Genomic DNA, 69,870 nt, shown 5'->3' on the forward strand with positions numbered 1-69,870 from the left:
GTAGCTTGTTAACAACCTTGCAGCTCTCGTCGTCAGCATTTGCGTTCTCTGTGGAAGCAGAACACCTAAGCTAGTGCTGGAGAGTGACACAATGCTAGTTTATTATTGTCGAATGACAAAGTTTGACCAGAAATGCAGAACATCATGAAAGCAGTATTGATTAGGAAAAAAATGACTAAACAAAGTGATTAAACAATATTTTTACCTTATAAACAAAGTGAACAAGCCATGCTAGGATGCTACTAAGACCTGCATCATTAGCATCTAATCTTCATGGAGATAACACCTGTACCTCCATTTTTGGAGGGATGCAATATAATAATTAGGACACGATTAGCTGGTTTCCTACTTTAAGCAGATCAGACACACACGTGTCGTCAATTTAACATGTGATTGATGCATGTGTGCTAGTGGTACACTAACTCTCATCTGAAACTAACAAACTTGAATCTTCAGGGTGTGGCATGGGACACCTATCCTCGTAATCATTAGCATCCTGGCCTACTTCTGCTTCTTGGAACAATTACTGGTACACCTTCCTCTCCTCTTCTTGCCACTTCTCTACAATCAATGGTTAACAAACATATGGTTTGCTAATGTTTTTTTCTCTCTCCGGTACTGTGCGTGACACTGACAGGTGGGCCATGACGGCATTGCTGCGCTGGCGATATCGCTGCCCTTCTCATGTATCCTGGGCCTCTTCTCCTCATTGACCACAACAAGCATGGGTATGACGTGACATCCAGAAGTCAACACGCACACACGATTAGCTAGATGCTCTGATTTCAGAACCATGATATCATTAGTAACGTTGCAGTGGCAAGAAGATACGTGTGGATCTACGCGGCAGTCCAGTTCCTCTTCGTCGTCTTCTTCACCCATCTGTTCTACAGATACGTAAGCGCGCATCAAAACACTAACTTCTGAAGAGATTACTACCGCGCACCGTAAAAATGCTGAACCAGTGGTCTTTGCAAAAACTTCTGCAGCTCCATTTGCAGGCCGTGATATCCATCATCCTGGCGACCTTCGCTGGGTTCGGCGTGGGGATGACCGGGAACTCCATCATCGTTGAGATACTACGGTGGAGGATGAGGCGGAGGGCGCCTCCTACCCAGGCACGCCGTGATCGCAGAGCGCGTGCAGCTCAGCAGCATGCTCCGGCGTCTGATCAACCTTCCGGGCAATCTTCGGTTGCCTCCGGGGGACAGAACGACACCGTCACCAGCGATGTTGAGAACCCTGCCGTCCCTCAGGCATAGAAGAACATATATATGCACAGTTCTTTTTTTAGTTACATGTCTAGCAGTTGTAGTTTACCTGAGAGGTTGGGGCCTTGTTTACTGTACAAATGGGAGAAAATAGGAAGTCTAATTTTTTTTTCTAATGTCAGAGATCCTGATCTCATTCCACATTCCAGTTTTTTTCTGCAGCATGTATGTAGTGTAGCAGCACTGAAAAGAATCAGTGCTAATGTCCTTTATCAGCATGTACTGATGCATGCTACCTTATGAAAGGAATATTCAGTATGCAGTACTTCACTTTATGGTGTATAAAGGTTGTTAGACATATGTATGCATCCTGTTAGAAATCTGAAGGAAAACAAGTTTGTTTGGCATGCTTTTGGCTCCTGAATTTGACCGGGAGTTATGTCACAGCACTGACAAAGAGGACTTTCATGGGTCGTGCCACAAGCTCTGTGCACGGCAGGTCATGTGTACAAAGTGTTCTCATTACAACACCGACGAAATTCGTAGGCAACTTTGCCAGCCAAAATTGGCAAATTCATATCTCTACAGTTGCAAAACAGTCACATCAGTTAGAAAGAAATAAGTACATACATAAGTGATCCTTGTACAATTGCAAAACCGTAACCCCGTACCAAGTTTATTGCAGATACATAGTGGTTCAAACCGTGACAATAGCAAGGTACTAAATAGCATTTAGTGATACGGCAGCGGATTAGTGCTAGTGTAGCAGATCGCGGATAGCGGGTGCTATAGCGGATGCTAAGTCCAAATAGCAGAATTCAAAAAATAATCACAAATTTAGAGCATATATGAATATTAACATCTAGTTTACATAAAAAAAGTTAAAAGTATTAAGTTAGCCATTACATTTCACAGTAAGAATTACAAATAAATAGATATAATTAAGATGTATAGATATATATATTAACATTAAATTCTCATATTAATGAATAAAGTTTATTTGTCATCTCATAATTCTTGATCGTTACCTAAATAATTATTTTAACATTATTATTACCATTTGATTCATATTCATATGTCACTTGAACCGTAAATGTAGCGAATAGCGGCTTAACATTAGCTGGCCGCAATAGCAGTCAATAGTGAACAATAGTGGCTGCTAAGTCCAAACATGCTTTCTTTGATCTGCTACCTTGTAGAACAGTCACTATTGCGGACGCTACGAATGATATTTAATACCTTGGACTGGAAGCATTCATACTCGTTTTCTCACCCTCACGGAGGGCATTCAACAACTCAGATAAAGCTTACGAACTACGAAGTCACAAAGCCCAGAGAGATCATTTTTTTTTGAGAGAGAGGAAGCCCAAAGAGATCTAGGCAGTAGTAAAAGAAAACGCGCTTCTTCGCCTTTTCTACCCCACAGCATGGCCCATTGAAAATTTAAAATTGGAGCCAATGGGCTTTTAATCCATTATTGAGGCATGGATAGCTCACTTGTTTTGTTAGCAGCGAGCTGCCTGGAGCTTGAACTTGAGCTGGTTTCTTTTACTCGTTTCCTTAATGACCCAAGAGCTAAGATAATCTCATAACATTAACAAGCTTATGAGCCACGTTGGCTCGCTCTCCAGCCGGCATTGCAAAAAACGTTTATTTTAATCTCATATGCTTGGAAATTGGTTAACAGGTATTAAAAAAAGATAAAACTTTAATCTTTATGGGGTGGTAGCCTTATATGGGCTATTTGATGTACACGTAACGATTTAGTGTTTGAGAAAAAATGTTTTAATTCATTTATGCAGGTCATTTTCAAAGGAGCATATTGGCTGCGGTTTTGATCCCCGTTGCAGAATGAGGATACAAGGGAGATCATCTGTTAGCATCATGGAAATAGGGGTCCCTCGAGGAGGCGCTTGACAAAGGGGCCTACCCGTAAGGAGGGGCTCCTGCCTCATGAGGCCCAAACGAGGAGATAGGCCGAGGAGTCTGAGGCCCTGGGAAGGCAAGGAAAATATCGCTCCTGCCTAGCGGGACCTACATGTGGTCCACGTGGAGGGAGCAGGCCACACCCTGGAAGGCCTCCCGGGGGAAGGCTCCCTTCGAGGCAAAGCAAGTGGTGGTGTATCCTAGCATGGGAAGGGCACGACAGTCGAGGTAGGCCGTCAGTAGGCACCCCATCGTCTAAAAACACCATCATTATGGTTGATGGGACGCGCATGGGTACCTCAAGGACCGATGGCCTCACCTATCTCGTGGATCCTCGCACAGGGGCACGATGGCCTCCGGTAGGATCCTCGTCGTTGGATCCTGCACCTCCACGATCAGCATAAACAGCTCCGAGATTTCCGTCTTGGAGAGGTTTGTGCCCGCCCCCTGTAGGGTGCGTGTCGTGTCATTGTCGTCGGTGTAGAACCACGCCGAGCGGACCCGCGCGCACAAGGGCGTAAGGCGGTGGTGGAGGAAGTCTGCCACCACCATGGTTGATGTAAGCCTAGCCTGCCGAAGTTGAGCAATCCGGTCCAGCACCGGCTGCCACACTTTGCCAAGGACCGGCAAGGCAAACCACATGTCAGGGACGGCAACCGGGGGTCAGGCCGGAAGGCAGAGGCGCTGGTGGGACACGATGTTCATGTGCAGCCACCGTCTCTTCTAGTCCTCCTCTTGTCGCGGAGGACATGGTGATGTACTCCCCCTCGCGTGCGGCCTGAAGCTTGAAGAAGAACACCCCCACCACACGAGGAGCACTACCGGCCGACACGCTTGGACATTGGAGGTAGAAGAAGTGGCGGAAGAGCTCGATGGAGGGCCACACACCAACGAACATCTTGCACAGATGGGCAAAGATGGCTAGTGTGAGGACATCGTTGGGCGTGAGGTGTAGCAGATGCACCTGGTACTCCTCTAGCACGGGGAGGAAGAAGGCGGAGAACGGAGGAATGAGCTTGTAGAAGAAGAAGGGGAGGAACATGACCACCTCCCTTGGCTCATCAGGGGTCACCGGATCCGTCGCCCCGCGGATCGTCGTGCCACTATCCGGCCCAACCGGAGGAAGCATCGCCTGGATCCGCTCCAGGGCGTCTGCGACCATGATTGTGGAGCGCCAAAGGTGGGCAACCCGAGGGTCACGCTGCGGTAGCGGAGGAGCGCGGCGGCTGGAGCGATCACTCCTGGCCATGGCAGCAAGCAGAGGAGCGGTTGAGACGATTGAGGTGAAGGAGGCAAAAGGTTGAAGATGACAAGTGGAGATGAAGGAAGCCCTAAGGGCTCGCACATGCGGTCTTATAAGGCAGCATGCGTGGCGGCTAGACTTCGAGAAACAACCGTTGAAGAATAAGTGCGGAGGGTTCCTAGAATCTAGGGGAATCCCAACCAAAAGCTTGAGTGATGGTCCCGAGGCACAGACGGAACGTCAAGAGGAGGTCCCCTTTCTTCTACTGGGCCCCAAACCTGACCTGAAGGGAGACAGTCCGACATAGGGTCGGGGGCTGCTGTCAAATCCATGAGAACGGGGTTCCTCGAGGAGGTGCTTGACAAAGGGGCCCACCCATAAGGAGGGGCTCCTGCCTCATGGGGCCAAACAAGGAGATAGGCTGGGGAGTCTGAGCCCCGGGCAGGCAATGAAAATATCGCACCTACCCAGCGGGACCCACAGGTGGTCCACATGGCGGGAGAAGGCCTCCTAGGAAGGCTCCCTTCGAGGCGAAGCAAGCGGTGGCGTATTCTGGCATGGGAAGGGCATGATAGTCGAGGTAGGCCGTCAGCAGGTGCCCCATCCCCGTACGTAAAGATACTATCATTACAGTTGATGGGACGCGCCTGGGTGCGTTAGGGACCGACAACCTCACCCATCCCGTCCAACAGGCAGCGAGCTCCACCCTTGTGTCAAGAGCGTCCCGCCATGCTCCTGGCTGCCCTCTGTTAAAGAGGCGGGCCCACATTGAGGACCCAGGAGGTGGAAAAAGGCCTCCCGGGGACACTGTCAAAAGGAAGGCCCCCACACTTAGGGCCCAAGAAGCGGCGAAGGGCTCCCGGGAAGGTCCCCGAGAGCCAGATTCAGTGCTCCCCGTCCCGAGATGTTGGGCTCGGGATGATAAAAGTAAGGATTACCAAAGTAAGATGGTAAAATATGAGATTGGTGTACAGAGGACTTAGGCAGGGTGCTCCAGCGCCGTGCGTACCAAGGCAAGGAAGCATCAAGGCAAATGGATGGCGTGTCAGAGGAACTGTAGCAAGGAGGGCAGCTATTGGGCCGCCGTGTTCACACACACAGTGTAAATGGATGGATTGGGGAACAAGGCTCGCCTCAACTCGTCCCATGGGCCTGGCCTATAAAAGGCCGGCTCTTGTCCAAAAATTGACAAACAACTCTAAACAACATAACACACATAACGTAGGGTATTACGCTTCCGAGCAGCCTGAGCCTAAAAACTCTCTCTGAGCATAATCACACACTAACTCCCCCCCCCCCAACGCTTCTCGAATCCATACGCACGAACTAACCCAGACTGGATCTCTAAGGGGTCCCATGGATCCCCGCTCTCGGTGCTTGACCACCGTCAGCATCTGTTCGTCACTAGAGATCGTCGCTTTGGATATATTCGTGAAGAATAGATGGAGAAACAATAATAGACTATGCTTTTAAATTTTTCATGCTCTATGTGTACCTATTTCTCTATTTTTTTGTGTTCAGCTTCTAAGCTGAGGATGATATAAGAATTTGGCTGTGTGAGGTCAGAGAGACCGTAACTTTTTTCCTTTATCTAAGAAAATCCAGCCGTACCGCTGCTTTGAAGCGCTCGTTTCCTGTGCGGGTGAGCTCCCTACTAAAAAATAAAGAATTCCTTGAGCACTAAATTTTGAATTGTTCTAGCGACCGACAATCTTTTTTTACCCAAAGCATAGAATGAAATGTTCCCTGTGCCTATTTTTTGCAACCTCAACTACTCTACTCTTGTATTAAGTTTTTTTTTTCCTTTTGGAGATTTAGGGTTGAGAGAAGCAAGAAGAGGCACGAGCATTGAGCAGTGAAGGCCTGAAGGACAAAACTCTGGACCATTCTTTTTTTAAAAGCCTTTCACTTCTCAATCCTTCCTTTCTGATGTCTACACAGTCTTAATAATTAATAAATACAAACAACATGCACCAACAATCAGTAAAGAAGGTAAATGTAGCATTGGAGCAGTAGTAAAAAGATTAATGTTAGCTGTGGATGATGAATGGAGACACACACCAAAATATTCTTTCCTTTGCGATGCAGTCAAAGGTAGGGCCGATCGACCGACCGGTTAGCCACACACACACGCAGTACCTTTTGAGCGATCGATTCCTAATTTCCCATGCTGTTCAGTCCACTTTGCATCCAGACACACGATTAGCCAAGACTCTGTTAATTAGCCAAGTTCCTACTTCAGTGCATCGCTCGTATAGTCGTATGCCATGGATTTTGTGAGAGACTCCTCCTGTAGCTTCTGCTGCTTCTTCTTTTTCCAGTGGCATATATCTGCGTATGAATCTGAAGAAACCCTCTGGAGCAAGAAACATATACGCAGCAGTACATGCTTTGGGCAGAGGCTCAAGCCTGGAATAATCGAATCGCTTGCGCTGAGGTCTCAAGTTTCCCCTTCACGCACGCCACCACGCATCGCCATCTTCCAATGGTTTTGTTGTGCCCTATATATACGTGCATCCGGATCAGAGCCAGCTTCATCGATCACAACTGCATTTCATCGATCGAGTTACCTATCGATTTTCTGCTCCACCACCACATTACACAATCAATGGCTTCCAACAACAACGCCGTCGCCGCCGAGGTGAGCACCGCCGTTGCCAAGCTCAACGACCACCTCGCCGCCGCCCTCACCGGCGCCAACGACGATGCCGCCACCAACACCATCATCACGCTGGCGGGGGAGAACAGCGGCGCCACCATGGACGCCTCCGCCGCCGCGGGCGACGTGGAGGACCTCGTCGTTGTCGGCAACGCGGACGCCGATGAGGACAACGACAACCAGGAAGGAGAGCAGGAGGAGGACGTGGTGATCAGCGCCTACACCAACAGCAACTATCAGGCCGTCAACAACTCGGTGCTCGTCTCCGGCAGCTGCGCCGTCAACGACCCCGGCGTCCACGTCGTCGTCGTCGAGCACGTCGACGAGATTCGCGACTACGACGACGACCTCGACGCCCAAGAGTTCTAAGCCCCAGCTGCTAGCTAGCAGCTAGAGGTGGTCATTGCAAATGGCTTGGTCGTTTGATGAGCAAACTAACAGTGATTTCTTCAGCATCAGTACTACGTAAATGATGTTCTAAAAGTCGATGATGAGGTGATCCATGGGAGTTACGTACATCACATATATTGTATCCATGCATGGCATATATCTATATATTCTGAGTTCGTTTATTTTATTTAATTTGCAAGACTTTGGATTAATTTCTTGCTTTAACTGGTTCATGTGTTAATTAGTACTAAATGTGTTGTGTTTGCTGGAGTCGGTCGACTTTATTTGCACTGGTACCACTACTGTAAGTTTCTTGAAACCATCACACACACACACACACATACACAAGGTTTTGCAAAAAAAAAAAAGAAAAAAAGAACCATCAACCAGGCATCGATTTAGCGGTCACCGACCGTACCATTGCTACTTGATCCCTTCATCATCTGGATCCCTAATAATTGAAGCTAAAACAAATCATGCTCAACCAATAATTATGTTGGGGGGAGAGGAGAATCTTAGGGAGAGATAGTGATGAAGCAGTTCGGCTACTGGGATCCCACCGGACGGCGCCGTCAAGAGCAATCATATGTGCATCATCGATTTTAGGATCCGTTTGATGTTTCAGGAATTCAGGTGACCCTAGCAGCTCCTTTTCAATCCCCAACTTTTACCATACCTCACGCATAATTTCTTCTGGTTCCTTACTTTTTTCACCTTTTCTATTTTATTTCTTTCTCCAGTATAATGTGGCACCCGTTACAACCAAATGTTTGACAGCGGTTCATAATCTTAATCGACAGCGGGTTCAAGGATAATCTTAGCCTCTTAGGTCCCGTTCGACATGGCTTAATTATATGCCATTTCGGTTTACTAGACATGCATGCATACTGTAGCTGAGCCATTTTCCAAAATGATTTGAAATGTACTCAAATAAGGGGTGAGGAACACCTAAAACGAAACAATTCGCGCTTCCGGTGTCAACTTCTCAAAGGCTTGCAAATTAGATCCCTTATGTTGTGAGGCTTGCGAATTGGGTCAAATTCTGAAAAATCTCTTAATTGACAGAGGGTTCGAGGATACTTCTTTTTTTTAGTATGGTCCCCGCAAGGAAAAAGGACCTGCAACTGCGAATCCCTGCATGCTCGCCTTCGGTTGCACAACTGCTAATCTTTTTAATTTTTTCCCCACATGGCCACACTGCAACTGCGACGCATTTCTAGCTGGCCGGATTTCATTTTGGTAGACAAAGTTTGTGGCACGATCACTCGGAGTATTAAGAAGAAGAAAGTCACAATCTGAAATAACACGCATGCCATAGGGATCGCATCAGCATCGATGATCAGCATGAGCGCGAGCAATAGCTTAGGGTGCTCTACTGTTACATTAGTAGCCAGGTGGATGCATGCCTGTAAATAAAAGATCATATCAAGCTGATCGACCTGAAGATCACCCACACTAGTAGTGAACTGATCTGTCTGTCCATCAGCCCGTGTGGTCCTGAATTAGGACTGCTAATCCCCCATCATTAGACCCACTGCACATTGAGTTTGAGAGATGGCCTCCTAGCTACCTTAATCATATGATCCATCACTACCCAACACTTTTGTGTTCACAAATTTAATTTGCACTGCTGGTTTGTAATTCTCTACTGCAAAAGAAATCTAGCTAGCACAAATATGAAAATCTGAAAAAATAATAAAACTATTTCTCTTTCAACTCGCAATTTGGCACTGTTGAGTTTTATGATTCTTTTGCGATTGTGTAAGGGGGTTCTGTACTTTTGTACTTTTCTTACCATCAAAAGTAAAGTTACACAAGTACATCAAAGAACTTTCTGTTCGAGATCCCGAGCTTTGGAAGCAGGGAAAATTTTGAATTCCCAACTCGAAGCATCTCTTGCTCTAGTAGATTTTGTTGACGCAGAATCTGGACCTCAAGCTTTTGTGTTGAACAACATGGAGGACCTGAGAGATCGGCTTAACTCAAATGCAGGTTCCAAATCGGCTCGCGAGTGGTGCAAGGCGTGCCAGTCAATTTGACCTGCAATTGACAAGGTAAACGTAAAATTCATGAGCCGATAGGCGGCGAAGCCTTCGAGCTCATAAGTAGGCGTTCTTTGAATAAACATCATTAAGATATATTTGATGTAATCATGCGGTCTAAATAAACAAAACATTAATAACTGTGCCATCGGCTATGTCAGCCAACGGGCTAAGATAAAGCATTATAACACAACAGCCATAAAACAAAGCCCTTATTAACCACTCGCTTATCATATAAGCTAACAGATCTAGCCAATGTCTTGATATGTGTATTGAACTCAGACAGGTAAGAGGGCATTGGTATCAATTTACTAACTTAAAAGATTAGAACATAGCAACAAGGATCAGTCGATGCTGACTGTACACAAGCTAGATACATTAATAGATTTTAATTAATATCTTAATAAGTGTATTGAACTTAGACAAGGCAACATGAATGAGAGGGCATTAACCTCGATCTGACAATATAAAAGACTAGAGCACAATCACTAAAAACCTCTTGCCTACCGTTTGCAAACTGATTAAGGTAACAAAATCTAATCAATGTCATGACCGTGTAATTGAACTTAGACAAGGTAACACGGTAAGAGGACATTAATTTCGTCTCGTTAATCTTAACAGACAATCTCGCGGTAGTAAGGCCTCGTATGCATGCCTATCGGCTCAATGATGTCATCATGCTTCTGTGAGATACGGATAAGACCCGTTCGAAGCATCGGCTCTCAACATACGGTTAGCAATACGAGGGGCAGGGGTAAAGATCTATTGGACCTACATGTAAAACAAGAAAGGCATGCAAGATCCACCAATCGATACGATCTGATAACTATGAACGTTTAAACAGGGTAAGGGAACCGATGAAGACAACCTAACCAGATCTAAGCCGTTCGATAACCATAAGTAACATCGAAGACAAGCATAATATTGGACAAAGTTTAGAAAGTTCTACTTGCGACTAAGTTAACTCGATAACTAGCTACGTGATCGAATATCAGAATATAAGACTTAACTTAGAAAGTTCCGATAGAGATTGTAATGACCAGGTGATGGTACTTACAGGCTTGTCTGAGATCGAAACCGTTGCAACCCTGCGCGCAAAAAGAAATTCGTCAGGAAGCTACTTTACTCCTACTCCTAAGGGTTGGCGGCGTGGCGCAGAAAGATTATATTGATTGATTGAAAGATTACACTTTACAAGCTTTACGGGTACATATTTATACTCTGAAACTAACATAACCAAACTTGACTAGCTACTATAGAAATCTTAACTAAACAAAGGAAATATTAAGATACACGGACTCTATTTTCCTTATGTAGAATCCTCGCTGGTCAAGCTTCCTTGCCCGGCTCATCCGCAAAAAAAAACTGATCCGCATGCATGATTAACCGGACTCCTTCAACGTGGCGCATGTAAAGTAAACCAACAACCATGCCGTATCCTTCCTTTGTTTATTCTAATTATCTTCGCATGCATGTGCTGGCTCTATCTTCTTTGCATGCACTTTCTTTATTTAGCTTGTCTCTCCTTGGCCGATCCCATCAAATTAATTCTTGTATTAACCGGTCCTCAATTAGACATGGTATTTTATCGGCCAAAATCCGGTGTCAATAGATTTATCATCGACTCATCGAGTATTGAAATTGTTTCATCGAATTTCAAACTTTCAAGTTCAGGTTCTAGGACATTTGAAGTTTTTAAATGGGAACTTGGAATTCTTGATTGCCAAAATATATAAATTTTGAATTCCACTGTGCATTTAGATAAGTCAAACTTTATATATTTTTACGAATATTTAGTTTAATTATAACTATATTTAGTGTATAAAGTTTGTATAGTTCAAGATACTTTTCATATATAGTACATTGTTCTTTTAAGCTATAAATAATACTCTATAATTGTGAGAAAACAGTCTAACTTTATAGAATAAAATATTTCTCACATTCTTAAACGAAGCGATTACTGCTGGACATCAAGCATTATCCTAGTTCGAATAACATGATTAAACATAATACGCATGAACCATATTTTTAAAAGAATAAACACAGGGAAATATTAAAATATCTAAAAAATTTCCCTATCAAATATAATTGGTTGATTAGATTTATGCGTAGCAAAATACCAAGACATATCCTCATACCCAAAAAAGGCCCACACAAGATTTATGGGTAGGCAGCAGAAGAAGCATCAAGCTTATTGCCAATCATCATTAACAAGATAATAAACTGCTACAGTGTTAATTTCACGGCTCTGCTTGGATGCACTCACTATAAAATCCATGGCATCGCATCCTCCCTCCTCGCACCACTCCACTGCAAAGGCGGAGCAGTTCCACTGCCGCTCACCACGCACGACCGATCGCCATGGCCGGCGGCAACCTCAAGAACTTGGTCATCGCCTTCCTCGTCCCGCTCCCCTCCATCCTCTTCTACCTCTCCTTCGTCCGTCCCGGCGGCAATGCCGACGCCGGCCCGCTCTCCTCGTGGTGCGCCGAGCACCCGCTCCTCCTCGCCAACGTCCTCTTCTTCCTCAACGTCAATGTCCTCTTCTGGCTCGTCGGCCTCCTCCTCTCCAACCACTGGGTAAGCACTAGTCACCCCCTCTCCAATCCAGCACTTTCTTTGCTTAATGCCCCCCGGCGTTTTGTTTCGTTCCCCTGCAAAGCACTTTTACCTGCAATGTGTTCGACGAAATGCCGACTAAGTTTGTGCTGGCTGTCACCCCCTGTTGCATTGCAGCTCATCGACCTGTACTGGACCGTCATCCCGGTGATGCTGCTGCACTACTACCGGGGCCACCCGGCGTCCGTGACGGATGCAGTGAGGTCAGCAGTGGTCGTAGCGCTCACCTGGGTGTGGAGCGCCAGGCTCACGCACAACTACCTGCGCCGCGAGGGTTGGGAGTTTGGCAAGAGGGAGGACTGGAGGTTCAATGAGATGCGGGGACAGTACGGCAAGACCTGGTGGTGGATGTCATTCTTTGCCGTCTACCTCTCCCAGCAGGTATTGGCTCAATTCATAAAATTTCTCAGTGTATCTGAAGAAATGACAATCTAGCTATGAACATTCATGGTGGACAGTATCTTAATCCGAATTCCAAATCACACGTTTTTTTGCTGGCAGGTGTTCCTGATCAGCATCTGCCTGCCCATGTACGCAATCCACTCCAGCAACCAGCCATGGGGCATTTGGGACGTCGTGGCCACAGCCGCCTGCATTGCCGGAATTGTCATCGCTCACTTCGCCGATACCCAGCTTCACAAGTTCGTGACCAAGAACGAGAAGCTGAAGCAGCTGGGCGAGCCAACTGTCCCCACCCTCGAGGACGGCCTGTGGTGGTACTCGCGCCACCCCAACTACTTCGGCGAGCAGCTCTGGTGGTGGGGCCTGTATCTCTTTGCCTGGAACCTGGGCCAGCAATGGATGTTCGTGGGGCCCCTCGTTAACACCCTTTGCCTTGGCTATGTCACCGTGCTCGTGGAGAGGCGCATGCTGAAGCAGGAGCACCGAGCTGAGGCCTACAAGCTGTACCAGAAGAGGACCTCTGTGTGGATCCCCTGGTTCAGGAAGTCTGTCCCAGAACTGAAGCAGAAGGAGACCTAATCTCATGTTGTAGTTTACTATTTGGGTCTTTGCCCCTTGTCCAGGTTGTTCACCATGCTGTTGTTCCATCCTGTAATGTCGAGTACTTGTCGTTTCATCCCTTTGTGCAATTAACTGTGCATGAACTGTACTAGCTTGTATCATGATCACCTGTTTAAGGTGTAAATTAATAATAATGTATCTACAATGATCTGCCTAATCTCAAGCTTGCTTCCTGCTCATTTCATCCATCAGAAGGAACAAATATATTGATCTAGACTGAGATCAGATCATGCTTTCCAGCTGGGACTGCAACTTGGATTATCAAATCTGATCAGTTACATTCTGGTCATATACTCACATCCACCCTTTTTTCCCAATGTTGACAGGACAAATGTTTATACCAATGTTATCAAATGTTTATATCAAATTTGGTCATATACTTGTATCCATTTTTTTCCTAATATTGACATGAAAAATGTTTAGATCAAAGATATCTACATATGTAGTCAATTTTGTTTCTCTGCTGCAAACCCCTTCTCGTCAGTGATGCTCTTGGTTGGTTCTATCATTTCAGACTCCTGGTCCTGGACCATTAGAACCTGCAGCTCTATCAGGATGAAGCTCTTCCACCGCCTTCTGAATGCCAGTGCCTGGTATGTATTCCCATGCTTTTCTGGATATTTGAAATCAAATATGGACCTACCGACTGTTACTTGCCGCCGTTTGCTCTGATTCCAGCGTTATGTTCCTGTCTGCCACGGTGCATAAAGTGGCAATGGAGACATAATAGATGACGTATTGCAATTGCTCGGTGCAATTAGTTTGTAGCTAAAAATGTAATTACGGCTTTCAGTATCTGGATGTATGGTCATAGTTTGTGCTGGGATTAAGTGAAATTTTAGTTCAAATATTTCACTATATTGCCCCTATCTATACAAGGCATTAGGCGAGTACTGACTTCTGAGTAGATTAAACTGAGCTGAGGGGCACTACAAGAATTTGGCAGATGAATATTACGATGATACCCACCCAGAAAAAAGTTAGGAACATTCGATTCCTCTCCGATGAACACCCAACTTTTTAAGGACTATAATCAAGAGCAGCGCCTTTAAACTTGTGTTATATGTGTTATAGTAGAATTGAATGATTACACGGTTACTTTGCAGCGTTGTTTATCCCCAGCCAGCTGCTGCATATGCTTGCTTGGCCGAAAAGAAGAGTGGCGTGCAGCGCAGCCTGAATATACAAGTTGATGAAAGAGGCCGGCCGCATGAAGCACTTTTACTTTTGGTTGGGTTGATGATCTTTGTATCATTATCCGAGCTGTTTGTTCATCCATGGGCCCCCAGATCTCACCAAGCTATTACAACTCTAATATTTCCCATTACGTATTCAACACACAGTTGCTAAGCAGCGGGGTAAACTATTGTATGCTGCTCAATCCAACTTGATCTGCTTTTGGCACGCAATGATGCTTTGTCAACTTTTTGGCCAACGGGAAGAGAAAGCCACCACCGTTCGGCATTCTGAAACTCCGATTGATGCTTCTGTTCTTTGAGTTCATGGTCCTGTAAATAGTGTCTGATACTAACCATACCAAGCTTCTTTTCATCCCGGCTACCAACCTAATTGTTTTCAGCTCTGAGCTATCCATTTTTATGCCAGCGCTATTATCTAAGTAAAGATTAAAATTCAAACATCCATTTCCACTGTTGTACTTCACTTGTATGAGAAACTACTGTATGCAGTGATGCAGTGGATTTCAGTTTTTGCCTGCGCCATTCTGTTTGTCTGTCAGTTTTAATATTATGCAGCTTAACCAACATAGCACGTTGCCCTCAATGCTCTGGGCGTTCTGTATGAGAACTACTTACAAATTTTTTCGACCAATCAAGATTTTTTTTACAAAAAACAAAATAAAATAAAATGCACAGACCACAGTTAAGCATCGATCTCAAAACATGAGTGCGTGCAGCCTGCACGATTTGGACCATATGTTGCAGAAACTTCCTCTACCCACTGGTCATCTCTGTTTCCAATTGAGCAATTGCTTCAACGCCAGGATTACTGTTAGTATCATATCCTAACGAGGTAAGTCTTGGGCTCACATCTGAGTGGTTGCAATCAAAGTGTAGAGTTGTCGACACAGATATGACATGCATTATGTATAATAAGAGCTCTTTTACTGCACACAATACTACTACTTAGTGGTATATAAAGTAGGACCTTTATATATAATAATGAACTATCAGCCTTCAATGCCAAATGATGCTAGGAGAGGTGCAGGGGGGATCCGCAGGGCAAAGATACAGCTTGAGGAGCGAGCCATTGCTGAGGGTGCTTTGGATGAGGCCGCTCCAGAGGACGAGTCACTTGCTGCAGCAGAGGCACCTATGCCAGCTTACCTTCCCACCGACTCAGAGGACTCCGATGAGGATAAGGACTACATGCCTACTGAGCCTACTTTCACACTCCATCGTGCTCATGACGATGAAGCAGGGACCTCTCTTTCAGGACAACGTGTGCCAGCACCGGCAGTTCCTACAGTCAAAGCAGCACAGGTAACTTAGCCTGATACTCTCACTGCTATACTTCAATTTTTAGCTCAGGGGCAGCAAGCTAGTGAGGAGACGCAACAGCAGATGCGGGCATAGTTAGCTCGCCAGTAGGTAATACTTGAGGGCATTCAACAGCAGATGATTAACTTATAGATGTTCACTTTCTTTTCTAGCTTCTTGGGACAGTTGTACCATCACACAGGCCTTGAGGCTCATCCAGCTCCTACTTCTCAGCAGCTTTAGCACGACCCTATGGCTCCTCCTCCATCGATTGGCGGATTTGTGTAACCCTTGGCTACCTTCCTAGTCTCGCCACTTCTTCAAATAGGGATGTTCTAACTTCCACAATCGAAGGCACAGTGTGACCAGAAAGAGTAGTCCTTCCTTGACCAGCTTTAGCAGAATTAATTCTCCAGTCAACTTCAGTCAACTCAGGTGCCTGCTTCATTCTCAACAGCACCACTCACCTTTGAGCAGACACCGCAGCCTTTTCTCACTGGTCCGAGGTCTAGTTCTCCTTTTTCGTCCTTTGTGACACCTCGGTCCAAGGGGCTTGACACGACCGATGCCACTCTTCGCGCTATCACTCAGCAGATTGACATAAAGATGGCTTCAGGGGTTGAGGTGACAGTTTCTCAGGGCGACACCACCGTTTCTACTTCTTCTGCTCCTGTCACCATAGTTGTCGCTACTTCAGCTCCTACTTCTTCCACTTCGTTCGCCCCGAGGGCTCTCCTACAGCTTCGTTCTTGAGGGCTCTCCTACAGCTTCGTTCTCAAGCTGACCCCGTTCGTCCCGAGGGCTCTCCTACAGCTTCGTTCTCGAGCTTCGATGACGATGACGCTAACATCTTGGGCTACGTGATGCAGCCCTCTGGAGCACCTGCAACCTCTTCACCATCTTTTCCACCCCAACAGGACTAGAGCTTTTAGGTCTCCTTTTTAGTGCATCAGTGCCAAAGGGGGAGATAGATAGGGGGAGTAGAGATAGGGGGAGCTTGGAGGGAGTGTGTTGTTTCTTCTGTGGATCTTCATGTCTAGACATGTTATTTTGATCTTGTGCTTGTTGGTGTGTTGACATGTCTACTCATGTGTGTGGTTTACTTTCAGTTAATGCTTGTGTGCTTGTTTACCTTCTCTATATCTTGTCATGCGTTAATTGTGTTGAAATGTGCTTTAGATTAAAATTCTGTATCTCTACTTGTTGTGTTGTCATCTATCACCAAAAAGGGAGAGATTGAAGCACCTAGGCCCTTTCGCACCTTTGATAAGGGTGTGTTTTGGTGATAAATGATAACCATTTACTTGTGACTAACCCATGTGTTTTGAAGCGAATCAATATTGGTTATTATGTCATGAGTTAAATGGAAATTGGCCCCTCAATTTGAATTATCATGCAGGCTAAGGGCTAATGCGACAAGGCTAAGGACCTTTCTATGATGAAGTGTCACAGGGAGATGAAGGACACTTAGTGTAATATAAGCTTTGCTAGTTTGTAGCACTTGGACCGTACTATTAAGAGGGGTTTCAATGTTAGTAGCTTGATATTGTGAAACTAACCACGAAAATGATGCATACTCAGCATTTTCTAGAACTTGGTAGCTCAATGAACTCAAGGAAGTATTCAAGAAGCGAAGAAATTGATGGAAAACTCAAAGGTGATTGCATTGGATGAGTGAATATGAAAAGGGACTGTCGGATGTTCCGACGCCCTAATTCTTAGATGCGTCGGAGCAATTTTTCAGAGGTGAAAAACTAAAGGTCAAAATCAGTTGCTTCGATGGTAGAGCATCGGACGAATATTGCGTAGCACTAGATGTTTCGATGCTATGTCAAGAAGACTGTTGCAGCAAGCATGTGTTCTTTGCAAATTTCCAAAGAGGTTTTGACAAAAATACCTTTAGCACCGGATGTTCCAACACCTGTCATGTGACCATTGGATCAATGTTTCGGAGCAAGTATAGTTTCTTTGAAAACTTCCAGAGAGGTTTTGACTAGAACCCCTTTAGCACCGGATGATCTGACACTACTCAGGAGACCATCGGAGCATTCACCGGAGCAACATTTCATTGTTACTTTTGTAACGGTCATATTTTGAAGATGTGAGTGACCGAATGTTCCGACACCTTGGGGGATGGTCGATGGTGTGCTTTTCTGCAAGCACTTTTTTAACGGCTAGCTGCAGTTGCCTAGCCTATATATACCCCTCCCCCAGGTCATTTGAGCTGCTCTTGACATCATGCAGTTGCAAGCAGCCCATGTGTAGTTGAGAGTGTGCTAGAGCCAAAGAGTGATTTGTGATTTGCAAAATCTCAAGATTAAGGACTCCTCTTAGTGTTGGAGGGTAGCAAGTGTGTGTCTATTCATGGTTTAGCTGAGTGCTGATCAAGTGAAGTCATTGACGCTTGTTACTCTTGGAGGTTGACATCACCTAGATGGTCTTGGTGACCTGGTTCTTGATGAGCTCTTGGAGATTGTGGGAGCCCTAAGAAGAAGATCTTATACACGATGTGAAGCTCACTGTTCGAAGATGGAGAATGAGCATTCTTAGTGAAGCACTCTTATTTTTGTGACTTGAGGGAGCAAAACCCTTAGTGGGTGCTCCAACGTGGATTAGGGGGGGGCGTCAACTCCTCGATACCACGGGAAAAAATTCGGTTGTCTCGTGTCCTCACTCTTTACATTTTAGCACTTCTTTTGAGCACTTACTTCCTACAATTTACTTATCTTTTTGCTCTTGATAAAGTTGTGTTTGCTTTGCTCATATCTTGCCTAAGGAAATGATGATCATGTTAGTGTGCTCTCCTTGCTAGGTCCTTTGTTTGCTAGTGTGCTTAGTTTCTAGGTTTGAACCTTGTAGATTGGGCAACACTAGAAATCTAGGCTAAAGTTTACTTTTATTGTTCTAGAAATTTCAAAAAGTTCCAATTCAACTGCCCTTCTTGGCAACCGATCCTTACAAGAATTCAGAAACTTCCTCCAAGAGAAAATGTAGTGTTTTTTTTAGAAAAGGGAATATGTATTAATATTCCAAGAGAAAATGTAGTGTTGCAAGGGAGAAATGCAGATCCTGCAATGAGCTCTTCGATCCATTGCTAGTGAATTGAAAGATGCAGATAATAGCTGTTGCCGTGGCTTTCAGAAAAATAATATATTCTTGCTATTTACTCTTTGCTTGGAGCATGAGCTAAAGAATAAAGATGGAAGGAAATTTTCTTTAGTAAAAACATAGTCATGTAGAATGAATTTTGTTTGAAGTATTGATATGCAAGGAACCTTTTCGCTTTAAACATGGAAAGAATCGTCATCTAGGTAAGAAAATTATCTTTAATTTGAAGAAGCTTTTTATTTTGAATAACTCTCTTTATTCATGCTTCATGTATCGGTCACATTCTGCTTTTTTTTCCCTCATCTAATGCCTGCGTGAACACTACTCTGCTCTGCTCCTGTCTAAGCACGACATGACCAGATTACCACTTTTCTGTGAAGGATCGACACGAAGATTAACTGCTGTAAATGCAAACTGCAACATGGATGCCACTTGTCACTATAAGAATGACATAAAATTCCCACCTTCTAAGCGCATTGTGTTCAGACATCTTTTCCCCAGAGGAAATTAAGGCATAACTGCAGAACATTAACCCTCAAAGCAAGTTCGTTGAGGTTTTCCAATGAGCTCTTGGGTCCATTGGTAGTGCAGTGAGCTTCAGGTAACAGCTCTTGTCGAGGCTTTATAAAATAACATATGAAATTGCTCTTTGCTCTTCTCTTCCGGCTGCAGCTAAAGAACAAAGACGCAAGGAACTTTTCTTTTAAAAAAACAAGTCATATGGAATGAACTTTTGTTTGAAATAATCATATGGAAGGAACCTTTTTCTAAAACAAAAAATAAAGAGATGGAAAGATCTGTCGCCCAGGTAACTGAAGTAACTTGTTAGCATGCTGTCAGAAAAAAAAATAGAAAAAACATTGTTAATGTGCCATTCATTGTCTTCTCTCATATTTCCTGCATGCGTCGAATGGTCTGCTCCTGCTCCTGCTGCTTAGGGGGTGTTTGGGAGGAGGGGACTAAATTAAGTCCCCGTCACATCGAATGTTTGACACTAATTAGGAGTATTAAATCTAGACTAATTACAAAACTAATTACACAACCTCTATGCTAAATCGCGAGACGAATCTATTAAGCCTAATTAGTCCATAATTTGACAATGTGGTGCTACAGTAACCATTCGCTAATGATGGATTAATTAGGCTCAATAGATTCGTCTCGTGATTTAGCCTAGGGTTCTGCTATTAGTTTTGTAATTAGCTCATATTTAATCCTCCTAATTAGTATCCGAACATCCGATGTGACAGGGCTAAAGTTTAGCCCCTATCTCCCAAACACCCCCTTAGTCACGCCATGACCAAACCACCTCCATTCTGTGAAAAATTTATTACTCAAGCATTACTTATTCAGCAGGAAGGAAGTAGGAACTGTATGGATTTCGCCGTCACCCAAAGCCTGCAACGTCGACGCCACAAAAATTAGATGGTAAGACGTATAACTCACCACGAAAACAGACAGATCAATTTTGTCATCCTAGCAATCGTAGTAAGAATGTTCTCTAGTTGTGGCGTATGAACACATATCTTAGATCAGTTTTAATGGAAGTTTTATATGAGTTTCATGAGCATTAAATTTGGTTGCCACATCAGCAAAATTGCTGACTTGGCAAGATCATGATGAGGGGAGTTCCATCAGATGAAAGGGGAGTTTCACCCCCACGACACCTAATGAAGCGGTGCATTGAGATTGGCCTTATTAATTGAAATAAGATAAAATAATTAATCACCCAACAATTCATTGATTACAAATTTGTTTCAAAAATGTTTCTTGAAATCAACATCGTCACACCATGGGGTTCCAGGGACTGATAGACACACAAAACAACGCAGTCCCATCAGGCCTTCTTATTTCAAAGCGCACACACATAGCAAAGCAAGACCAAACACATATGGTACGTTTGTCAGAGACGCATACAAATCAACATAGAAAAAAGCATATTAACACACTGAATTTGGCAGATACCGGCAGCATCGGACGCCAATTGTTTATTCTTGAGGAAACACATCGAAGACTTGGCTAAGCAAACAGTTGGACCCTCGTGGCGATGTAAGCACGCGACAGAAAGCAGAGCTTGCCGCTATCGTCTCTCCTCAAACCCCTACGAAATCTATGGATGAGTTGATAACACAAGTGATTAATGGAACGTGAAATGAAACTAAAAAGAAAAAATAATGAAGAGGAAATAACTCGTGTGCATGTACCTGGACAGGCGAGCAAGCAGCCAAGTACGTGAGGCCGGTTCACCGGAGAACCGTGGTTCTCAGCAATCGCTTCTTGTAGTACGCCGGGTGGCATGGCGCAAAGAGGGAGGGCTGGTGGCCGACGTCCAGCCCATCCCACTCCAGGTTGTCCCACCAATCCTTCTCGCAGTCCACAGCAACAAGACGTCCGTCTCGACGATGGCGATCAATGGCCGGGAGGCGCCTCAAGCCCCAGCAGCCCCTGATGCGGACAGTCTCCAGCTCGGGAGCAAATATTTTTGCCTCGCATATCTGTTGCAGGCAGGAGAGATCGTGCAGGTACAAGTGCTTGAGCTTTGGGAATTCCAGCATGCCGTTTTGATGCCTGGTAGCGACTCGCTTCAAAAAGCCAGACTCCACTGGGAAGACCTGTTTGAGGTCACGGCAGCAGACTATGTGGATGGTCTCCAGGCTGGACAAGGTATATCCCCATGACAACGGGAGGACAAATTGGAGCCTGGGGCACATGTGCAGATGTATGGCCCGCAGTCTTGCGAAGGATACAGAGTCCGCCTCACCATATGGCCTTCCTCTGCTCCAGATCGAACGGGCCATCAAGAGATCAGCTGCCCAAAAGGTCTCCAGTTGCTCAAACCAACAGTCATGGCCATCATAGTTAGTATGGAAGACAACTTCCAACTTTGGGCATTTCTCCACACGGCACCACTTAAGAGCAGGGTAATGAATTTCCTGGCCAGTTGCTGATGCAATGTGCTTAGGGATGATAGTGGTGATGGAACAACTGTCGTGCACGTGCAACGACATGACCCTGTCCATCATATACCTTATAGCTTTGGCCGATGTGCTTTGTGGATTGAGCACTTCAGTGTTGATTGCCCCCTGACCGATCTCAACATGGAGGTCTTGTGGCTCAAACTGCAGCGCACTACTGCCATCAGCTTTATTAGTAGCTATCTCTTCAATGCTGATGTCATTGTAGATGAGGCATGCCATGGAGATTAATGGCTTGTGTAGATTTGACGACCGAACATGTTTTTTAGTCCTGCTAATAAAAATGCCATCATCATTGCTAGTGCACGACAGGTTGAGATTCAGCTTAAATGGGGTAGTGATCCAGCGAAACACTTCACCATCTGTTGCCACCAACGACTGAAAGAACCTCATGTCTGTGACAGAAACACGTGCATGGCAGTACTTTTCCTGCTCTGGGCAGACAAGAGAATCACGTGATGTTTCCGTCAACACTAATTCCTGTCGCGTATCAATGCATACTAACCTCAGTTGTTCCATCCTTTTTTCTGGCCAAATAATTGAACGGAGCTGCTTGCATCCTATCAGGAAGATTCGTTGAAGATTTTGAACTTGGATCTCCTTTTTCAGGTCTAGAATTTTCACCGGTGTGCCAGAGAGGTCCAGCTCCTCAAGCTTTGAGAGGGATCCAAGCAATCTGAACTCGACCAGTTTTGGACAACCGGCCAAGGTGATACGTGATATTTTAGCTGTATTGCGACCATCATCCCCTGCTCCGGCATCGAAACTGAATGACTCAAGTGATGGAGGTAGTCCTGGACCAACATGATCCAACTCCGCACAACCATCTAGGATGAGAGTTTTCAATCCAGTTGCCCCACACAAGCTCGGCAAAACTTGGATGGCATTGTTTCCAGATAGGTCAAGGATTTCCAGCTTCAACATATCCATAAATTCATTTTCTAAACCTGTCTCCCAAGAGCTTGTAGGCTTGATTACTCGAAGCTTGCGAAGGTTCTGCAGTTGTCCCCATGCAAGGTTGCTGCGCCAAATCCTTCCATTCTTTACATGAATCTCTCTGATGTTTACAGCCATCTGCTCTATCGAGTCTTGCAATAGATCCAATTCCCAATCCATGTTCCTAACATCTAGCACCCATAGGCTATGGAGATATTTCATTGTTGGTCTCCTTTGCTTGTCCTCTTCTTCCTGCGGTTGATCTTTGCATTTGTCTAATCCAAGGAATCTTAGGCTATGGCAACAGCAGAATGGAGGGGAATAGAAGCTGAAATTGCATCCAGACAGTTTCAGTACACGAAGTCTATACGACTGTTGAAACATTTTACGTGGCAATGATAATCCGTTTTTGGCACTAAGGAAATAGGATGATGTCCCTTCTTCAATGTTAGATGGATCTTCGATGACAGACTTCCAATGTTCCCTGTATTCATGACCACGGAACTTGACTGTTTGATATGAGCAGTCCTCTAATCGTATCTGTTGATGGAGAGCGGTAGAGAGCTCCCAGGAGTCATCAGACTGACCTTCTTCGATAATTCCATCACAAACCCAATAGTTGGAAGCGTGGGTAGTCCAATTGTAGTCCATGGTACAATTATTCCACCCCTTTTGATTAATCAACCACAATATGTAGGAGATACACTTGGCAGCTATTGTTGGGGTGATGCTCTGCTTATGCTGTATGGACTTGACAATTTCTGTAGCCTCATCCAATATTAGTTTAGCAGTGTCATCGTTGAAGCTCCAGTAAAGAGTCTGATAAATAATCAAATGTGAACTGTCCACCTTGTCTTTTACTTGCGGGTTGAGCCGAAGCCTTCCTCTGAAAGTCCACAGTATCTTAGAACCAAGGAATTCAGGTCGTGGAATACCACAACTAGCCAAGTCCACCGTATCATTGCTTCCATTGTGAAAGACAACTAAGTATCTGCATCGTAACAGGGATTCAGTTATCAGCCACCAAACTTCTCCAATCTCAGCTCTAGAACCTTCATCTACTCCGCTGAAATCATCCTCCTCATCTTGCCTGTTGAAAGCCGCCATTACCCTCTGAGTAAGGTTGAGTTCATCAGCGATCGCCCTCTGGAGTGCCCTTCGGCTCTTCCACATCGAGCAATCAATGTGGAGGATCTTGTCAAATTTCTTCTTCAGAGATGGTGGAGGGTCCTCTGCTATAGCTCTGAGCACAGCAGAAGCAGCCAGTCCATCCCATCCGTCAAAGTAGATGGTTGTTCCAGTATCCTCCAACAAAGGGATTATTCTTTCAACCGCATCCTCGACTCTGTACACACCAAGCTGCATGACACGATTTATCAGTTGATGTCACTCTCGATAGATCTTCCGTTGGTGGAAATTAGTAGGCGGCTCGTTGCTGCGAAGGGCTAATTTCTAACAACACTAAATAGCCGTGCAGAGAAGAGAAACACACGCAACTATAGCATAGCATTTCGCGGGAATAACAAATTGATGGCCCTTCCTATGGAGATTGTGCCTTGCAAATAATTGGTGACAATGCGGAGCATCTCGGTTTTGGTAATATAAAATTTGTTTGCATATAGTGTGTACATGCCCTGATGATTTCTACAGCTAACGATATACTTCATGAATTTCAGTTATCCTGTCAATGGATCCTAACTCCGTGGGCAGCCATGTCGATGGGAAATTCTTCCGGTTAAAATAAAAAATTTGTAACCGGTTTTCCTATTTTATTTAAGTATAGCACCAACATTCTAGACTCGTACATTTGAGCATTTTCACATATCGCTGACATAGTACAAGGAAAAGGAGGTACCTCCAGTCGAGGCATGGTGAATTTGTCTGTGTAGGAAGGACCCCGAAATTAACGAAAGAAGCTCCAGAAATCTAACCCATCTCTGCACCTCCAGATGAACCTCCACTAACACCGAATAAAAATTCTAGCCATACAAGAACACATATGTTAATCAGTGTAGCTATTCTTGAGAGATTAGACTAAAGGTGCATCTAGCAATTGATAATAAAAACGTACCTCTTGGGATTTGGCAAGGTAGCTGCAAGGTGTTCTGTTTGGAGAAAACCCAAGAAACTCTCTCCAGGTGAAAATTTGTTGAGGGAGAAGTACAGAAAATTAACCGACAAGGCAGGCAATTTGCTGGTGTGCAATGAACTCTTCTATTGGTTAGTTGCTCGGGCTTCGGGTAGTAGCTGTGGGTGTGGATTTCAGAAAAGAACATATGCGTTGCTTTCCCTATAGAGGAAGAAAACAGAGCTCCATGGATCTAGGCCATCTCAGGACCTCCACATGGAAAGCACAGGTCTTTGCTTGGGGTTGGAGGAAGAATAAAGATGAATGGGCTTTTGTCCAGCTAGGCAAAGTAGATTGGCAAATCGTCGATGCGGCACCAAAGAGAAACGTTGTTATTCCCTCCGACTCTCTTCTAGTGCAGATGATGTGTTTGGTAACATTTTCATAAGAGCTCTTTTACGGTGCATTATACTAGGCTATACTAGTGTTTACGATGCATTATACTAGGCTATACTAGTGTTGGAAAAGGACTAGTATAAAAACATCCAACGGTTAAGATTAATTGTATACTACTCAAAACTTCTCGTATGGTGTAGATAATATACGTGAGTAGTATAGTTGGTATATGGGTATTATAGGAAAGATTGTAAATGGCATTACTGTAATACAGAAACCCCATTCACCTCTCCTCTCCATTCATATCTCCCAATTTTGTGCGGTGGCGATAGCAGTGACGGGCGTGGGCGGTGGAAGCGTGGTCAATATTGGCAGCTATAGGAAAAGGGCAAGGTGATCCATGGACTGCTTCCTTGTAACCCTTTATATACCTGAATGAATTGGTGATAGGTTGAAATACAGATTCATGATTGCTGACATCTGACAGTGTAATGAGTAATAATGTATGTCTGCAGTCATGTTTCTTGAATGTAATGTGACAGAATGCTATCTTGATTTTATAAAAATCATGATAGGAAATTTACATATTAAAAATTCTGCGACACTTTGTGTTTCAGCCGTTTTTTGTGACACCTGAATTTTCTTTTCAATGCAAAATTGCAACAGATTTCACTGTGACATGCTGCGCCACAATTCTTGTGTGTTAAGGAAAGGAGTTCATCCACCTGAATCTTCATTCAATGTTGATGCCAATGAATCAGATCACAACTGAGAAAATAGGCAAGTAATTTTCATGTAATTCTGAGCTTGCTTACGAAATTTTTTCGAGAATACACAGGAGAGCTATGTATCATTATATTAAGAAGAAAAGTAATGATGCCGGACCTTTCCGGGCGCATGCACACGGTTTCTTTTACAATAAAAATCTACACTGTAGTAAACAACAACTCATGATCGGGCAACATGGATCGCTATCTGAAATGCTTAACCGGCGAAATCTAACTCGCTGCTAGTGTTGCTCCCGAACGCGGCCATGGGAGGGTAGCGAGAAACCTTGCACCAGCTGCACACCATAGGGAGGCCTCATCCAGGATCTCCCATGTCAGGTGCCCAGGATTCTTCTCAGTTCCCCTTTGATAAACGCAATCATTCCTTTCTTTCCAAATTTTCCATGCGATCAGCATGAATATTGAATCAATTCCTTTCCTCCTTGCTGAATCAAACCCCCGTCGTCTGATGATCCAGCAGTCTATCAGTGTTTGGTCTACCGTAGCAATGACAGTCTGAAGGTGCAACATGCTGGCAATTGAGTGCCACATCTACCAGGTACAAGAACAGGTAACAAGCAGATGGGCTGCTGTTTCAATATCCTGCTGGCATAGCGCGCATTGGACACTGTCCTGTAATCCACGCCAATTTCTCCTTGCCGCTGTCCACAATCTGTCTTTGATAGCCAGCCACATGAAAAGAACCTTGAGAGGCGCCCAGGCCTTCCGATGAACTTCGCCACCACGAATTTTGTAGTGCCATGGAAGAATAATCTGTATGCCGATTTGGTGGAGTATATGCCCGATGCTTCCCATCTCCAAGAGACCCTATCTTCAACACCAATGAGGAGCTGCACGCCTGATAGGACATGCCAAAGTTGGACATATTGAGAAATTGCGGTTACTGTAGCTCGTCCGGCAATATCTCTAATCCACTGTTTTTCACGCAGGGCTTGAGCTACTGTCCTCGTCTTCTTGATCCGTGGCGTGACGAGGTTGCAGAGATCGGGTGCAAGAAGGCATGGTGATGATTGTGCTAACCAGTGGTCGATCCAAAACAAGGTGAGGTTGTCGTCCCCTAACTGAACTTGGATTGACGCCTGAAACATCTGATAGAGTATGGTGTCTTTTCTGAACTACACAGGTAGTAGTTTCCATGGTCTTTCGGCATCCGTTTTGCGCAACCAAAGCCATCATAGCCGGAGTGCAAACGATGCAATGTGAAGGTTAGGTATTCCCAGGCCACCAAATTTAGTTGGCCTACAAGCCGTCGGCCAGTTAACCATGCAGTGCCCCCACCAGTGCTTTATGCTTCCCTGACCAAAGGAACCCACGTCGTCTTCTATCAATTTCTTGAAATACCCATTCAGGATCTTGAGGGAGATTGGAGAAGCTCACTCTGCAGCTCATGACCACCTTACCATGGTTAGTCTCCCAGCTCTGTTCATCTCGATTTCACACTCATATTCTGACACTAGATACTGTTCACCACCTTAACCTTCCAGGTGGGAACACTGAAGATGTGTTTTCTTCAAGCGTCCCACAGTCAAAGGCAAGCCCAAGTATTGAATGGGGAATTCAGTAGCTCGGGCAGGGATGATGTTACTGATTGAATTGAGCAATTGTTCTGAGCAATCTATGGGTGCGATGAGGCTCTTGTGTATGTTAGTATGCAGTCCTGAGGCATCTCCGAAGAATTGCAAAATCTCCCTAATTGTGATCATATCCTGCAGCTTTGGTGACACAAATAAAATGACATCGTCTGCATTCAGTGAACACTGATGAAGAATTGCACGATCTGCAGGGGCTGACAAGCTCAACTGCCATCTTCAGTAGCCAGTTTAGGATCTCCATCAACAAAATGAAGAGCATGGGAGATAAGGGATCTCCTTGCCTTAAGCCTCTGGCATTATGGACTGGAGGACCTGGTGTGCCATTGAGAATGACCCTCATGGTAGCTGTGGAGATCAGCACAGAAACCCAGTCTCGCCGTCTTGTCCCAAAACCCATTGATTGCTATACCTGAAGCAGGAAAGGCCAGCCAACCGAGTCAAATGCTTTGGAAATGTCCAATTTCAACAGCAGGGTGGGTTTCTTCTTTCTATGCAGTGTCTTGGCTGCTTACTCCACGAACTTAAAGTTGTCGTGGATGGCACTTCTTCAGATAGGGATGTTCTAACTTCCACAGTTGGAGGCACAGTGTGACCAGCAAGAGCAGTCCTTCCTTGAGTAGCTTCGGCAGGGTCAGTTCTCCAGTCAACTTCAGTCAACTCAGGTGCCTACTCCATTCTCAACAACACCACTCATCTTTGAGCAAACACCGCGGCCTTTTTCTCACCGGTCTGAGGTCTAGTTCTCCTCTTTCGTCCTTTGTGACACGGTCCAAGGGGCTTGACGTGACCTTTGACTCAGGTTGCTGATGAGGGTTCTTCTAATGCCACCACCTTCGGAAGCAGGACTACAAGTGGCAGCAGAAGCGGAGGGGTAGGTGACCGTCGACGGAAGCTTCTTGACGATCTCGACATCCGGATGAAGAAGCGCCCCGCCATCATCAGATCGTAGTCAGTCGATATCGTTGAACTTCTGGGAGATTTATAATATCTTTCGTGCTCATGAGGAAGGATGAAATTATATATATGGGAATGGAAAAAATTGCTAGGGCACCACATAGTCCACGAAAGGAACAGTCTCCCCAGCAACACGTACGAAACGACGGATCGGAAGAATCCATCCAGGGCAAGCAATGCAAATGCGAGATGGAAAATCTCTGGTACGCGAGGGATATATACGGGACGTGCAGTGATCACTCTGTTGTTGCTGACCGTACGTAATAGGTGTACACCTTACTATATGTATGTATTTGTAAACTGATGAGTAGTGTGTGTGTGTGTGTGGAATAGTTATTCTATAGCCAAACCACCTGGCAGCCTAGGATTGGCTAGAGGGCAAGCCCACCCACCGAGCCAGCTGGGCATCCAGGCTTGGAGCCGCTGGATTGGGAGGAGGTAAATGCGCAATAATGAAGCGTAATCAACGGAAAAAAGCCAGCTGAGCATCTATTTTGGATTTTCCAAAAAAAAGAATAGCGTAAATTCAAACGTCTATATAAGATATTGGCATGGCTAAAGACAGCAATATACACTGATCCTGGGAACAGAACACATGGAAAAATATGGCAATGAAGGCACTATGCGTCAGTATTTCTTTTGACTGTAATCATCAGCAATGAAGATCAAGATGGAGGCATGTGTGCCACATATATGTCCAGCAGGACCTTATTTGGTAAACTGGTGAGACTAACCCTATGGATCAGAAAATGGAAACATTCAATAGCTCCATGTGGGCAGTGTCACTTCCTAGTAGTTGATGCCTCTGAGCTCAAGTAGATCCAGGCACGAGGTTGGCTTTGCCAGCATTGGCATGGAGGTACCTGATGCGAATAAACACAAAGCAAAATACTGAATTAAATTGGGACAATGTATTAACAAACAATTTGAGATAAAAATGTATGCCAATGTGGGAGTTTGTCCATCAAGATCTTAAACTGTCTGCTGGTATCTGAAGAAGACAGCAAAAACCCATATTTATGACAGTGCACAGTTGCCTGATTTTTGGCAGCATACAACTCAGCGCATGAAGCACATAATGTGGTGACCAGAATGGAGAATTTTTTAGTGTTGTTGCTATAGTAATTGAAAACTGACAAGTATAATAGAAGGAAATAAGGTCACGAGCACCAATGAACTACATGTATAGTAACACAACAAAATTGAACGTAAATTACTGACAATGATTCACGAGAAACACACTTCCTAATAAGGAATTAACATAAACCTATGAATTTACTATAACATTGACCAAATTCCGCCATTTCACGAATTTAGTAGTAAATCAACCACAAATCCAATGTATTTGGTAGTAAATCGACCACATCATTCAAAAATCATGGTACCTCACAAAGAGTAGTAATTATATCATGTATTTACCAATGAGAAGGGTCAATGAATGTCTGTAAACTTACAAGAATTATGTATGATTAAATTTTAATCAAGAATGTGTGAATAAATTAGTAAATGGTATGATGTAGTTACCATAGTGAAGAGTACCTCAGGACTAGCAATGTTTGGTTCAATCTCATCTGCAACACAAGTCAGAAGGCCATGGTTGTCAGTTCTTTCAGGTATGTATAGTTGAGAGAGTAGCATATATGGAAAAAAAGAAACAGCTGAACATCAGTATTTATAAGTATAGTAGTACTTTGTCATCGTAAAAACAAATTAAAAAAGTAGCCCTTTGTTATCTCAAGAGGAAAGTTCTTGGAGAGCGATATTGTACCAGTACTATAGCATTCAGTATGATGGAGATTCACATTTTGGAGCAAATACTTTCACAATATGCTCATATAGTTACATGAAACGACCATTTACTATATCTTTCACCGTTATTGGTAGCTCTGGTGATATCTTTTTTCTCATGTTGGCATAGCAAGCTCCTTTTTATAACAGAACCGCTGAAAAAATCAATTTTCAATCTGCAAGGATAAAAAAATAGAAAATGTTACTTTGAAAGAGTGAGACCTTATTAACAACAAATTAATCTTATGTAAATGATTATGATAATCTTATGTAAATGATTACTAGAATCTGTGTCCCTTATATATGATTTACGATAAGTTTGTATTCAATTTCAGATAATTACCACAATGGCGTTATCAAGTTACTATGGGCAGTGTACAAATTTGGTTTTGCTCTATGGAAAGGCACAATAAGATGACAAAAGCATTATCAATGTGCCGTGATTAAGTTAGTACGTTACTATAAAATGAGGCTCAATTAACTAGAATCCAATATACTACAATGCCTTCAATAAAGTACCAGAACTCATATGATAGGTTACCACAATGGTAGCATCAAATTACCAGATTGGAATATTAATTTACTACACAGGCATTTACCAAAACGGCGCTGTCAAGTTACTGAACAAGATGACCAATTTACCGGAATTAGTAATACTGGAATTCGTGCGCATATGGACAGAATCCAACAACCGGAATTAGTAAGGTTTGAAGACACAATTTAGCGAAGCAAAATGGTACAATTTGACATAATTCAACTGTCTATTGACGATATTTATGAAGTGATTTACCACAACAAGGCACAAGGTCAATGGGTATTTACCATAATTAAAAGTCTAGTGACAAAACTGTGGCAGGTGATTTACCACAGGTGCCAGGGCACAAATAATGACAGTGATACAAAAGTCAGCATAATTGAATTGGTGTCTGAGAACAAAAAACATTGCTTTCAGAAAAAGTGTTGGGTTGTAAAGGTTCAGAGCATAGTGCAACTACAGAACTGCTAGGCTAGGGGGGGGAATCAACACTTCAGTGCATCTTGTCCCACATGATTACAGATTACTGCAGGAGCAAGACTAGATAACATATCCGTGAACACATATATATGTGATATACTACCTGATTAAGAGATGGAAACAAGAAATCATTTTGCACAAAACTCACCAAATGTTCACCCTATACTACTAGTGCTTCGTAGTTCAGTTATATAACCAAATTTACTATACTACAGCTTTGGATAAAAGAAGGAAAACAAGAATAATGGCCGTACAAGTCGATTTTTTACCAACCTAACAAAATCATCTCGAGCATGGGCATGGAAACTGGCAGGTACCTCTTTGCTGCTGCTATAGATCACAAGCTCATTTGCCTAATAAATCTGCTCCTGTGCCTGTGTCTTATGAGTTTGTCTCCCTGTCACTCTGCTCCAGTGCCTATCTGCAACCGTAACTCACAATTAGGCGTATGCTGTTTGGAGGTACCATTTACTATATATTAATGAGAGGGATGTACCCTGAACAATTTTGATGGGAATAACCACAATTTATCATCAAGCGGGTCCGATGAACCAAGTACTACAAGATGAAACAAATTACCACAAAGTATTTACCAAAATAGGGTCATCCATTTACCTCAAAGTATTTACTAGAATAATGTCTACGATTTACCTCAGTATTTACTAGAATACTATCATCGGTTTACCACATTGTGTTTACCAAAAACGCGTCACCGATTTACCACAAAATATTTACCAGTAGCGTCAATAATACCACAACGGTATTTACCATAATAGCTTCATATATTTACCACAAAGTTATTTTGAAATTATTTTGTTTATAATAAGTGTCCATATTAAATAGTTAACATGACCCTGCAAATGCCAGAAATTAGCTGAACATCATATTGTCTGAACGCAATGCATGATATCAATTATCTTACCTACAATTTTGTGGTGCACTCCAAGCTGATGTTTGCAATCTTTTTAAATTTAGAAGCAAGGACATGACATGAGCATGTTTTCTTAGATTGAAATCTGAGTTATGACAACATAATATACCCATTACTAAACCTTTGTCTGAAAACTAACAAAAAAAACATGTCATGGGATTGAGTGATAAAATAGGAGCTGTTTTGCAATTCCACAAAGTCCGGGAGCTACTCTGTATCCAATTCATAAAGCAGTTAAAATCTTTCTTTTTCTTTCAAAACAAATAATTAGATCTTGCAGTACAAGTCGGCAATATGAAATTAGTAAAGCTAATATAGGATAAACGTGTCAGGAAAGCAGAGACTTACCAAAGTCCAGTAAAGTCCAAGAATTTGGTGATGCAACTTTGCTAAACTGCTTATCACCAATATCTCTCATCTTGGAGCTACAAGGTACAAGCACAATTCCATGTCAACCAAAGTTGTGCAAATAATGCATTTTTCAAGTTCTTATTCAGTAAAAGTCGCATGAGCAAGTTGTTAAATACTCGTGACGTTCAGCAAGAGAAAACTCCATTGGTACCTGATAGCATCAATCTGAGCATTTGAGAAGGCAGTGAGAATGATGAAGAACCTAGTCCAGTAAACAAGCCGCTTCACACAAAGCACACGAATATCAGCAGCCTTTATCTCGCTTGTAGCTTTAGCCAGGGAGACAGCAACTGAAAATTAGGTGAATAATGATCGGGTCGAGAGAGAGGAGGACCTGGCGCGGGCCGGACGGGCGCCGGGCCCGGGTCCTACGGTAGGCCGCGTCGGGCAGGTCGCCGGCCGCGAGGACCATCTCGCCGTCGACGACGGCGGCGAAGAATCCCGAGGACCGCGAACCGCGCGTGCGAGAGGTCCCACGCCAGGTCGACGAGGCGGTCCCCGGCGCGGAACCGCCTGGAGCCGCGGCGGCGCCAGAGGAGCCAGGGGCGGACGCGGAAAGGCGAGGGTGGTCTCCTCGTCGTCCGCGTCGTCGTCGAGGTAGCCCGCCCCGGACGCCGAAGAGGAGCAGCCGCCGGGCGTGGAGGGGGGCGACAGGCGGAGCACGGCGCGGAGGGAGAGCTCGAGCGGATGACGGTGGCGGCGGCGGCGGATAAGATTGGGACGGAGGCACAGCGCTGATGACGCGCAGGATGGGAAGATAAGATTCGGTGGAGAAAAGGCCGGAGAGAAAAAAAAAACTCGGCTCGTTTACTCACGCTCCGGTTAGACTGGTTACTCGCGGCTCGCCGGCTCGCTCCTAACCGCGCTTGGCTCGCGGGACGCGGAAGGAACAGGGAATAGATGTGGGCCGGATCACGATCGGACGGTTGGATAGTTTGGTTACGGAATAAGAATAAGGTCCCGTTTGGATCATTGGAATTGAATTCCATTCCAATAATCATAATTTAGACACAAATTAATTAAGCTAATATAATTATATGTGGAATATAGTTGTATATTATAGTTGGTGATATGGGAGAGATACTCATATGCTACACTTCTACTATAGATAAGCGAGTCCAAGAGCGTGCTATAAGAATTGAATTCCATTCTAATAACCATAATCCATAGAATCAATTTCCATCTCCCACCTCATGAATTTAAGATAGGCTTATATCTAAATTTTGGAAAGTTGTGGAATGCCACATTCCAACATAAATTAGCCTACTCCATTAAGTAGATTCCAATTCCATCAAAATGAAGGGATCCAAACGGGGTCTAAGGGTTTTTTTAAGAGGGTCATATCGGATGTTCGGATGCTAATAAAAAGACTAAACATGAATTAATTATAATACTAACTGCAGAACTCCTATACTAATTTACGAGATGAATCTATTAAGCCTAATTAATACATCATTAGCAAATGTTTATTGTAGCACCACATTATCAAATCATGGACTAATTAGGCTTAATAGATTCGTCTCGCGAATTAGACTCCATCTGTGTAATTAGTTTTGTAATTAGACTATATTTAATACTCCTAATTAGTATCAAACATCCGATGTGACAGGTACTAAAGTGTTTAGAAGTGTGTTCCCAAACACCCCTTAACTTTTATATATATATATATATATATAAGATGAGTATAGTCAAGAATATTATCAATGAGTATGTCATACAACTAAAAAATAATAATTAGTCAAAAATATGAGAATCCGTACTAAGTTAGTGATTTGAACCCAAATAAATAGGTTCCATTACAAGAACTTAAACCGAGTTGAGTTCATATATATTTAGTATACAAGTATGCATGTTTCCACATCTATGCATAAGTATGTAAGGAATAAGATGCACGTTCGTGTGAATGCAGCGCACGCAAGTGGGGTTGTGGTGTGTGCTTCATGCAAATTGTAATTACTGGGGGAAAAAAAGTTTTAGTTTGGTTTATCACACTGTGTTGTTATTCTAAGTTTTCAATCGTGGGTCCCCATGAACCTAGGCACCAATGTTGATGTGCTGTGATCGCCATCTGTTTGCCATAAATTCTAAATTTGGCTAGAATCTTGTTTTGAGTCCTGAGCTATCGATTTTACACCAAACTGTCATTACCGCTTTACCGAAAGGATAAGAATTGATTGCACTGATGAAGTTTTCAACATTTTTACCGCCTTTTGTCAGTCAGACAGTCTGGCGGGTCAGTTACTTATCTGTACCAGTAGGATATGCTCCCAAATGAACACTCACACCACCGTCACATCCATGTTTGATCAACAGAGACTTCTACAGAAACCAAAAAAGAATGCAGGTAAGCATCGATCTCAAAACTTTGGAGAATGCAGAGTGCAGGTAGGAAATTTGGTTTGCACACATTCAAGAAATCTGGTTGCGGTTCCTAGTTCAGACTAAAATTTTCAGACAGGCCGGCGAGCTCAACTCAATCAATCAAGAATATAAAAGACCTGAACTGAGTAATTTACAGGTAAAGAAGAACCAGGTCAACCGACAAGTTCATCAGAACTAGTGCGGGAAAAGTCAACTAGCTTCTTGATCTCTGTACTTTGGTGAGCAGGAATGGTAAAATTCTGTATGAAGACGATTGAAACATCAACAAGCATCATTGTCTACTGGAGACCGGAGAGAGTGTAATTTAATCTTTTGGAATCAACACCTGAACCTGCAGAACATACATCCATGCCGGGGGTCGTCGTTTGCCTACCTGCCCTAGATACTACTCATATACTGCTGCCAAAGTCAAAAGAACGTTCACACGCTGTGATGCATGCATGCAGATCTCTGCTCAGGTCGGTGACCACTGTAAGTGGCCAGAGTAAGTAGCAGAAGTGGTGTAGTAATTAAATGAGATTGCGCGTAAGCCAGCTCAATCACAACTAATCCATCTGAATTACAGCCAAATTGTCATTTATTACTTACTGCGTCGCTTGCATATATAGCAATGGCGATCATATATAGTTCACGATCTACATAGCTATACATCACTGTGCAGCTTGCTAGTAGAATCTATGGGCCATCTTCATCGGTTCCGGCTAGTCGACGATCTGCCGGGCCTCCTCCGCCTGCTGCTGCTGCTGGTGCTGGCAATGGCGGCGGCAACCAGCAACGCTCTGGACGCGGGGTACTACGCGGCGACGTGCCCGGACGCGGAGGCGATAGTTTCGAACGCCATGTCGCGGCTGCACTACAACGACCCGACCCTGGCGCCGGCCCTCATCCGCCTCCTCTTCCACGACTGCTTCGTCCGCGGCTGCGACGCCTCCGTCCTCATCTCCCCCACGCCGCGCTACTCCTCCGAGCGCGCCGCCATCCCCAACCACACCCTCCGCGGCTTCCCCGCCGTCGACGCCGTCAAGCGCGCGCTCGAGGCTGCCTGCCCGGGCGCCGTCTCCTGCGCCGACGCGCTCGCGCTCATGGCCCGGGACGCGGTGTCCCTCCTCGGCGGCGCCCGCTACGGCGTCGCGCTGGGGCGGCGCGACGGCACGCAGTCCAATCCGTGGGAGGTCGACCTCCCTGCGCCCTTCGCCAGGCTCGACGACGTGCTCGCCTACTTCGCCGCCAGGGGGTTCTCCGCCGAGGAGGCCGTCGTGCTCCTCGGCGGCGGCCACACCGTCGGCGGCGCGCACTGCGGCTCCTTCCGCTACCGCCTCACCCAGCCCGACGGCACCATGGATGAGCAGGTCCGCTGCGAAATGCTTGACGCCTGCGGCGCCGCCGACCTGCCGCTCGACACCGACCCCGCCACGTTCCTCGACCCGGACACGCCGTTCGCCGTCGACAACAACTACTACGCGCAGCTCATGGTCAACAGGACGCTGCTGCAGGTCGACCAGGAGGCCGCCACGCACCACGCCACCGCGCACCACGTCGCGTACTACGCCGCCAGCAACGACGCGTTCCTGCAGAGGTTCGCCGAGGCCATGGAAAAGCTCAGCAACGTCGGCGTGCTCGAGGGAGACGCCGGAGAGGTCAGGAAGGTCTGCTCTAGGTACAACACTTGATTTTGTCTCCAAGATCGAGTGTTGCGTTGACGGTTGACACCATGTACTGAGGGTTTGGAAAAAATATTACTATTATTTAGTTTTACAGTAACTAAGGATTCTTTAATTACCACGTGCATACAGTGTTCAGCTGAAAAAAAAAATCAAGCACACATCCTTGAGTTCATGGACCAACCAGCTAATCTCTCCAAAATGTGTTCTCCCAAATCCTATCACAAATTAAGCGGGTTCCACCCTCAAACGTTTGACAGGTTTAGACAGGTTCGGGTCTCTAGAGAATAATACCCTACGTTCTGTATGCTAGATTGTATTGCTTTGCGATGGTGCGTGGAAAAGTTGGGATTGAGGATACCCTCAGAGGGTGCCCTAGGTTGCCTTATATAGGCTGACAACCTAGGGTTACAATTCGGTTTGAATCTAATCTACTCGCTAGTTAGTCGGGCTGCAATACGTGTTCACGATACACAGGGAGATTTGAACTCTCTAGTTGCCTTGTCTTGTACTCCAAGTAACTTCATGTCCTTAGCCCGCACGCCCTGGTCAGACGAGCCCACTTGTCAGGTCCGGTTAGTATCCTGGTTGGTAGGGACCCATGGGGTACCCATATCCCTCAAGCCCTGAGCGATGTGTAGGCGAACAAGAACGTGAGGTCATCACAACGAAGCTTGAAATGAAGTCGGCTGAAGCTGTGATGGCGTCATGGTGACGGAGAGGTTGCGCAGTGCTTAAAAAAGAAGAAATCCAAGCGAATGCAGAGCCAACGCGCAGAGCGAAGACGAGTGCTGAGTTGATGGAAGTCGGGCATCCAACAAATTGAAGCGAAGGATATGGAGAGTATCGCAAAACACACTCCGTAGGAGTAGCTCCCGAGCATTGAAGCAATTAAGATAATCGGTCCAATGGTCAAAGAAGAAAAAGTTGATCCCTCAAGCAGATCCTAGTGCCCGAGCACAAGGATAGGCGCAGGCACGGAGGCCCGCCAACCAAAAGTACGCACCCAACTCTTTAAAGATGCTTCAATAGACACAACAAAGATGCTTGTCCACAAATACTGCGCCATCCGAGCAACTGCAAGATTCCTGTCAGCTATTATTGAGGTTAGGCCAAACATCACGTGAAAACTGTGCAACTTTATCGAATTGAGAGAATCTTGACGTGAACGTGAGGGCCCACTGTAGCACCTTAGCTGTAAACAAGCGACCAAGCTATAAATAGACCAGCATTCAACGCGAAGAGCCATGGCCCGAATAATAGCACTTGTAGATTGGATCCTCGCATTACCAAATATCACTGTAGTTTTGTCACAAAATACTATGTTTTTACATGCTATTTCAGTTGAATTGAATATTTTTTCTGTTCTCGTGGGAATGCACGAGCGCATGTCTAGTAAAATTACAAAATATTAACAGATATTTGGTTGCAAGATAACGATGAGTAATATAATTTAGCCTAAACAGCCCAGTGACACTTATTTGGAGTAAAAAACATTATTTCCATAGCGATTCTCTTGCCAACATTTCTATTAGGAAAATATTCTAACATGATTTTTCTCTTGTTAATAAATGCAGAACATATTTATTAAAAAAATATTTTAACATGAGTCTTTTCACAATCACCCAGGAGAAAAGAAAATCACTAATTCCACTTGGATGTTGAAGAATTGCAATTCGATAGGAATGGTTAATTTTTATGCAAATTGTTTGGTCATGATTTATAAGATTAGCTCTAGAGTTTTCAAAATATCACATATGACATGTGTGACACGGCTCTAGATTCGTGATCCAAGTAGGATTTGGAGTTTGTAAGATAAAATAAAATGATTTATAGACATGTGTTTAATCTTAAATAATAAAAAAACTCAAATTGAATGTCTTCAGTGTGCTCGCAGCTCCAGCTCCAAGATATTTCGAGCTGATATTTTGGAGCTGCGAATATCTAGGTCGGAAAAAATCTTGGAACGATGACAAATAGGCATATAATTAAAAGTTATTTACAATTTTTCATGTTGTTAAATATATTTTTGCATGATGCTATAATATTTTTTTTCAATTTTTGAGTGCATTGGACACAAAAATGTAGAAATTAGAAGATCACTGAGAATATATTTCTAAAAAAATAGAAAAAATAGAGAAGTTCCAAAGGGTGTGTATGTTTGAACGGAGGAAGTTTGGAATATTTTTAAAAAATACTCATGGGCCTTGTAGTTTGAACGAGAAAAACGAGAAGGACAAGGGGACTTGAGATGAGGCTAATGGGCCGCAGACGAACCGTGGGCTCGGAGCTGAAAAAGATAGGCAAGAACAGAAGCGGAACTGAGCAAAAAGCGGAAGGAAGGAGACGGCAAGCCAGCGCCGAACTCCATCGATCGGTGGGAGGAAGGGGAAGAAGGCCTCTGATAGCGCGTGCGCTGCGGGGAGATGTGGCGGAGGCGGCTGGGCGTGCTCCTTCTCCGATCCCCGCCGTCGTCCTCCTCCACAGCCGCCTCTTCTTGCCAGAGCCGCCGCCACCACCTCCTCCCCAGCGAGGTAAACATCCCCACTCTCTCTGTTTTTTTTTTTCCTTCGGCCGCCCCTCGCGCATTCCGGCGAAGGTCTCGTCCGTGCCTCACCCCGCCGTCCCCTCCACACTTATGGTTCTCGGATCTGTATGCTGCAGGAACCTCTTGCGCTCAATCGTCTTGCCAGGCTCTTCACGTCCCAAGCTGTAAGTTTGTTTGTGTTGACTCTCAAACATATGCATTACTATTTGCTGCTGCAGCATGAGCTGCTCCTCGCGTGTGAGTAATCGACTCACTGGGATCTCTTCTTTCTCCAGGGAAGTGATGGTGGCCATTCCCGGAAGCCGTTCGTTGCTTTTGTCTTAGGTAAAGTTCCCCCTTTTCTTCTTTTCCTGAGATGAAGATCCTACTTGGCGTACTTTACATGCACTTTTGTCCCCACATATATGGTGTGTAATTCCCACACCCATATTTACTAGAGACATACTTAGCAGACTTAAACTCCGCAAATGTCAAATCGATGCTATTTCAAGTTTATCTCTGGTTGGTTCGATGCTGTCACATGATTCATCAATCAATTCCTGCCTATAGGGGGTCCTGGGAGTGGCAAAGGAACACAATGCAGTAAGATCGCTTCGGATTTCGGGTTTGCCCATTTGAGCGCTGGCGACCTTCTACGCCACGAAATAGCGTCTGGCAGTGAGAAAGGGTAATAGTATCTTGTCATATGATCTCCTGGTAAATCTTTTTATGCCTTCGGCCTTCTCTGTGCAAAAGATTTCAGTACATTGCTTCATTGTTACGCATGGTTACACTTCAGGCAGTTGATCCTAGACATCATTAAGGAAGGGAGGATTGTCTCGTCAGAGATAACTGTGGAACTCATCAGAAAAGCTATGGAAACGAGCAATGCCGATAAGGTTCTTATTGATGGCTTCCCAAGGTGTGAGGAAAACAGAATCACCTTTGAAAGAATTGTAAGTCCTCAATTTTTTGACCACTGCGTTGCATTGATAGTTCAGGATTCCTTACTTACTGTGGATAATAAACAATTACAAGCTCCATGTGGTTCAATTCATCAGTTCTGATTGAATTTTGTTTGCCAATACTTCACATGGATACACCTTTTCTGCTATTTAGAGCTGTTCACAGAATTTAATAATTTAAGCAGACATGTCTTTACTCTTTTGACATCTGTATCCATGCTGGTGTCTCTTATGCAATAAGCTGATGATCACAATTGTACAAATCACTTTGTGATGCTTGAGACTCATGCACTCTTTTGGAGTACTTACATCAATTAGTGATGTTGCAGTCTGTTATTAAGAAGATCAGCGTGTCACCTGAGTTTGTTTTTTGCTCCATATTTATGTAAATGAATACTGCATCATACCTGTTCTGAATTCTGACATTGTGGTTTACAAAATCTTTCAGGTTGGAACAGAACCAGACATTGTGGTTTTCTTTGACTGTCCTGAGGATGAGATGGTTAAACGCCTTCTAGGCCGTAACCAGGTTAGTCTCCACACTTCATTGTTGAACTCTAGACTGATATTTGCTCAAAGAAAGCATGACTTTGCTACGGTATAGTGTGAGGAATCACGTTCCCCTAGGCGCATAACCTGAACTACATATTGATGTTTATTTTAAATGTAAATTACATATTAGTGGTTGCTAAAGTAAAGGTAGGAAGGATATTGCTATTCAGGGAAGTGCACTGGTGGTTTGCAAAACTCAAAAGTACAACTGGAAGATTGTAAATCCGATAATTAGTTATCGGAAATCTACTGGAGGTTGTTGAAAATATGATGATACAAATCTGAGTGTACTAAGTTTAATCTTAAGTTATGTTGATCTCTTTCTTTTGTTATGTTATCTTGTCATTTTCTCACATATGCCTTTTAGGGGCGGGTTGATGATAACATCGAGACAATTAAGAAGCGTCTAAAAGTGTTTGAGAGTTTGAATATTCCTGTTGTTGACTACTACTCTTCTAGAGGAAAGGTTCACAAGGTAAGTAAACTGTTTTGTTATGCACACAGCTATCCAAACAGAACAACTTATGTATCTTCTAATTACATTGCTCTAACTCCTTTTGTTGCAAAGTTGGATGATAAAGCTTCTTTGTCTTACTATAAGATTTCTATCTGTATCCCTGAATCTGTCTAATATCAGTGTTCTTTGTCTTACTATAAAATTTCTATCTGTATCCCTGAATCTGTCCAATCTCAGTATGTGTACTCAATAAGAATATGATTAGCTAAGCATAAATGGTGGCATTTGTTGAAGAGCTCTTTTACGGGCGTAATACTACCAGGTGGTAGTATACAGTATAGGCTGTGTTTTGGTATGGGTAAAATTGTAATTAGCACAACATATATTATTTGGGGATTTTTTTCCGCACGCCGTGGCACTCGTCGATCTCCCAGCGCTCAGTAAAGAAAACACATTTAAGAGGTTTTGGCGAGAAATCGAATACAAGATATAAACATAGACTATCAGGTAGTCGTTACACAACATTGTAGTCAGTAAATTTCTGAAAAATTAGTCATGTTAGCCATGCTGTTAGAACATGAGAGAAATGTTGTGGGTCCAAGGAGCAACTGGTGGCCACAGCACGCGTGAGGGCCGCACAACGCCGTCCTGCAATTTGGCCGCACCGACCCGGGCACGCGCCGCTCGTTGCCGATTGCCGCCCTCCTGGCCGGTGGCCGATTGCCGCCCTCCTGGCCGGTGGCCAATCCTCGTGCGAGGGCAGCCTGCTGCCATCTCGCAGTTGGCCGTGGCACACTTGAGGACGTCCGCATCGCCGCCGCCACCGCCAGTACACGAGACGAAGAGACGAGGAAGAAAGGGAATTTGTCTACCGTTTGCAAATTATAATGCCACTTCACATCTTTGTGGCGGAACCGCCCAAATTAACTTGACTAAAGCACACTTAAGTCGCCTAACACGCGATCATGTACTTTAAACAAGTCAACTCGGTCGTCTGTCGGATTTCATCCGATAAACCACTTAACTCAGGATCGAGAAAAAGCAATGCTCACACGAAGGTGAGTGGTTACAGAGATTACAACAGTCCATCCAGATTAAACATAATACATCGATTTATTACAACATAGAGTTTGAAATTCAAACATAGTTTTTAGAGTGTTCAACAGCAAAAATAAAGCAACGGAAACTAGATGTCGATGCACGATATCATGAAGAAGCCGATCATGACATCAATGACCCCTATCTTCACCGTCTGAGGAGGGATCCCACTCGACCGTCAAACCCGAAGGGAGCTGGGTAGGCCAAGTAACACTTGCAGCGAAATCATTCTCAATACCTGAAAAGATGTGCTACAAACAAGGCTGAGCGACTACGCTCAACAAGACTTAATCGACAGGTGGTCACTACTTCCACCAACACCTAGACATGCAGGCTTTTTGGCTAGGAGGGTTTGTTTTTGCCAAAAGCGACTAGTGTTGGTCCTTACTTTCAAAATTTTAGCCACAGGTTCTACGTTCATTTACCAGTCTAAGTTAGCATCTATACTAAGCAATCATAGTTTCCAAGCAATTTATGACAAGCATCAATATTAATCTCATCATCAAGTTCCATTCTTACTCAGTGTAGCATAGCGATCAAGTAGTCCCAAACTGTGAGAGGCAGACGAATCGATTTGAATTTATTAACCATGCATGGCGAACCTAATCCCACGACATCCGCGCACTACGAATGGTCGCTTCACTTGTCAGCCATCTCCATCGATCCCCAGGCACGTGTCGGGTCCACTTCCCTTGGTACAAGGCTCCACAGTCCTGGTCTCTGCTGTACTGTGACCGCACTTGTCACCACATGACGCACCAGGGGAAAACTCAGTTTCCAGAGATAGTGGAACGAATCGTTCACGTCCCGGTTCAGTCAGGTACTAGGCTTCCCCCATCCCATACTAGGTATGAGATTAGTACCTTCAAACACTTGATCACGAACACTAGCACTTTTTGACCTTAGTCCAATTTCATGTAGGCAGACGAGGCAAACCACCGAGTACCGAACATAAGCCCGGCCTCGTCCATCGTCCTTATGGTTGTAACAAAAGGAATCCAATCAACTCCTAGAACTTGCAAGTGACAGGCAATCACTTGACTTTTACCGAGTCCTATTAAGCATTGCAACTACTCGACTTAATATACTAGTGTTCATATCTAAGGGGTACTATGTTCATGCATCTACGGTTTCGATGAACTTCTGAAACGTAAATGCGCAATCAAAGCAATCAATTGTATTGCAAGTATTTAAAGATAGGAAATCATGCTCTGGGGCTTGCCTTCAAACTCGACGGGGGTTAGTGGGTCTTCGGCTTGCTCTTGCTCGGGCTCGACTCCCACGTGATGCAGATCAGCGGCTTGTTCCTCGTCCTGCGCGGGGTGGAGCTCGTACGTATTGTTGGCGATATTCACTTCTACACGATATGCAAGTGCAAAGATTCAAGATGCAAGTTCTAGAGTCTGAATGACATTTCATATATTATTGTAACGTAAACTTCATTATACTACTAAACAAACTTGGATCGACACTTAGTTCAATTTTGTCGTAGAATAAACATTTTATGTTTTAAAAGCTCGGCTTATTTTGATAGTGATTGTGTTCATATATAACTTAAGTTTATTAAACTTTAGATCGAAAAGTTATCCTATTTCTGAATATTCTTCTGTACCTCTTCCAATTTACTATTTAACCTTAATAGTACTTAATGGTTTTCTTTTATTCAATTAACCGGTTCATCTTCCAAATTTTGTTTCACTAATCAAACAACAACATGGGAAGGTGAAAATTTACCAGCAACTTAACTTTGTCATTACTAAGCTACTGTAAAGATTTGGGGTCCATTGGAGGTGCTAAAAAATAATTAAAATTGTTTAATTACCCTAAGGTAGCATGCACTTAACTATTTTTAACTCAAGATCTATAGTGAATCTGGGTGTGAAATTTTACCTGTGGGTTCCAGCAGTGAGACACATTCTTGGGTGAATTTCTCATGATTTTTAGTGAAGGACATCTATTTTCCATATATAACTAGCATTTATTTTTCTCTAAAAAGAAAAGCATGTATCATAAAGTTTCAGTCAAGGTTTCATACTTTCCCTGTGAACTACACTTCATCACTGGTGTACTCCATGTGGTTTCATATTTTCCTCATCTCTGGATTAAACTTTATGCAAAAAGATAAATTTATCCTTAGATTTCAGTTATACAACTAAAACAGTGACTTAATCCTCTATACTAGGCTCCATTTTATTTTTCTAAGCTTCCATTCTCTGAAACAAACACTTGAAAGTTGGATTCATCATTTTTGCATTTCTCTGTGATTTACTATGATTTAAATGGGCTAAACAACAAATAAATCATACAACATTATTTCTAACAGTGACATGTGCCAAATTTATTTTTCTATGAAACTACACCTCACACTGAGTCTAACACAATTGGTTTTGCATTTTTTCTGAATTTTCTACGTTTTTTGGTGCATTTTCCAAGTTTATCCCTTTTTCTGAAATTTAAATCCAAATATACCGAGCGACTTTACAACTAGGCCCTTATCAGTTTTGAGTAATCACAACTAAGCCCTTGCGATTTACAACAAGGCCCCTGCGAAGCTTTTCCAATCACAAATAGGCCCTCATGGCAGGTGCGGCGGTGGGAACAGTTCCGGCGATGGCCGGCCTAATCGCGGGCGAGAAATGGCTGGGGAGGCGCTCTAACTCACCAGGGGAGGCTCGGCGAGGTTCGGGGCGTGGAGGAGGCTCGACGGGGGCAGAACGCCGTTGGGAAGACTCGTGGCGGTGACGGCGGTGTCCGGCGGTGTTCCAGTGACGGCAGGCCTTCGGGAGGGCAACAAGCGCGCACTTGAGCTCCTGGGTGGTGCGGCGATGCTGAAACGGGTGGCGGCGAGGGGCTTGGCTGGGCGGAGCAGGGGGCTCCACGGCGGGGCAGCGCGGCAGCATGCGAGAAGCAGAGTAGTGGCGCAGCGAGGTTTGGCGAGCGGGGGAAGGTGGGCTCGGGCGGGGCAGCGGGGCTTTAAATAGCGTGGGGAGCGTAGCAGAGGCGAGGCACTGCAGATGGGGCCGGACGGAGCGTCGGGCAGGTGGCCAGGGCACCATTGGCGGTGGCGCCATTGGCGGAGGAGGGCGGCGGCTCTGCAGGCAAGCTTGGGGCCATTGGCTGGGCAAAACCGAGCGTGCAGAGGCGATTTTGCCGCGCGGAGCGATTGGCAGGGCTGGGTGTCGAGACGTCCTGTCCTGGCCGGCGTTTGGGCGAAGGCGGCGGTGGCCGGTGCCTGGCAGGTGCGGCAGGGCGCGTCATTGAGTAGTGAAGATGCTCGGACGGAGGGAGGATAGGGTCGGCGTTGGGTTGGGCAGCTGGGCGGGCGAGTTGTTTGGTCTCGGCCGTGGATTGGCCGGCGGTGAGGTGCCGGTAAAGGTGCGCCACGGGGCGAGCGGCATGCGGGATGTCGCGGCGCGGGCGCGCTCTGGTGCTTGGAGTTCGCGAGGTGCAGGGAAAAGGTTGGGTTCGCGGGGTGCCATTCAAAATTTGTCTTTCTAAGACTTGTAGGCCTAGCATCCAGGTTTAACTTTTACAAAAGGAGTTGGGTCAAAATCGAAAGGAATTGGGAGATAGGAGGCTTCAAACTTTGCTAGAACATGAAAGTTTCAGACTTAGCAAAAATTTCAGATTTTGGCAGAGTTGACCGTTTTAGCCCACTTTGACCTCATTTTTGAAAAGTTTTTGTGCAGATTTTGGCCTAACTCCAATAATCAAAGTTGTTAAGGACTTGTAGCACTAAAACTTTTATATAAGGTTTGACTTGAGCTTACATTAGAAATTTTGAGAAAAAGGGCTGCAAAGTTGGAGTTTTTCATGTTTTTCTTAATTTTCCACTGATTTGTAATTTGAGTTTTTGAACCTCTTTTGCTCAATTTCAAACAAAATGCTAATAATAAAAGTTGTTAGAAATGGTGAGTTTTACAACTCTTAGTTGGACAAAATTTCAAGTTCTTATGTAATATTTTAAATTAGGGACTAATCACTCTTTAAGCTCTTGAGGGGCAAAAGTGACCTTTTACTTGCCTAATTAGCTACTAATGGCTTCACTTAGGCTTAATCAAGGTTTAATTAACCTAGGGTTGTTACAATCTTTCCCATCATACCCCTATGCCACATATACTACTCATGCATACTACCTATACTACAGCTTAAGGTTTTAGTAGTATACAATTAATCTCAACCGTCGGATCCTTACATATGAGTCTTTTTCAAACAGTAGTATAAGGTAGTATTGTGTACCGTAAAAGACATTTTGTTGAAACACAAAGATAAAGCAGATACGGTGTGGTTTCATTGTTTACATCTATGTTGCTGCATAACCTCTACTTTCTATGTTTTGGTCGGAGAAGTGAAATCGACTGATTGGTTTGGTACTAGACGAGCAGTTGTATTGTGGTCATGTGGGGAACATGGCTTACATACATTAAGTGACTAAATTGCCACAAAAAGGACATAAACCAGGCATATATGTAGTAGAATGTTTTTCTCTGTATGTCAACCTGAGGGTATAGGATTTCTAACATTATAATTGTTCCACTGTGCATGCAGATAAATGCCACGGGTACAGCAGATGAAATCTTTGAAGCAGTCCGCAGGCTCTTCTCTTCCTTAAGGTAAATCCCAGTTGAATTCTCTCAAAAGATTAATGGTAGAGTTATAGAAAATGTTATGCTGTTTTCCTTCTCTAAGAGGAAAGTGACCACATATTTGTTGGGTCTAATTTTATGTGCCCTAGAGCAGTGAACCGTGTGTGGCTCTCATGAGGAAGCTTCATTCTTGCTTTATATGACTGCTTGCAGATTATTATCTAGTAGCACCAAATTGGTAGTTGTCATGTATGATGATGGATTGGGAATTGACAACAATTTGTTTAATAGGAACAATTTTTCATCCCTATTAAAAAAAACAATTTCTCACTTGTAAGATTGCCATTGTAACTACAGAAAGCTATCAGCTAAGCTAATCATTATTGCTAGTAAAAGCTTGACTATTAGGATTTGGTGCCTTTAATGTTGATAGTTGTCAACAAAGAAAGGCATGGCTCACAAGCAAAATGAACAAGTTCCATTTTCTTCTGGTGCTGATCGCAGCAAGAGAGTAGTAGGATAAGGATGGAACGGGATGTATTTGTCTTTTTGTTGACCCATTGAAGCTATGCTTGTAGCCATTACTTTGTTGACCCAAATACATGATAGCAACAGCATCTGCAGGCCCCAACTTTGTTAGTGTTTTGTATAAACGGGTCCTGTAATCATTTCACCAATTGTAGGGCAACTCGTGCATTACTTGTCCACATGCAGGCGAAAGAGAATTTTAATTACTGTCAATTTCAATCATTTGCTCATGTTAGACCAAGATCATGAACAACAGAAATTTGCACCCTCTGCAGGTTCTGACGAGGAGTCGAGGATACTGTCTTTGAAGGAATTCGTGGAGTTTGCTTAGGAACTATCTAGTATTTAATTGTCTTAAAGCCAGTGCCCACTTTGCACCGTCTAAATATTTGGTGCAGTAATTGTACATACACGCTACATCTTTACCTAATAATACCCACGAAAACACAGATGACTTGTGAGTTATGAAACATGAGACATGGAGCCTGAAGGTTGTCCTGCATAATAGGCATTATGTTTTAACCTATTTTCCCCTAAATTTTACAGGCATTAAGCTCTTGCTCTGTGTTTCTATCTTGTTTTTCAGATGTTTCTGTTTGGTAAGATTTGGTTACCTGAGACAGCAGAAAGTCAAAACCGCAGCAGGTGTTGTGGCAACATTTTGCCGATTTAGCGGCTGGGCTGGTTACTAAGATAGAGTAGAGACCATATGTGCAGCTGTGTTTACCTGAAACCAATCATTGATTCGTTCCAAGTGTATCCGGTGCCGTTGCTGGCTGGTAACGTGGACTGTTTCAGAGAGCAGAAAAGCTTTGCAGGCAGGCAGCCTGCTAATTGTTAAGGCTTTCTTGGTTCCCGGCCGATAGGGGCTATGCTTTTTAAAACATGTGGGACGGAGTATGAAAGCATATTTGTAATTTTGTAGCCTATTTTTGTCCTGCTGCAGCCGGCGTGTGCCTATGATTTATGTAATTGCCAGTTGAAAACTGGGGCTGAATCTGAAAGTAATTGGGGCCTGCGGTGAAGAAAGAAAGAGAGAGAGAGAAAAGATGGAAGGCCGGCACTTGAATTCTTGGACAAGGATTGGGTGGTGGTGATGTCATCAGACATTCATTATGAGAGAGAGATAAGAGGTCCATTCTTGTTTCTTTGTTTTGACTCTGCAGTGCCATTTGGTCCATTCTTGTTGTGAGAGTGACGTTATCGATCTTGCAGACTGACAATATGGATGCCCCAAAGTAGTGGATTGAATTCAGAGACTGACAGGCTTTGCCTCTTGAACCTAGGGTCATGTTTAGTTGCTAAAGTTTGGAGGTGCCAAATTACTGTTATAGTACTGTAACACACTGTAGCGTTTCGTTTGTATTTGTGAATTATTGTTCAAACATTGACTAATTAGGCTCAAAAGATTCGTCTCGCAAAGTACAACAAAACTGTGCAATTAGTTTTTAATTTCATCTACATTTAGTACTCCATGCATGTACCGCAAGTTTGATGTGATGGGGAATCTTCTTTTTACATAGTGCCAAAGTTGGGAGTGAAAGCCTAATAAAATTCCAAACACTTGAAACTGCGTGCGTGTTCTGGTTGCCGCCTTGGAATTTCAACTGGAGTTTTTGTTTCAAGATGTCAACGGTTTCAGCTTGCCCGTATCATCGGCATGACGAGGTTGCAGGGGTGTTTGGATAACAACTCCCAAACTTTAAACTTTAGTACATGTCACATCGGATATTTGATACTAATTAGGAGTATTAAATATAGTCTAATTATAAAACTAATTGTACAGATGGAGTCTAATTCGCGAGACGAATCTATTAAGCCTAATTAGTCCATAATTTGACAATGTGGTGCTACAGTAACCATTTGCTAATTATGGATTAATTATGCTTAATAGATTCATCTCGCGAATTAGTATAGGAGTTCTGCAGTTAGTTTTATAATTAGCTCATATTTAGTCCTCCTAATTAGCGTCCGAACATTCGATGCGACCCTCATAAAATTTAGCACCTCGAATCCAAACACCCCCTGCGTTCCGAGTTTTTCGGGTCATCGATGCATGTACGCTCATGTGTGACCTTGCCGGACACTAAGGTGGTGTTTGGATCCAAAGTTCACGGACTAAAAATTAGCTCCTAAAATTTAGCCCCTAAAATTTAGTTTTGCTGGAGTGTTTGGATCCATGGGCTAAATTTTAGTCCTCATCAAACAATGACTGATTTGCCCTCCCTCCTCCTCCTTTCCCTCTCTCTCCTCTCCCCTTCGCCGCTGCTCCCTCCTCACCACACGCATCATGCCGCGCCGCCGCTCCCTCCTCACTCCCACTACCACCACCACCACCACCACCAGCGAGATCCGAGGGCCGGCGCGCTCCAGCTCCTCCCGCCTCTCGTCCGCGCGAGCTCGGGCGGCGCCAGAGGCGGCGGGGCCGGAGGTGGCGCGGCTGGCCGGAGGAGGGGGGGGCGGAGGCGGCGTGGCCGGCCGGAGGCGGCGGGCGTGTGGGAGGCGGAGGAGAGAGGAAGTGCGGGAGGGGCAAGGCACGGAGGCGGAGGAGAGAGGAAGTGCGGGAGGGGCAAGGCACAGAGGCAGAGGAGAGAGGAAAGGGGGCAGGGGTGGAATTTGTGGTCCAGGTTCACTTTTAGCTCCTTTTAGGGCCTCTTTGGAGGCTAAAATTTAGCTCCAAAATTTTAGCTATTTGTCACTTTTAGCCCTCCTGTTTGGATCCCAAGAGCTAAATTTTGGGTTAAAAGTGCAGAGCTAAAATTTAGCCCTTGGATCCAAACAGGCCCTAACATCAGTTGAGTTCCCTTACTCAGAGGAGATATAATATCAGTGTGTTTTATAATCTTTTAATTTTATGAAATCCAGAGCAAATTAAAACTAGCATCTGCAGCCTGCAGGCTACGATTTTCGATCACACATGCGCATGTCCTGTTGGTAAATGACAAATGGGCAACAAATATTGTTTTTGACGAGTGTAACAACCGGCCGCAGCTAATGCACATCTCATCGATGTTAGTGCCGGCCGGTTCGGAAGTGTCGATGCGATCCGTTATTTGTCAAAATGTGATCAAATTCGGACTCGAGGCAGGGCATAGACATCAGCTCGCATTGCACGATCAACCTAGCCAGCTCATCACAATACTAATGACAAGATGTTTCCTAAAAAAATAATACTAGCTGGCTTCTGTCTTGTACGGGAAAGGAGTAGCGAATGTGATCTACAAGGACGGACAAAGATGCAGTAGCGATCATGTCCAAACCTCCCAACTGAAGAATCTGAGTGCTGTGTCTTTGAGGTAATCAGCCAGGATATCTCCTAGTTTAATTAATTCGTCCCCAGTGTGAAGCCAGATCGATGCCAATGAATCTTGATGGAACCACCGAGATGAAGATTGAAGAAAAATAATCAGGAGTAGTTTTTTCTTTTAAAGAAAGATAGGTAATGCATAGTTTTTCAATGAAGTATAGTTAAACTGCAGTCGTTAAGCTGCTTTGGCATCCCTCCAAATGTCACAATGTAGGTTCTTCATCCTCCCGTTACCCATATGCCGCGCAAAATTAACTAACATTGCAATCTGCAAGGCAACGATGAACCCAACAAATCAGGATCTATATATACCACCTTCGGGTCTTCGTCTCCGTCAGTAATCCCCCCAATCAATCAACCAATTATTGTCAGGGAGGGGATTCACATCAATACAATGGCCGTGACGGAGGTGGAGGGCCCGCCGCCGCCGCCGCCGCCGCCGCCGCCGCCGGAGGTTCCGGCGAGGCGCGGCCTCCTCCGTTACAACTCGCCGCTGGCGCAGGTGTCCCTGCTGGGCCTCATCTGCTTCTGCTGCCCGGGCATGTTCAACGCGCTCTCCGGCCTGGGCGGCGGCGGCCAGGTCGACAACACCACCGCCGACAACGCCAACACGGCCCTCTACGCCTGCTTCGCCGTCTTCGGCGTCCTCGGCGGCGCCGCCCACAACCTCCTCGGCCCGCGCGTGACGCTCCTGCTCGGCGCCATCACCTACCCGCTCTACGCCGGCTCCTTCCTCTACTACAACCACCACGCCTCCCAGGCCTTCCCCGTCGCCGCCGGCGCCATCCTCGGCGCCGGCGCGGGCTTCCTCTGGGCGGCGCAGGGCGCCATCATGACCTCCTACCCTCCCCCCAACCGCCGGGGCACCTACATCTCCCTCTTCTGGTGCCTCTTCAACCTCGGCGGCGTCCTCGGCGGCCTCCTCCCATTCTCCTTCAACTACAACCACGGCGACAAGCCCGGCAGCGTCAACAACGGCACCTACATCGCGTTCATGGCGTTCATGCTCACCGGCGCCGCGCTCACCGCCCTCGTCCTGCCCCCCGCCAGGATCGTCCGCGACGACGGCACCAGGGCCACCAGGGTCACCTTCTCCTCGCCGGCCACCGAGGGCGCCGAGATCCTCAAGCTCTTCGCCAACTGGAAGATGCTGCTCGTGCTCCCCGCCGCGTGGGCAAGCAACTTCTTCTACACCTACCAGTTCAACAACGTCAACGGCAAGCTCTTCACGCTCCGCACCAAGGGACTCAACAACGTCTTCTACTGGGGCGCGCAGATGCTCGGCTCCGCCGGCATCGGATACTTCCTCGACTTCGGATTCGCCAGCCGGAGGAAGAGGGGGCTCGTCGGGGTCGTCGCCGTCACCGTGCTCGGGACGGCCATCTGGGGAGGCGGCCTGGCCAACCAGCTCAAGTTCGATCATGGCAACCTGGCCGTCCCCATCGATTTCAAGGACGGACACCGCTATGCCGGGCCGTTCCTGCTATACTTCAGCTACGGCCTGCTGGATGCCATGTTCCAGAGCCTCATCTACTGGATCATCGGCGCCCTCGCCAATGACTCCCAAATCCTCAGCAGGTAAGCAACTCAATTCTTGTTTTGTTTTGTTTTTTTTTTGGGTACGGTTCAATAGCATAATTAATGTTGGGAATTTGTTGTATTAATCAAAATTGCTTAGTTGCTACTAGGAAAATTCCCGTGTGGTCAGTTGGCTGACACTAGCAGCTTGAAGCTCATGTCCTCTTACTCAAGATGCTGACTTGACAATTCAGGGTTGTAGGCATAACAGAGTGCTCAACGCCTGAACTTAACTGCAAAACAGTCTCACAAAATTAGATATGTACTATTCAAAAGAAAAAGAAATGTCTTCCTAGTGTTCATGGAGCTAGACGATTACCCTGGACGTCACTGTCTGCATAGTTCCATGATCTCTGGTAGCGTAGCAGACTGAATTAGCAACGATTCAATTCAGAAGGGATAAAATACTCCCAGTTTCCTTGTTAGTCAGTACATCTGGGCTGGAGATTCCATTGACTGCTGACCGCTTCAAGCAGACACAATCCTTTGCTGCCACCTTGCCATGCTAATCGTCAAAACTTGAATTTTGTTGTGTGTCCTTTCCATATATAAAGAATATAACTGAAGACGTGGGATAATGGACTCTTCTGGTAGAGCATCACCCAAGATGCTGGTTAACAGGGAGCACTGCAACATGTTTAAGATGTATAACGCTAAAAGGCAGTCACATTGCAATATCTCGTTAGATGCCAAAGTTCATCTTAAGATGCTGAGAACAGAGTTTTCAGTTTTAGTTCTTTCCCTATTTATTATTAGATGGTAAAGTTAACCTTTAAGATAGTAACATGTCATCTCTGATAGCTAAAGACTTCCACAACCATCTTCAAAAGATTGGGGATAGAGATTCTTATCCAGCTTCCCCCTCAAAGATTCTTATCCAACCAGCCTTTGTGAAAAGGGGGCAGAGAGAAAAAGAAAAAAGAAACATTTTCCTTGCCTGAACCAGTCTTCAACTCTGATGCAGGTACGTTGGGTTCTACAAGGGGGTGCAGAGTGCGGGAGCAGCTGTGGCATGGCAAGTCGACAGGCGCAAGACGTCCCTGATATCCCAGCTGATTGTGAACTGGGGGCTCATGACCATCAGCTACCCCTTGCTTGCCCTACTGGTGTTCCTTGCTGTGAAGGACGAGGACAATTCGGTTTCCTCGGTGGAGGACGGCAAGGAGAAAGACAGCAAGCTGTCCGCACCGACCAGCTTCCACTAAAGATCAAGAATGTCGCGGGCTTTTCAGTGTTGTAGAAATCAAGGAAGTACAAAGAAAAGAGAGAAATTTAGGGTGTGGTGTTTATGTATGTGGATTACCTGATCGGGATGGTAGTGTCAATGGGCAATTACTGTTTCCTTGTTGAGATTAGTTGAGCTTGAGTATTTATTCCTTGTTTGCCTTGTAGCAGATGTGATTTTTGAGCAATTTGTGGTTCATCTAATTTCAAATATTCATAACCTCAAAAGACACTTCAATGCACCATTCTGAAAATATAAACTAATTCCCACCTTCCAAAGCCCCCACAGGATTGCAGCGGTAAAAAAACATTTGCTGCTAAGAATTTCTTATTGCCAAGCCAAAGTTGTCCACTAGATTCAAAATTACAGCCACGCGCTCTACTTCTACAACCTGAGGAACATGAAGCCACATCTGTTTAGCAGCTACACAATAGAAAACAGAGGATATACAGACTCTTTTTAAGGTTTTAAATCCCCAGCTATAGTTGTTTGAGGTAAGATACAACTATTTTTGCTCATGTACAATTTAACCGCTATAGCTCTGTTACTAGCTGTTTCATAGTCCTACCACTAAACCCTCGTAGCCGGAGAGTTAAAACATTGCTCTTTTTTCAAAACAAAACAAAAAAGATCCATCTGCTACGCTCCTTTTGGCTAGGTTATCTCTAGTCAAAACTTTATTATGTGGAAAGAGCCGAAGGAAAGGTAGACTCTAGGATACCTCTCTTTTTTCTATTTCTGAGGGGTATTTACTCTTCAGTTTTACATTCCTAACAAGAGTCTTGCATTCGACTCACTCCATCTTTCTTACCGCTTGCTTGGTCCATGGGATTACTATGAGAAGTTTTAGAATTTACTTCAGATTTAACCAAAATCTTAAGTACTTTGATCCAAATCACCCTCATCTGATAACCATGCCGCCGGTGAGTATAAATATTGCTGCTTCACAGCCCGCACATTTTAGTGATTGTAACTGATGCTAACAGAGTGATACATTTAGTCTTGAAATTTTCCATTGTCATCAACATGGCTTGGTTGCTTATAGATTACTTAGAATATTTAGGCCTCTTTGTGGAGGGTGACCTGTTACGTTTAAACAATGCACCTTATTTCAGTAAATCATCCACTCAATGCAGTGCAGGTTGTTCTTCATGCTATCTCCCGTGCAAATTAAACTGAAACAAAGTGCACAGCATTAGTGTATTGTTGTTGTTTTGGTGGGATATTTGGAAATAAAGGAATAGATTGGCCGCAGAAAAGAAGGAATAGATGAACCTTCAAAGATCAGGAAGCTTCAAGTGGCTAGACTGACCTTGAGGAAATTTCATATTTTGTATGTACCTCTTGAATCACATTTTATTACAAAACAAAGCAACAGACACAAGTAAAACATACACTGATGCCTGGCCGGCAGCCCACCATTGAGGAATCCCCTTTCATATTTTTTGATTTTTGGAGACAAGTGCGGCACCAGATCCCCTTTCCCGTTTCCATCGCCTGACACGTAGGGTCCACCAGTCAGCTGCACTTCTCTCCTTTCCTTCCCTCTCTTCTCTCCCACGCGCCTCCTCTCATTCCTTGAGGCCAGCGGCATGGCGTGGTGGATGGCCAGCGGCGGGGCGGACGGGGGTAGCCGGCGACGAGCGTGGAAGGTGGCCAGCAGCGTGCGCTCAGAGGGCGTCCGATGCGGAGCTCGGGGACGGCGTCGCGCGGCCAGTGGTGCGCTCGGAGGGTAGCCGGCGGATGGCGCCACCAGGTCGGCGATGCACACGGAGGACAGCCGGCGCGGACGACGTCAACATGCCAGCAGCGCACGCAGCTTGCGGAGGGCGTCCCGCGGACGGTCAGCGGCGGCGCGAGCTCATGGAAGGCCAGCGGTGACGTAAGGCTTGGGATGACCGGCGGCGGGGAAGATCGGGTGGCCAGAAAAATCCTGTCCCCTGTAGATCCTACGGTTGTAGAGGTAGAGAAGGAAAGGGAGATGGGTGGCATGGAAAAAAAATAAAGGGATTGAGAAAAAAATAAAGAGAAAATAGGAATGGAAGGAGGATCCATTTATGACCTAAAGTAGGAAAAGGGAAAGAGGATCCATCTACAAGCATCTCTAGCAGATTGCTCGTATCCACCCAAATACCAAAAACCTAACATTTAGAAGATTTTGGAAATAAGAGAGGACTCAAGCAGACTACCAATCCCTTCCCCAATACTATTTTTTTTGGCAATTGCTAAAAACTCAGCTCCTCCCCCCTTGATGTAGGGGAGAAGCAAGCCTCTCCACCCCTCTCCTCTATCGACAGTTGGATTGGCACGTCACGTCACACATGTCCGCTTTGATCCACCACCAGCGCGCGCGGCGGCCACGCCCAACACCACCACGCACCAGCGACCCAGCGGTCGTGCATCCGGTCGGACCAGCCTCGCCTCGGAGCCCAGCGGCCTCGCCCCGATGATGCAACTCTAGCTGCGCCAGGGGCTAGGCAGCCGCGCCACGCCTTGCCTTGTGCGGGGCCGGCCAGGCAAGATCTACCGTCGAGAGGGGCACGGCGGGCGCGAGGCTAGTCGGGCGAGCTCCGCCATCGGGAGGGGCATGATGGGCACGGGACCGGCCAGGAGAGCTCCGCTGTCGGGAGGCCAAGGAATCCGGCGGCGGCCACGGGAGTAGTTAGGACGGGGCTGGCGGTGGGAGATATGAGGATACACTACAAGAAATGTGTTGATCTATGATGAAACTTTTATGACACATTTATTCTCGTCGTGGATCTATGACGTTTCTGGCTGAAAATGTCATAAAGTTTCACATCCAAGCAAATTTAATGACAAAGTTATGGGCTAAAAAGAAATCGTCACTCGTTGTTACATGGTGGTTTTGTGATGATATAAGCTCTATGAAAACGTCATAAACCAACGAGGGTCCCATGATAAATAGGGCGGTAAAATAAAATGGAAAACGTGCTCCTCCCGTGGGTCGAACCTGTTACCGATCAAATGTGAAGTCTTTACCACGACTGGGTCCCACATATAAGGTAAGTTTTAGGTGAGTGTGGTAGTTGGCGGCAGAAAAGCTCACGCTGCAGCCAAAAAATAGTTTACCCACTACCGCGTTCCCATGATAGGGAAAAAAGAAAAATAGAGAGAAGGTGGCAAGGAAAGGGCACTTCGGCGGAGATCTGCGCCTCCCCGCGGTGGCTCAATCCTAGGCAGCACAAATCTGGTGCTTCCTGCCGGGGTGCATCAATCTGGTCAGTAATTTTGAGTTGAATTTGTCAAAATTTTCATTTCGCATTGAGGTCTTTCAATCTGGTCAATAATTTTGAGTTGAATTCGCTAAAATTTTCTAGATGGATAGACGTTGGATACACGGTTGTCAACTATATACTCCCAAGCATGAGAAAGGGGTCAATGATTTCATGGAACTTGTTAAGAGTAGATACTCTGACGATGAACAAATACTATGCCCGTGTCGTGGATGCCTGAATCAGTCTAGATGTACTGTAGATATGGTGAACCTGCACTTACTTATGAATGGGATGGCAAGCACCTACACTAGGTGAATCCATTATGGAGAAACATTCAAGGATAGAGTTCAGAAAAATGCAAATCTGCAGGATAATGGGGTTCAGAAAAATGCAATTGGGGTTGAGGAAAATTCTGCCAGATGAGAGGTTGTGGATAATGTAGTTCTGCAGGAAGATGGTGATCAGGAAATGGTTCAAGAAATCGAACACATATCAGGTATGGAGGAGGATGAAGGCACTAAAGATGAACTTCATGAAATGATAGCCAACATGTGCCACGCTAAAGAGCTTGAAGGAAAAATGTTAGAATGTATAAAGGAACATATAAACCACAAGATGTCACTAGGATCTAAATATACACAATTTACATTTGTTGTGAAGTTACTTCATATCAAGTCTTTCTATCGGATCAGCAATGTCACATTCCATGCACTTCTGAAGGTGTTATCCCTTGCTTTCCCAGGAGTATGTGTTCTGAATCTATCCATGTTTGCAAGAATAATTGTGTATTGTTTCACAAGATGCTAGCTGACCATGATGTGTGCCTAGTGTATTGTGAATCAGATTCAAGATGGAAAGATGCAGACAACAAGAAGCGCGTTCCTTAGAAGGTATTGAGGTATTTTTTGTTGGTTTCAAGGTTGAAGAGGATATTTCTTTCATCTAAAACCGCAAAGGATACATAATGGCACAAGTTGAAGTGAAAACTAGTGGATAATGAGCTTACCCATCCAGTTGATGGTGTGGCATGGAAAGATTTCGATAAAAATTGGCTGGAATTTGCAAAAGATGCTAGGAATATTAGACTTGGCCTTGCAACCAATGGTTTCAATCCATTTGGCAACATGACCAACTCATATAGTATGTGGCCAGTATTTGTTATGCCATATAACATGCAACCATGTGTATGCATGGAAGAATAAAAGTTCATGATGGGATTATTGATCCCTGGGCCGAGTTCTCCATCAAAGGATTTTGAGGTCTTCTTGCAACCTCTCATAGATGAGCTGTTGGACCTTTGGAAGGGTGTCGATGCATATGATGCTTGTATTCAACAATCCTTTAAACTACATGCTACGGTTATTTGGTGCATACATAATTATCCAGCACTGAGCACATTGGTGGGGCGAGTCACAAAAGGTTATTATGCCCGTGTGCGTTGTGACAAGGATCCTTGATCAAGGAGATTGAAGAACAAGATATGTTATATTGGCCATCATCGTTTCCTTCCAACTGACCATCCATGGAGAAGAAAGAAAGTAGAGTTTGATGGTAATACTGAAAACCGAGAGAGGCCAGAGCAATTTACTACTGAGGAGCTTCAGCAGCAACTGGAGAAGGTTAAAGATGTTAAACTAGGAAAGCCTCCTCAAGTCAGAAAAGGAAGCGGGAACCTGGACAGTGTTGGAGCCGAAGGGTTTGTTTGTTTGACTTGCTGTATTGGACAACTCTGAAGCTGCAACATAATCTTGATGTCATGCACATTGAGAAAAACATATGCGAAAATCTTATTGGAACATTACTTAAAATTGCTAGGAAGACAAAGGACACAATCAATGCTAGGGTTGATTTGGAAGAGATGGGCATTAGACCACATCTACACATGCTGAATACTACGAAAAGAGAGTCATGCAAAATGCCAGAAGCTCCGTATACAATTGGTAAAAAGAAACAGAAGGTGTTCTATGATTTTATAAGTCAGGTGAAGTTCCCAGATGGATATGCTTCTAACTTATAAAGATGTATTGCCACTGATGGATGCAAACTCCAAAGACTGAAAACTTATGATTGTCGTATCCTACTCCAAAGGATTTTGCCTGCTTCCCTTCGAGGTTTAATGGATAAAGAGACATACTCAGCTATTTTGGAATTAGGAAACTTCTTTCGACAACTATGTTGCAAAACTCTGAAGTTAGATGTTTTGAAGAAATTGAAAATAGATATCCCAATAATTTTGTGCAAGCTTGAGAAAATTTTTCCTCCTACCTTCTTTGATGTTACGGTGCACTTGGTTGTCCATTTGCCTGAGGAAGCAATCCTAAGAGGCCTAGTACAATATGGATGGATGTATCCTATCGAAAGAAGGCTATGCACATTGAGCATTCCGTGAGAAACATGACTAGGCCTAAAGGATCTATTGTAGAAGCATAAGTTGGTAATGAGACCTTGATATTTTGCTCAAGGTACTTTGCGGATGATGATATTGGCACACGATTCAATCAGGAGGGGAGGAATAGAGAGAATGCTGATTTGTTACAAGAAGGCGATTTATTTATCTTGTTTCCAACACAGTGTTGATGTAATTCGAGCAGCGAAGACTTCGTTCCTTGATTTGGATTATGAAAAACTGGTTTGGTATGTATGTGATAAACAATTGCGAAGAGGTTGAGCCATATATCGGGTACGTAATCTGTCATGTAATGATTGTACTGCAATTATTTCGGTCTAATTTTCAGATGGATGTGTTTTTGCAGGATATACATGTTGGGGATAGATCCTCAGTACCTGCAAGGAAGGAAGAAGATAGACTTCTACTAGGATTCTCTTGTACTGTAATCCTAATAGGATTCCTACCTTGTAACTGACTAGTAATCCTGCCACCTGTAGTATGTAATGGAGGGCAGGGGTCCCTAGATCGACAGGACCAAAACCAACACCAAACAACACACAAGCGCAGGGCGCAATATACTCCACCAAATAGGACGTAGGGTAAAACGCTATTCTGGCAGCCCAAACATGTATAAATCCGTGTCTTGTGTCCTTACTTTTACCTTCGAGTTCCAGGTCCGGCGATCCCCCACCAACCAAAACACTACCTCGGGCACCCCTCTCGGTAGGTTGCCGGATCTAAACACCGATAATACAGGGATCATTTAAAAGCGGAAGGTGTGTCGGACCAGGTTATTGACTGTAGAATTTAGAAAGAATTGGCCCAATGGTTTAAATTGCATGTAAGTTTTCTGCTTTTTCAGAAAAAACTTATATTGGCTGGTGAGGACCTATATATAAAACTATGGTTTTGTTGTGATTGAAAAGATGCCAGAAGAAAAGGTCTCCGAGGACTTGTATGCATTATCAGCTTTACCAGACAAGCGAGCAAGAAAATATTCAGCATGTCTTATTAGCGGTGTCCGGTACCACACACATGCCCAAGAGGAAAATCGGAAGACACAGAACAATTGGATTATGGCTGCAGACTTTCATAACAGTGAGCCATTTGAGTTTTATGGTTGTCTAAAAGAAATTATTGAGCTGTGGTATAACTCATCAGGGCGTGGCATAAATCAAACTATTGTATTATTCCACTGTGATTGGTATGATCTGGGAGGGACCACTATACCACAGCCACAATGTAGGGACTTCGTTTTGGTCGGTACAAGCCGTTGTAACGATGGATCATCGGTCGTTATAGTGTTATGCTGACCGCAGCCTTTAGTCGTTATAAGTGGCGTCGGTATAAGTCTATAACGACCGACGAATTTGTACCGACCAATAGTCGGTTGCTCTCTACGCATTTATACCGACCAATAATTCAACGCTCTTACAAGTTTATAGCGACCAACAGTTCAACAGGATCGTTTGGATATAAAAAAATCCAAAACAAAGATTAATCTAATATCCATTTACACACATAAATCACAAAGCAAGCGACCATATTAGGTATAAAAGCTTTCATTCAATTAATGGAACCACATAACAACATCACTAGCTCATCATGTCCATCAATCATACACAGGTACAACTTCTTAACATCATTAAAAGTCAAACATCCAAGCTCAGCTTACAGCCAAAATATTTTAGACCATTTCTGCATCTACTATTTGAGACCAAAATATCAAAATTCACTACAACCAAGCCCAGCTCACAGCCAAACATCCAAGCTCGCAGGCAAGGTTGAGTGCAAAATATCATCTATTCATACTCCAAAATAACACAAAATCAATGAACACTTGATTAGCTTGCAACCAGCTTCAAGGGACCCTTCTAGCATTTCTTCCAAAACTGCCTGAAAGCAATGTCATGGAATCAGCAATAATTTTGAGCAAAGTAGCAGAAAAGTAAAATGACATGTCATCAAAGTAGCTCATACAGCACCCAAGCATCTCTATGGTTTTAAAATATATGGTACATTCCATGCTTCTTCTATGTTTGCAAGGTCATGCTTAATCTAAGTATGTGACATATCATTAGTTAGCAACTATAAATACCTACACTAGCTGTAGCACCCTGGAAGGATTTTGATGCCTTGCTAACTTTCAACTACAACACATACCATCAGTTAGCATCTTGGTCAATCACCAGAGATGGAAAAAATAAACAAAGACAAGTTCAGGTGATTACTTTTCTATATGGCCATGCAATTGACATCATTTGAGCATCAGCCATAGTGCTCATTTCAGCATAGGGTCGAGGTAGAATTGCATCCCTTTTCAGCACTAAATTCACAATAACTTCACAATATTGCTTTCCAAGTACCTGACCTCCTACCATGGTGTTTGGATTAGTTGAAATAATTGTCCCCTTAGCAACAGGTAGCTCCGATCTCAACATGGCATATAATATCACCTCCTTTCCAACCTGAAACAAAAAATTGGCACTTCATATGATGGAACCACTATAAAAAATCAGAATTATAAAATTCATATGTTGGATGAGAAGATTACAAGTTCTTCATGTGGCAAGCAAGTGACATCATTCCTTGGAAGGGTTGCTGGGGCAACACTGGTGGGGCTGCATTGTTGGGACCGAGGAGGCTGCTGCACTGATGGGGCTGATGAACGCCTATTGGCAAGCAATAATTCCTCCGTATCGGAATGAGCGTTGTGATCTGAACCATCATCTTCAGATTCAGCATCATGATTTGCCTCATCGAACTTCGGACCTTGGGCTCTACATCAAGCATTAGAATTGTAAGAAATTAAGTTGCACAAAATAAATAAACATTAGAATTGAATAGCAGGAAACCTGTGAATGAAGTCTTGAATTAGAACCGTGCTGTGAGAGGTGGTCTGCATTATGCCTTGCCATCCTTTCCTCTTCATGGGCTTCCTCCATTTCTGCTATGCGACGTTCTAAAGCATTTTTCTCTATTTCAAGCTTCTTACGAGCTAGAATTTCCATTTGAAGCCTTGTTGGTTTGTAATTTCTCAACCTAGGGGTACCAACCTCTTGAGGAGTTGGTCCTAGACCCAAACCATGAACACGCCCTCTTGGCTCCTTTTCTCCACAAACAGTAGCAAATACGTCACCCTCTTCAATTGTTCTTTCCTTAAGCTCGGGATAGACTTCAACAACATCTTTAAGTTTGTTCTGCACAAACGAAATATGGATGTTCAGACCTCCTAGACAATCTTTTTTTTTGACCAAGTAAATTCTTGCTGGGATAATTCAACAACTCAGACCTCGAGTTGGGGAAGAATGCAAGTGCTGGGAATGATTCTGATGACTGGGGAGGTTGGAGTAATGGAGCTGCAGCAGCTACCAAACCACTGGGAGATGTAGTCCAGTGCTCCTGAGAAATGAAAGAAAAATTTGGATCATGACCCATTGGGCAATATGCCAGCACCACCATCAGCATCAGAAAATAAGTGGATCAAGGGATGGATGTGGATCAAGATTCTTGGGGTAAGAAGACAACAACACCATCAAGCAATATGTGGGACAAAAAGAAGTCTGATGTTGTCCATGGCAACTGGCCGGAGCAGCCCAATAGTTGGAATGAGCAGACGTTGAATGTAGATCAGGACTCATGGGGCAAAATTATGCCGCAGCATTAAATCTTTCCAATATGGAAGCTTGAACCAAATAGATCTCCTTTTGAAAATGACTAACGGCTCTCCTACGTTGTGTCTCTTGCTTGCTGGTTTCTTTCCAGATGGATCCTTACCAAAAACTGTATTAAGGTTCTTGGTGTAGTCCAAAATTTCCTCTCCGGTAAGTGGAGTAGGTGCTGGCCTAAACTCAGTACCACAAAATTTGTTAGCATCAAACCTAAATGGATGATTTTCATGCAAGAATCTTCAATGACCCATATAGCAAGTCTTGCTACCATTACCAAGTTGAATTGAACATGTATTGGAGTGGCAATCAGGACATGCTACTCCACCAGCAGTGAGAGAATCGGAAGCATAACCTAGACCTGGGAAATCAGTAATAGTCCACAGTACTACTGCTCGCAGCTGGAAGTATTCACCCTTTGAAGCATCATAAGTTCTAACTCCATTCTCAAACATATCCAACAAATCATCAACTAGGGGCTGATAAAAAACATCCATATCACTACCAGGACTGTATCTACCAGGAATTAGCAAAGAAAGAATAAAATTGGATTGCTTCATGCACATTGAAGGTGGAAAATTATAGGGAATACAAATACCAGGCCAAACACTATAGGTAACATTCATGGATCGAAATGGGTTAAAACCATCAGTAGCGAATCCAAGATGGATATTCCGGCTATCTGCAGCAAACTCTTCATTCTTTTCATCAAAGTCTTTCCATAGTGGTGAATCTGCAGGATGCCTTAGAAGACCATCTTTTTTCGGCCTTCATCATGCCATCTAGTTAGACTTGCTGTTTTAGAGGACAGAAATAACCTTTGGAGACATTTCTTTATTGGAAAGTAACGAAGAACCTTTCTAGGAACCTTATATGTATGTCTTCCATCTAGACTCTTCCTTATCGATTTCCACCGTGAAACCTTGCATTTTGGGCATGAATTTAAATCTGAATCCTTCTTCCAATACAGAATGCAATCATTTTCACAAGCATGAATACTATTATACCCAATTCCTATTGACTTCACCAATTTCTTAGCTTCATGAAAATTTCTAGGTAGTGCTGAACCCCCAGGGAGTGCATCATTAAGAAGATCTAGTAGCAAGTTGAAAGATCTATCGGTCCACCCACCAAGGAGTTTGAGGTGTAGTAATCTGACAAGGAAACGCAGTTGTGTATATTTCTTGCAATTAGGATACAACTCTTTGCTATTCTCTTCTACCAATTTTTGAATGGCAACCAACTCAAGACAAGGTTCCAGATCAGAACTATTGTCATCAAAATCACCTCTATCATCTAAACCAGCAGCTAAGTCTCTAAGCAAACCAGATATGTCATCATCCTCATTAGACTCCTCTATAACCTCAACACCTTCAAAGTTGTCATGATTCATGGAGATAGGTTCTCCATGTAAGTTCCATGTTGTGTACCCTTGTAGAAACCCATCGCATATCAAGTGCTCTCGTATATCACTTGCCTCTCTCCAAAATGAGTTAACACACTTTCTACAAGGGCATAATATCTTGTTGCCTACTGCTGAATTCCTAAATGCAAAAGCTAGGAAACTATTCACTCCTTGCAGATATTCCTTGGTGTGCCTACACGTAACTTTTTATGTCAAATCCCATGAACTGATCGACCATTTTAGTGAATGTGAAATAATTGTGACATACCTAGCATCATTGTTGATCCATGTTTTATCCATTGAGATAAAGTGACTTTCACACTAAATATTTTCACAAAGAATACAACTACACAACACATCAAAAGCTTAATTCAAAAGTTTAAGAAAGGCACTGACAGTAAAGCATATGAACTAGAGAAACAAATTCATACCTTTATACAAGCTCGTTTACTCCAATACTTCCAGCTACTGCCTGATAGTTTCCAAATGCTTGTAATAATATAGCAACTCACTGTTTCAAGAGAACAATAACATCTGCTTTAATAGAAAGAGAGGAAAGCTACATTTTTTTCCTATGTGAAAAGACTAGGAAAAGCACTGAAAGGAACATTTAGGCATGCTAAATTGCTCAATTTTTCCAACCCTGAAAGCACAGAAAGGCACTAAAAGCTACATTTTTCCTATGTTGCTCCATTTTTCACCACAACAAAATTGCTAAAGAGGAATGCTAGGAGGGGCGCCTACAGAGGAATGCTCCATTTTTCAAATGCCTATGTTGCCCCATCTGGAACCAAAGAGGAACGCTAGGAGGGGTTCTGCTTACCTGCTGGTGGAGGGCCACCGCTTGCCTGTTGGTGGAGGGGTGGCGCAGGTCGGCAGAAGAAGGAGCGGCGCAGGAGTCGACGGGAGGGCCGCCGCTTGCCTGCTGGTTGGAGGGGCGGCGCAGGTTGGCGCAGGAGTTGGCGCGTCGGCGGGTGAAGGGGCGGCGCGCGTCGGCGGGTCGGAGGCGCGCCGGCGGGCGGGTCGGCGGGCGGGTCGGCGGGCGCAGGGCCAGCCGGCGGGTCGGTGGGCGCAGGGCCAGCCGGCGCAGGAGGAGGCACGCGGGAGGCAGATTTGGAAGAAGCAGGTGAAGGAATTTTTGCTAGGTGGCGGCGGGCGTGGGAGGAGATTTTGGAGGATTAGGGTTTGCCACTTCTGACCGTTGGGCCTGGGTAAAAATGTTGTGCGGGTTGGGCCGGAAAAACGCGGGAATGTTAAGTTTAGGCCTGCGTGGTACTTAATCCGACGGATGGGTGGATGCCATTCTTGGGCTGTACCGACCGATGACTCAATGGTACATGTAAAAAAATATAACGACGGATCATGGCTTGTAAAAGCCTTAAGTACCGACCAATCATTCGTCGAGATGCGATACCGACCGATCTTTCATCGTTACTTTTGCACTTATACCGTCGGATGTCCAACGGTAATTTTGGGCTGTGGTATAGTGGACCAAGAGAGAACCGAGGATTAGAAAGTATGGGTACTAAGGGCACGTGCGAGGACGGCGGATAGGGCTGTCGGCGGCGGTGCGCGCGAGAGAGAAAGAGAGGAGGAGGAGGAGGGAGGGACCGAGGTAGAGGAGGGGTACCAGGGGAAGGGGGTTAAAAACGATTTACTCACTGACAAGTGGGTCCACGTCTAAGGAAGGATTTTGGAGATGAATTTTCAGTAGTATGCTGTAACAATGGTCTCCAACAATCCAAAAGCTGCTATTGGAGAGGGGGAGAGAAAATATTTTAGGAGTGAAGTTTTGACAATCTGTTGGAGATGCTCTAGTCTCGAAGATTGGTGCTCCCATATAATCACCAAAACCTATCTACGTAACCACCATCTGGAGTTGATTGGAGAAGCTAGTCATGAAGCTAGCTAGCTTGGGGTAGAAGACGTACTCCATGAATGAATAGATGTGATCGACAGAGGCCTGTCATGTACGTCAATCATCTCAAGCAGAATTAGAAAAAGGTGAGCAGGACGGAAGACTGGATAGCGTCGGCGAGTTGACAGCAGGACACGCGGACACGGAGCTCATCAAGACTACTGCTCGGGCTCGGCGGCGACCGGCGATCGTGAGCTCGCGAGCTCAGGCGCGCCGTTACGTTGGGCCTGCACTCTCCGCACAGTTGGCCTTGGCCGGGCACCAGGCGCAACCATGAACCAGCTCCGATCCATTGGAGGGAGAGGAGCAAGACTGAGCATAACTTTGTTTGTTTTGCCAATTTTATTTGGCATCGGTTCAACTGTGAACAGCTGACGTGGTTCAATTCTATGGACACTCCAAGACGTGTATACACATTGCAGCACTTGCACATGTATATCATGTAGATACATAATTCAATTAATTTTTTGATCATGTATGGATCTGGTGATGATACGTGCTTGAGAAAAGAAATATGGATGGTCTCATGCATGCATTCCAGTTGCTCGAGGACAAAATGAAGGATCATGGTGTCTTGCGGTGGTGTCCTATATGAACGAAGTAGAGCCAGCCGCTTGCAGGTGCCCGGAGAGGCGGAGAAGCCCAGCAAGCAAGCTAACTGTCCTGCTCCAGTGCTCCTCTGTCGTGTCACTGCCATGGCAATTGTCAGCGGCATGTGCCTGCACACCACGCAGCGATCAGCCGTCAGTTTCCCAAAGTTGCCAAGCACCAGGCTGCATCGTTGGTCAAAGTAGTACGCTTTCTCGGTTTAGAATTGTGCTAAGTACTGCTAGAGTGCTAGTATTAGATGCACAGTTACTTTTAGATCTATGGTTGAGTACTGACGGCTTTGGTTAGACACAGAATTATGCCTAGGACGTGGGTGCTCATTACTAATCTGGTGCCATATTCTTTGCATTTTCTTGTTGATGAATAAAGAGTGCAACTTGACAAGTTGTGGTAATGAATTCTCCTAGTGATCAAGCAAACTAAGATGTACTCTTTTGATCGTTATCCTCTGCGATGGTTTCCTCTCTTGACATGCGTCATTCAGATTGTGTCGAGTCATTCGTGCAATTGCTTTTGTGGATTTTGCTACAACCTGTGTGCATGAGCTAGCGAATCTTTTAAATCGTATCATATTTATGATATGATGCCAATTGAGGTCCTTGCAGGAGCAAAGGAGGACTCAGAAACTGTCCAGAGAATCAAGTGGGCACAGGCCAAATCCATGATTGCATCATGGGCCTTGACCACGTGAGATCTAAGACCGGCCCATGAAGCTCTCGCATGCAAAGGTGCAAAGCCCATATTATGGGCGGCAGCTTTCAACGTTAAGGCTCCAATTCAGTCCAGACTCCAGCCGGAGAAGATTAGACAGTATGTTAACCATTGTGTAAGGATGCATAAGTTTGAGATCCCATCAAGCAATAATCTTCCATTGTGTAAGGATGCATAAGTTTGAGATCCCATCGAGCAATAATCTTCCTCACAAGTTCTTCGGTAAAAAACTAGCAACGTGGCTCTTCCACGAAAAGGTATAAGGTCCGAACTTTTTCATTATCTATACCGATGCAACCAGGTATCATAGAGGCCAACAAGACTCAACCGCATCTTACACCCCAACTTCGCAGCTGCACGGATGTCGACGGCCGGGCACTCAACACCCCTCACTCACGACATTGAGCTAGAAGGCAACAGCCGCCATGGCGTCAGACGGTCAGAGCCGGGTGGTTGCCTGGTCCTTGTGGACGACGGCCACCGGATCCGTTGCTTTTTTTCGCGCAGCGACGATGCCTTGCATTTTTCTCGTACTCAGCCCCAATCGCGCCGCCGGCCCCTTCGTCGATCTAGTGGCCACCTCCGGCGACGAGCCCGACGATCCCTCACAGATCCTCCCGCACGGCCGCACGGGTGCTTGGCCCCCACACAGCTCGCACCCCCACGCACCAGCGGATGCGGCGGCTAGGTCCCGCACAGCTCGCAGATCTGCACGCCGGCAGATGCGGCAACCCGGCCCGCACAGCTCGCAACTCCGCAAGCCGGCGGATGCGGAGGCGCGGTCCTGCACGGCGTGCAGCCCCCGCGTGAGGAGATTTCAATTCGCTGCTGCTTTAAGGAGATAGGAACAGAGACAAGAATCGATTTTTGTCATTGCTTGGTGTTGCTACGTGTAGGGAGATGGGAGAAGAGAAAGGGATCCATTCTATTTTGCTGCTGCGTGTAGGACGATAGGATCTTGCTGCTGCGTCTGCATGTAGGGATCAGTGAGAGAGAGACAGGAAAAGAGGCATATTTTCAAAACTGAACTAGCACATCGATTCATCTAATTAGTAGAGCTTCCAATATGCAACATGAAAATTTATCTGCAGCCATTTGGATATTTACAATAATTTAATTCCTATATGTGGTGATGTTGCAGGAGCATGAAATGGGAAGTTGGGAGCATTTTGTGGACACCAATGTGGACAGTAGTGAGGTCGATGCCGATGACCTTCAGTTTGGAAGCCTACCAGGGATGGCAATGGGTGGGTGAAGTAAGGTGGAGTAAAAACCCGCCCTCAACAAGACCAGTGACACTTGGTTACACCCGCCCTCGGATAGACCCGTAGGTGAAATATCACACCCGTCCTCGGATAGACCCGTGGGTGAAATGTCACACCCGCACCCACACCCGCGGGTCACCCTCGGGTTTAGGGTCGCCCGCGGGTGCAACAGACAATATATATCAACACGATCACACGATATCCAGCAATATATAATGATAAGATCATCTCAGTAAAAAAAGAATTGTTTAGGAAGCCAAACTTTCATATTTAAGCATAGTACATCACATGATGGTCATCTTATTTCAGCTCTGCATCCGCGTACAGGAGGCCAGGAGCTGATGCACGCGGCCTACACGGCGTGCCTAGGAGGTTGGGAACTGGGATGGTGGCATGGATAAGGGGAGGGAGAAGGACTGAGGGGAGGGGAGTGACCGAGTGAGTGATAGCGTAGTCTAGGCTTTCTGTTGGGTTGGACCAAATTCATACAAAGGGGCATGTGTCATGATGTGAACTAGGATATACCTTGTTATATGGGTCCCATTGGGCACCCACGGGTGAAAATTCACACCCACACCCAACCCATCTTAATGCGGGTCGGGTTGGTCTATACCCACGGGTGGAATTTGGCACCCACGCCCGCACCCATGGGTCCGACTGCCAAAGCTTACCTGAAGAGCAGGCAGAGCCAATTGTTGGGCCTTCTCCCCCTGTCATACTTCACCAAACAAAGGCAGGCCAGATGGTAAGAAAAGGAGAAAGCACACAGAGGTAAAAATCCTATTTCTAATGGTGAAACCCTTTATATGGAAGCAATGGAAAATCTGTGGGCCAAGAAAGAAAAGGCTGAAGAGCTGAAAGAGGTTAGGAAAAAAGAGCGCAATGATGTGAGACTTCCAGTAGAGACTAGAAGGCTAGAATTAAAGCATGAAGTTGAGAATAGAAAGCTAGAACTAATGCAAGAAGCATAGAATAGGAAGCTTGCAACAGAGAATAGAAGGCTTGATCTACAGCAGCAAGAACTAGCTTTGAAACAGAGGAACGATGATGAGAAAATCATAAATATGGATCTTAGAGGTATGAGTGAACGACAACAAAAATTCTATATGGATATGCAGGATGAGATCATCACTCGGCGCTTCGGTGGTGGCGCAAGTTAAGATGTGAGCAATTTATCTGTGGCATCATGTGGTATTTTGTGTTCTTTACTTGCACCGTGACCTATGTCTATTT

At 44.7% G+C, this 69,870-nt stretch overlaps 8 protein-coding genes across 20 annotated transcripts in view; 6 read left to right on the plus strand and 2 right to left on the minus strand.

The window, feature by feature from the left end:
• LOC101774528 overlaps positions 1-1,618 on the plus strand; it is a 3,418-nt gene extending 1,800 nt beyond the window's left edge. The window contains exons 5-8 of the mRNA XM_004974919.4: positions 457-529; positions 638-728; positions 818-897; positions 990-1,618. Of these exons, the coding sequence (XP_004974976.1) occupies positions 457-529; positions 638-728; positions 818-897; positions 990-1,262 (517 nt within the window). The 3' untranslated portion in view covers positions 1,263-1,618. The remainder of the gene's footprint in view (positions 1-456; positions 530-637; positions 729-817; positions 898-989) is intronic.
• Positions 1,619-6,899: 5,281 nt separating this feature from the next.
• On the plus strand, positions 6,900-7,621 carry LOC101775200. The gene has a single exon (XM_004974921.3). The coding sequence runs from the start codon at positions 6,989-6,991 to the stop codon at positions 7,406-7,408; it is 420 nt and encodes a 139-aa protein (XP_004974978.1). The 5' UTR covers positions 6,900-6,988; the 3' UTR covers positions 7,409-7,621.
• A 4,136-nt stretch (positions 7,622-11,757) lies between these two features.
• LOC101775601 (uncharacterized protein C594.04c) lies at positions 11,758-13,270 on the plus strand. The gene is made up of 3 exons (XM_004974922.3): positions 11,758-12,051; positions 12,208-12,471; positions 12,592-13,270. Exons 1-3 carry the CDS (start codon positions 11,833-11,835, stop codon positions 13,069-13,071), a joined length of 963 nt encoding a protein of 320 aa, XP_004974979.1. The 5' UTR covers positions 11,758-11,832; the 3' UTR covers positions 13,072-13,270.
• A 7,164-nt stretch (positions 13,271-20,434) lies between these two features.
• On the minus strand, positions 20,435-25,002 carry LOC101776007. 2 transcript variants are annotated; one of them, XM_004974923.3, is made up of 4 exons: positions 24,699-25,002; positions 24,483-24,606; positions 20,921-23,986; positions 20,435-20,817 (listed from the first exon to the last, which is right to left on the minus strand). In XM_004974923.3, exons 2-3 carry the CDS (start codon positions 24,495-24,497, stop codon positions 20,960-20,962), a joined length of 3,042 nt encoding a protein of 1,013 aa, XP_004974980.1. In that variant the 5' UTR covers positions 24,498-24,606; positions 24,699-25,002; the 3' UTR covers positions 20,435-20,817; positions 20,921-20,959. The 2 variants fall into 2 exon arrangements, with proteins under 2 accessions (XP_004974980.1, XP_004974981.1); XM_004974924.3 differs by having other exon boundaries at positions 20,435-20,826.
• Positions 25,003-28,946: 3,944 nt separating this feature from the next.
• On the minus strand, positions 28,947-33,402 carry LOC101762787 (protein Iojap, chloroplastic). 11 transcript variants are annotated; one of them, XR_001393286.2, is made up of 8 exons: positions 32,905-33,384; positions 32,722-32,792; positions 32,508-32,584; positions 31,725-31,786; positions 31,546-31,649; positions 30,194-30,389; positions 29,950-29,996; positions 28,947-29,288 (listed from the first exon to the last, which is right to left on the minus strand). XR_001393286.2 is itself a non-coding variant. In XM_022828356.1 (5 exons), exons 1-5 carry the CDS (start codon positions 32,980-32,982, stop codon positions 31,629-31,631), a joined length of 309 nt encoding a protein of 102 aa, XP_022684091.1. In that variant the 5' UTR covers positions 32,983-33,395; the 3' UTR covers positions 31,559-31,628. The 11 variants fall into 11 exon arrangements, 2 of the variants coding, with proteins under 2 accessions (XP_022684091.1, XP_022684092.1); XR_002678566.1 differs by having other exon boundaries at positions 29,950-30,389; positions 31,502-31,645; positions 32,722-32,735; positions 32,905-33,402; XR_002678564.1 differs by having other exon boundaries at positions 29,950-30,389; positions 31,546-31,645; positions 32,905-33,398.
• A 2,305-nt stretch (positions 33,403-35,707) lies between these two features.
• Positions 35,708-36,622, plus strand: LOC101763195 (peroxidase 44). Its single transcript, XM_004977634.1, has one exon. The coding sequence runs from the start codon at positions 35,708-35,710 to the stop codon at positions 36,620-36,622; it is 915 nt and encodes a 304-aa protein (XP_004977691.1).
• A 2,307-nt stretch (positions 36,623-38,929) lies between these two features.
• On the plus strand, positions 38,930-47,883 carry LOC101776677 (UMP-CMP kinase 2). Of its 2 annotated transcripts, XM_004974925.2 has the most exons (9): positions 38,931-39,147; positions 39,278-39,325; positions 39,437-39,485; positions 39,711-39,828; positions 39,940-40,096; positions 40,554-40,634; positions 41,025-41,132; positions 46,761-46,825; positions 47,602-47,883. In XM_004974925.2, the coding sequence occupies exons 1-9, from the start codon at positions 39,040-39,042 to the stop codon at positions 47,606-47,608; spliced, it is 741 nt and encodes a 246-aa protein (XP_004974982.1). In that variant the 5' UTR covers positions 38,931-39,039; the 3' UTR covers positions 47,609-47,883. The 2 variants fall into 2 exon arrangements, with proteins under 2 accessions (XP_004974983.1, XP_004974982.1); XM_004974926.4 differs by lacking the exon at positions 47,602-47,883 and having other exon boundaries at positions 38,930-39,147; positions 46,761-46,829.
• A 2,948-nt stretch (positions 47,884-50,831) lies between these two features.
• On the plus strand, positions 50,832-53,648 carry LOC101777365 (UNC93-like protein 1). Its single transcript, XM_004974927.4, has 2 exons — positions 50,832-52,211; positions 53,176-53,648. Exons 1-2 carry the CDS (start codon positions 51,028-51,030, stop codon positions 53,414-53,416), a joined length of 1,425 nt encoding a protein of 474 aa, XP_004974984.1. The 5' UTR covers positions 50,832-51,027; the 3' UTR covers positions 53,417-53,648.
• Positions 53,649-69,870: the final 16,222 nt, after the last annotated feature.

Source organism: Setaria italica, chromosome VII (assembly GCF_000263155.2).
Source record: "Setaria italica strain Yugu1 chromosome VII, Setaria_italica_v2.0, whole genome shotgun sequence".
Taxonomy (NCBI): Eukaryota; Viridiplantae; Streptophyta; class Magnoliopsida; order Poales; family Poaceae; genus Setaria; species Setaria italica.

Coding starts and splice junctions, on each gene's coding strand:
- LOC101775200 (XM_004974921.3), top strand. CDS start 6,989: ATGGCTTCCAACAACAACGCCGTCGCCGCCGAGGTGAGCACCGCCGTT.
- LOC101775601 (XM_004974922.3), top strand. CDS start 11,833: ATGGCCGGCGGCAACCTCAAGAACTTGGTCATCGCCTTCCTCGTCCCG. Junction 12,052..12,207: donor TCCTCCTCTCCAACCACTGG/GTAAGCACTAGT, acceptor GTTGCATTGCAG/CTCATCGACCTGTACTGGAC. Junction 12,472..12,591: donor CCGTCTACCTCTCCCAGCAG/GTATTGGCTCAA, acceptor TTTTGCTGGCAG/GTGTTCCTGATCAGCATCTG.
- LOC101762787 (XM_022828356.1), bottom strand. CDS start 32,982: ATGGTCCTCGCGGCCGGCGACCTGCCCGACGCGGCCTACCGTAGGACC. Junction 32,793..32,904: donor GCCCGTCCGGCCCGCGCCAG/GTCCTCCTCTCT, acceptor CTTTGTGTGAAG/CGGCTTGTTTACTGGACTAG. Junction 31,650..31,724: donor TCCCATCAAAATTGTTCAGG/GTACATCCCTCT, acceptor TTACGGTTGCAG/ATAGGCACTGGAGCAGAGTG.
- LOC101763195 (XM_004977634.1), top strand. CDS start 35,708: ATGGCGGCGGCAACCAGCAACGCTCTGGACGCGGGGTACTACGCGGCG.
- LOC101776677 (XM_004974925.2), top strand. CDS start 39,040: ATGTGGCGGAGGCGGCTGGGCGTGCTCCTTCTCCGATCCCCGCCGTCG. Junction 39,326..39,436: donor GGCTCTTCACGTCCCAAGCT/GTAAGTTTGTTT, acceptor TTCTTTCTCCAG/GGAAGTGATGGTGGCCATTC. Junction 40,635..41,024: donor GCCTTCTAGGCCGTAACCAG/GTTAGTCTCCAC, acceptor TATGCCTTTTAG/GGGCGGGTTGATGATAACAT.
- LOC101777365 (XM_004974927.4), top strand. CDS start 51,028: ATGGCCGTGACGGAGGTGGAGGGCCCGCCGCCGCCGCCGCCGCCGCCG. Junction 52,212..53,175: donor GACTCCCAAATCCTCAGCAG/GTAAGCAACTCA, acceptor ACTCTGATGCAG/GTACGTTGGGTTCTACAAGG.